The sequence below is a fragment of the Bufo bufo genome, chromosome 10, assembly GCF_905171765.1.
Source record: "Bufo bufo chromosome 10, aBufBuf1.1, whole genome shotgun sequence".
NCBI lineage: Eukaryota > Metazoa > Chordata > Amphibia > Anura > Bufonidae > Bufo > Bufo bufo.
In genome coordinates this window covers 48,930,226-49,002,314 of record NC_053398.1, presented here as the reverse complement: position 1 = coordinate 49,002,314, position 72,089 = coordinate 48,930,226, and the positions used below count along the sequence as shown (strand labels likewise).

At 45.3% G+C, this 72,089-nt stretch overlaps 9 non-coding genes across 9 annotated transcripts; 8 read left to right on the top strand and 1 right to left on the bottom strand.

Moving 5' to 3' along the window:
* Nucleotides 1–9,809: 9,809 nt before the first annotated feature.
* On the bottom strand, nucleotides 9,810–9,883 carry TRNAT-AGU. Its single transcript has one exon. It is a non-coding gene; the product is annotated as a tRNA-Thr (tRNA).
* A 36,547-nt stretch (nucleotides 9,884–46,430) lies between these two features.
* Nucleotides 46,431–46,502, top strand: TRNAA-CGC. Its single transcript has one exon. It is a non-coding gene; the product is annotated as a tRNA-Ala (tRNA).
* Nucleotides 46,503–47,090: 588 nt separating this feature from the next.
* Nucleotides 47,091–47,172, top strand: TRNAS-GCU. Its single transcript has one exon. It is a non-coding gene; the product is annotated as a tRNA-Ser (tRNA).
* A 296-nt stretch (nucleotides 47,173–47,468) lies between these two features.
* TRNAW-CCA lies at nucleotides 47,469–47,540 on the top strand. Its single transcript has one exon. It is a non-coding gene; the product is annotated as a tRNA-Trp (tRNA).
* Nucleotides 47,541–48,206: 666 nt separating this feature from the next.
* On the top strand, nucleotides 48,207–48,278 carry TRNAW-CCA. Its single transcript has one exon. It is a non-coding gene; the product is annotated as a tRNA-Trp (tRNA).
* A 3,006-nt stretch (nucleotides 48,279–51,284) lies between these two features.
* Nucleotides 51,285–51,356, top strand: TRNAW-CCA. Its single transcript has one exon. It is a non-coding gene; the product is annotated as a tRNA-Trp (tRNA).
* Nucleotides 51,357–54,483: 3,127 nt separating this feature from the next.
* On the top strand, nucleotides 54,484–54,555 carry TRNAQ-UUG. The gene has a single exon. It is a non-coding gene; the product is annotated as a tRNA-Gln (tRNA).
* A 554-nt stretch (nucleotides 54,556–55,109) lies between these two features.
* On the top strand, nucleotides 55,110–55,182 carry TRNAT-UGU. Its single transcript has one exon. It is a non-coding gene; the product is annotated as a tRNA-Thr (tRNA).
* Nucleotides 55,183–70,613: 15,431 nt separating this feature from the next.
* Nucleotides 70,614–70,687, top strand: TRNAT-AGU. Its single transcript has one exon. It is a non-coding gene; the product is annotated as a tRNA-Thr (tRNA).
* Nucleotides 70,688–72,089: the final 1,402 nt, after the last annotated feature.

Here is a 72,089-nt window from a genome sequence, read left to right as displayed (position 1 = left end):
AGTACGGTACCACCAGTTTCTCTCAGGCTGGCTTGTAGTTGACTCACCAGGACTTCTGCTTTGGGGGTCGGCAACTCCAAGGCGGCTCCTAGTAGGTCCACAAACCCTGTAATGGTTCTCCTTCCTTTGGCAGCTGTCTCCTTGTAGAGTTCTTCTATGACATTATATCCAATGATTGACATCTCTGTGACTTTCTCATCTGATGATACCACAAGTGGCACTACTAGCTGCTTGGTGTTATTGCATCCCGCTGTTAGTTGAAAAACTACCTCAATCCAGCCGGAGAAAGGAATTTCAGTCTCATTGGCAGCCTTCCCACAGAGGACTTCTGGCCCCAGCAATTCTTCCAAAAATCGGAGCACTGTATGTGGCAGAACCCGCTGTCTCCAGTTCTCATTGATGATGCTCACCTGGGAGCCAGTGTCCCATAGGGCTTGGAGAGGAGTATTGTCTATTTCACAGTTCACAAGGCACCTTTTCCCAACGAGACTCAGTAGCTTGTGGTTCTGTCTCATGGTCACGCCATCCACGTGAGTTGGTACTTGCTCAGCCATCTGAAGGCATCTTTGGCTATAGCAGTTGGGCACTCTTTGAACGGAGTCTGGATTTCCCCTACCAGCCGTTGTTTTGAAGCTTGCTGGCTTGCTACCTACAGGGGATGCACTTTGGGACACAGGGTTGGTTCTAGTGCAGGTTACTGTCGGTCCCTTGACAGCAACCCTCTCCCATTTAAATGGTTTGGTCTGGGTGTTTGGCAATATCTTGCTCTATGTCCAGATCGTCCACAGTTGAAGCAATGATCGCAGGTACTTATCCGACCAGTCCTTTTACAGGATTGACAACATCCATTACTCGTACCCACTGTTGCCCTCGGAATTCACGGTCTCGTTGGGTCCTTGAATCTTGGAGGAGTGTCTTCATCTCTATCATCTCTTTTTGCATCTGCAGAATCAGCTTTTCCAGGTCAGAGTTGCTCTTCGATAGCTGTTGAATCGTTGGACTACTTTCCTGTGGTGGAGACCAAGGTGTGGTGTTGGCAGTTGTTGTCAGGACACTTGGTTCCTGAGGACACTGTAAGGTGTTACACTGACATTCCTTGCCTTTGGTTGAACTGCTATGTTGAGCTTTCTTTTGCTTCTGTTCCCCTTCAATCTCCATATTAGCGGCTTCATTTGTTTTCTCTATGAGCACCTCATCTGGAATGGAAGGGTCATCTAAATACTGCTTTAATTGGAATTTGATGTGGTCATTTCTCAGTCCAGTACCCACTGATCTTAGAAATTTCTTCTGGATCAGCTCAGTCCCAAAATGTTCTTCCGAGCCTTCACCGTGGGAGACGAATAGCAGCCGATTTTTCAATTCAATAGCTCTGAACAGGAAATTCTGTGGAGTCTCGTCGCTTTTCTGGGAAATATTAAGGAGTTGCTGGTACAGTTCTGAGGCATTCTCCTCCTTGTAGTGACTTTTCAAGATTCGTCTAAGTTGCACTAGTCAGTCCATTTTTCATCTCCAGCATACCTCTAAGGCTTAGGCCAGGGCTAATAGCTTTGACCACTGCTTCAATAATCTCAGTCTCAGGATATCCTTTCTGTAGTCCCAGGTCGATTTGGTGCATTAAGTTGGTATAGGACAGTTTATCGTTCTGCTCTTTTTCTCCAATCTGGCCTGTGATCTTAAAGTCTTTTCTGATTGTCACCTCTGGCAAGCTACCATGGTGTAGTCTTTGAGTAATCGGGACTGGCACTGGTTTTGGCTGACTGTTACTTGAGTCTTTACTTCTGGTACTCAGCTCTCTAATCTGTTCCTCCATTACAGGGAGTGCAGAATTATTAGGCAAGTTGTATTTTTGAGGATTCATTTTATTATTGAACAACAACCATGTTTTCAATGAACCCAAAAAACTCATTAATATCAAAGCTGAATATTTTTGGAAGTAGTTTTTAGTTTGTTTTTAGTTTTAGCTATTTTAGGGGGATATCTGTGTGTGCAGGTGACTATTAATGTGCATAATTATTAGGCAACTTAACAAAAAACAAATATATACCCATTTCAATTATTTATTTTTACCAGCGAAACCAATATAACATCTCAACATTCACAAATATACATTTCTGACATTCAAAAACAAAACAAAAACAAATCAGTGACCAATATAGCCACCTTTCTTTGCAAGGACACTCAAAAGCCTGCCATCCATGGATTCTGTCAGTGTTTTGATCTGTTCACCATCAACATTGCGTGCAGCAGCAACCACAGCCTCCCAGACACTGTTCAGAGAGGTGTACTGTTTTCCCTCCTTGTAAATCTCACATTTGATGATGGACCACAGGTTCTCAATGGGGTTCAGATCAGGTGAACAAGGAGGCCATGTCATTCGATTTTCTTCTTTTATACCCTTTCTTGCCAGCCATGCTGTGGAGTACTTGGACGCGTGTGATGGAGCATTGTCCTGCATGAAAATCATGTTTTTCTTGAAGGATGCAGACTTCTTCCTGTACCACTGCTTGAAGAAGGTGTCTTCCAGAAACTGGCAGTAGGACTGGGAGTTGAGCTTGACTCCATCCTCAACCCGAAAAGGCCCCACAAGCTCATCTTTGATGATACCAGCCCAAACCAGTACTCCACCTCCACCTTGCTGGCGTCTGAGTCGGACTGGAGCTCTCTGCCCTTTACCAATCCAGCCACGGGCCCATCCATCTGGCCCATCAAGACTCACTCTCATTTCATCAGTCCATAAAACCTTAGAAAAATCAGTCTTGAGATATTTCTTGGCCCAGTCTTGACGTTTCAGCTTGTGTGTCTTGTTCAGTGGTGGTCGTCTTTCAGCCTTTCTTACCTTGGCCCTGTCTCTGAGTATTGCACACCTTGTGCTTTTGGGCACTCCAGTGATGTTGCAGCTCTGAAATATGGCCAAACTGGTGGCAAGTGGCATCTTGGCAGCTGCACGCTTGACTTTTCTCAGTTCATGGGCAGTTATTTTGCTCCTTGGTTTTTCCACACGCTTCTTGCGACCCTGTTGACTATTTGGAATGAAACGCTTGATTGTTCGATGATCACGCTTCAGAAGCTTTGCAATTTTAAGAGTGCTGCATCCCTCTGCAAGATATCTCACTATTTTTGACTTTTCTGAGCCTGTCAAGTCATTCTTTTGACCCATTTTGCCAAAGGAAAGGAAGTTGCCTAATAATTACGCACACCTAATATAGGGTGTTGATGTCATTAGACCACACCCCTTCTCATTACAGAGATGCACATCACCTAATATGCTTAATTGGTAGTAGGCTTTCGAGCCTATACAGCTTGGAGTAAGACAACATGCATAAAGAGGATGATGTGGTCAAAATACTCATTTGCCTAATAATTCTGCACGCAGTGTATTCTGGACGTTTCCTGGAACCTCCCAAAATGGTCTCACCAAAAAATACAATTTGCTCCGCAAGAAACAAAAAAGGATTCTACCTTTAGAGGCAACTATTACTGAAGCAAGGGGGTTATCTGTACTGTGACATCACATTGCAAATAAACACTTGATCACTGGAAACAGGATGTCCTATCTCACTGCTGAGCTCAAATTTCCATGAAGTCGGTACAGCACTGGATAACACATACATAGATAGCTAAGGCTAGATTCATAGTTGCATCATACCAGTACATTTAAAGAGTTACTGCACTTTTTTTTTATGTGATGGGGAAGTGATTATTATTTATGCAATATACTTTATTAGGTGATTTTTGTACCTTTTTTCAAGGTAAAATAAAACTGTCTCTGAAGTCCCTAATCTGTCTTCAGCGCAGTACTGAAGGCTGAAGATGGTCCTGGCTCACTCTAACACAGGGGTAGGCAACTTCCGGCACTCCAGGTGTTGTGAAACTACAACTCCCAGCATGCACACTTGCTCTGCTCTTCTCCTAACTCCCATAGAAATCAATGGAGCATGGCAGGAATTGTAGTTTCACAACAGCTGGAGTGCCGAAGGTTGCTGACCCCTGCTTCTAACATGTAGCGCCGTCATGCTGCTGCCCTCCTATACGGTGATATAAGTGACCTGATATACTATATACTGCCCTGTCTACATGACATCTCTACACTGTCAGTAGTAAGTGCTGATATCGAATGAGTGCTCTATATGGCCGCCACGCTCACCAAATAATGGGAAATCCTGGAGAAAGGGCAGTCAGTGCTCATCATTGAAGTATGGAAGGCAGGGAGAAGTGGTTCTACAGTATATAGGTACAGTTATATATACTGTAAATTCATATGACAGTCCCTATATTCTCTGGATTTAGAGTTACAGGACAATCCGCTATTTAAGGGTCCATTCACACGTCCGTAATTTGGGTCCGCATTCGTTCCGCAATTTGCGGACCCATTCACTTTCAATGGGGCTGGAACGGATGCAAATCCACATTTCCTGGATCCGCATCTGCATTTTCGGGATCCGCATCCGTTTTTTCGGGATCCATTTTTTCGGGATCCGCAATTTCGTTCATGAAAAAAATAGAACATGTCCTATTCTTGTCCGCAATTGCAGACCAGGAAAGGCATTTTCTATTATAGTGTCTATGATGTGCGGATCCGAAAATTGCGGATCGCACATTGCAGGTGTCCGTGTTTTGCGGATCCGCAATTTGCGGATCCGCAAAACACTTACGGACGTGTGAATGGACCCTTAAGCGCTGTCTCCTGGTGCCATTGTGCAGTATTGTATAAATTCATGCGTTTTATTATTGGTGTCATGGAGTTTGTCACCAAGTGATGGCAGTAGTTAGAGGAAAGTGTATGGTGAACATTTTACTGATCATTAAAGGGGTTGTCTCACTTCAGCAAGTGGCATTTATCATGTAGACAAAGTTAATACAAGGCACTTACTAATATATTGTGATTGTCCATATTGTCTCCTTTGCTGGCTTTATTAATTTTTCCATCACATTATATACTGCTCGTATTCAGGGGTTATGACCTCCCTGAAATCCAGCAGCGGTGGCCGTGCTTGCACACTATAGGAAAAAAAGTTGGCCTCTCTGGTGGCTGGGACCGCAGGAGTGCGCATAGGCTGGGGCTTTTTCCTATAATGTGCAAGCACGGTCACCGCTGCTGGATTGCAAAGTGGTCATAACCCCTCGAAACGAGCAGTGTATAATGTGATAGAAAAACAAATGAAGCCAGCAAAGGAGGCAATATGGACAATCATAATACATTAGTTAGTGGCTTGTATTAAAGAGGACCTTTCACCAGAGGAAAGCCTCTAAACTAACTATACAGACGTGTAGAGCGGCGCCCAGGGATCCCTCTGCACTTACTGTTATCCCCGGGCGCCGCTCCGTTCGCCCGGTATAGCCTCCGGTATGTAAGTAGTTAGGCTCCACCCACTTGATCCTGCCGGCGTCTTCTTCTCCTATGCTGTAGCGCTGGCCAATCGCAGCGCTCAGCTCATAGCCTGGCTACACGTCTGTATAGTTAGTTTAGAGGCTTTCCTCTGGTGAAAGGTCCTCTTTAACTCTGTCTACATGATAAATGCCTTTGCTGAGGCAAGACAACCCCTTTAATATTCCAGATTCTACTTTCTCCCCAATGACCTACTTTCAGTAATAACTCACGTTCTTTTTTTTTAATCTGATCATTTTATTAGGGTTTTTATGCACGTCATAAAGAAAAGTATTGTACAATAAGGCTACATCAAGAAACAGGTCTTAACATATGCAATGAGACATGTAAACCTGATATACATATTCCAAATACTTGCATCCCCCCCCACCAACCCTCCATTTCAGTATCAGCTTTACTCTTACCCCACACTATTGCTCGTCTGCAGGGCCGGCCTTTGGGGTGTGCGGGCTGTGCGGCCGCACAGGGCGCCATAGCAACAGGGGCGCCGGGCGGCCGACAGCTCGCAATGTAATATGCGGCAGGCGAGGCGGCACTTGTGTTCTCCCTCGGGGCGGGCCCCCCGCCCCCTCCATCTGCCCCTCCCCTGTCTGACCTGATTCCTCCTCCTCTGTGTCTGACCTGTCACCTGATGATCCTCCGTGCCGTGCGTCTGGCACGTCCAGGGGCGGACTGACCGGTCGGTCACTTCGGACATGGTCCGAGGGCCCGGCCGGGATGGGGGCCTGCCCCAGAATAACATAACACCGGGCCCCGCTCACTGTAATAGTAATATTCCTATGTGAACTTGAAATCCCCTGCGATCCTCTCCCTCTCTGTACTCAAAACCTCAGCAGCAGGCAGTGTAATAGGAGCCGACAGTGGAAGCTAGCCCCGCCCCTCCCCGCCCTCCAACCAATCAAAGGCAGCCAGCACTGACTCACAGCACAGGGGGAGTCGCAGGGACTCAGAGAATCGTCTGAGAGTTTATTAGTTAAAAGAATCGAATGAGTCACAGACTGTGTCACCGAGTCCAGCCAGGCTTCCTGCTCTGCGGCTCCCTGTCTCCTGACAAGTCCGTCCGGGGGGGTGGTATAGAATTGCATGTAGCAGAGCTGTGTGTGTACAGGGTGCTTGCAGCAATGTAGCAGAGCTGTGTGTGTACAGGGTGTTTGCAGCAATGTAGCAGAGCTGTGTGTGTACAGGGTGTTTGCAGCAATGTAGCAGAGCTGTGTGTGTACAGGGTGCTTGCAGCAATGTAGCAGAGCTGTGTGTGTACAGGGTGCTTGCAGCAATGTAGCAGAGCTGTGTGTGTACAGGGTGCTTGCAGCAATGTAGCAGAGCTGTGTGTGTACAGGGTATGTAGCAGAGCTGTGTGTGTACAGGGTGCTTGCAGCAATGTAGCAGAGCAGGAAGCCTGGCAGGGACTCGGTGACACAGTCTCTGACTCATTTGATTCTTTTAACTAATAAACTCTTAGACCATTATCTAAATCTCTGCAATAACTATACAGTGTAATTATATCAGTCTGCTCCACTGCAGCAGAGCTGTGTTTGCCAGGAGCCAGTCCCTCCAGACCTTCGGTTCACTTGAGAGCCGACTCAGCAAGTGAACCGAAGATTCGATGAACTGAGCATGCGCATTGATCTTCAGTTCACTTGCTTCTGCCGGCTCAGGAAGTGAACCGAAGATCCGATTCATGAAAAAGATCCGAACTTCCCATCTCTAAAACTCAGTAGCAGGCCGGGCGGCAGCGCAACTCACTGACGTCACGCGCCTGCTCCGCCTGCTTCATTCATAAACTCAGTGAGTTGCGCTGCCACCCGGCCTGTTACTGAGTTTGTGAGTACAGAGAGGGAGAGGATCGCAGAGGATTTCAAGTTGTTCACATCGGAATATTAGTATTACAGTGAGCGGGGCCCGGTGTAATAGAATACAGTGACTGCACCGGGCCCCGCTGCCATTACAACACCAGATGCCGGTGTTCCGTTTACTTGACAGTATTATGTCTATATTGTGGGAGATAGTTTTGCATTACGTCTAGCTTGAAGTGCTGACTAATATAAAATTTTAAATCTTTATTTCATTTCCTTAAAACTATTTTCCACGATATAGACCTAATACTGTCAATTAAACGTCACAGAGGTGCTAAAGAGGTCTAGATATTTGCATTTTGTTAACCTTTATTTTTGTTTGCATTTTGTTAACCTCTACTGCGCCTGCGCCAAGTCGTCTTTTTCGCGCATGCGCAGTGTATTGGGGATCATTTACTCACAGGGACACTGTTATGGGGGATCTGTGGATGACACTGTATATGCTGCTATATATGTGTCATCCACAGAGCCCCCCCCACAACAGTGTGTCATCCACAGAGCCCCCCCCCCCACAACAGTGTGTCATCCACAGAGCCCCCCCCCCCCCCCACAACAGTGTGTCATCCACACGTCTGCACCATTTCACAGTTCACACTGGCCAATCAGCTTTTCGCAGCGCAAAGATTCTGCTGCTGATTGGCCAGTGTGTAGGACTGGAGCAGCAGGCGCTCCGCTCGCATCCTGCTTGTTCCTGTGTCACTTACCGCGTCAAGGTCTGCCGACTACAGCCCGCCCCAGCCCAGACAGAAGGACTGCTCCGGAGACTGTCGAACCGGACTATAAGGTAAGTTACCTTATAGTAATTTACATGCACTAGAAAACTGATCCATGCCCTGCCCAATTTAGCAAAGTGGCAAGATTGAGCAAAAAGTCACAATTGTTTGAGCAAAACAAAGCTTGTGCAAAAATGTGTGGCTTCTAAGTGCCACAATTCTGGTGCAGGGGGAATGATAAATCTTCCCATTGTGTTTTCTAGCACCTTCTGAACTATGTTATAGGCACAGGTGCTAACATTGTTGTGCCCATGGAGGGAAAAGTAGGCTAAATTAATGATCGCACACCAGGGCTGGTGTAACGTTATACTTCCCTACCTCGTGAGATTTCCCTACTCTCGTCACTTCCGGTCGCACCAGACATGACGTGAGGAGGTGTTCAGCACCGCGCAGGCGCACAACGACGGGTTAGGGAAATTTCACAGCAGAGTGCGCATGCGCTGGGAGCCTCGCCGGCGGTTACGGTAGGGAAAAATTATGGGCCAGTGCACAGGTGCGGTGATCGGATGGATGTTCTCAGCTGGACACCGGCCGACACTGCGAGCCTCACCAGCGGTTAGGGTAGGGAAAAAGCACTGACCAATACGTAATTTTTCCCTTCCCTAACCGCTGGTGAGGCTCCCAGTGCATGCGCAGTGTCGGCCGGTGTCCAGCTGAGAACATCCATCCGATCACCGCACCTGTGCACTGGCCCATAATTTTTCCCTACCCTAACCACCGGCGAGGCTCCCAGCGCATGCGCACTCTGCTGTGCGACCGGAAGTGACGAGGGTAGGGAAATCTCACGAAGTAGGGAAGTATAACATTACACCGGCCTTTGGGGTGTGCGGGCTGGTAACTACTTGGTTGGATAGTCAGCCAGCCTATGCCATGATGCCAGCAGCAAGCAGTGTTTTATTTTTTTTATTTTTTGGGGGGGGGGGGGGGGCGCCACAAGGTTAGCTCGCACAGGGCGCCTGAACACCTAAGGCCGGCCCTGCTCGTCTGCATATACACCTGCCATGGGTCCCATAATTTCCCGTATTACTTAAAGGGATTGTCCAGTTTCAGAGCTGAACCCGGACATATCCTCTTATTTCCTCACTCAGCCCCCCTGACATGAGTATCAAAGTATTTCATGCTCCGATGCTCTCCCTTTCTCTGCACTGTATCGCGCAGGCCAAGGGCTTTTTTGTTTACATTTGTACACCACTAGGCGGAGGCTTCCACCAAGCAGTGTTCCCGGTGAGGTCACCGTCACTGATGGGCAGGCTTTAGCGCTGCCCTAGCCATTCGTCAGGCTAGGACAGTACTAAAGCCCGCCCATTAGTGGTAGTGTAATCACCGGGCTCACTGCTAGGCCGAAGCCTCCGCCTAGCTTACCCATGGAGAGCCTGGTACGTTACTGGATCTCCAGAAAAAGCCTTGCCCTGCTTGATACTGCGCAGGGCAAAGGAGAGCTCCAATGCTCATATCAGAGGGGCTGAGTGGGGGAAGAAGGGGATATTGTCCGGGTTCAGATCTGATTCAGATCCCTTTAATAATTTTTTTTACGGCACTAACCCAAACAGGTGCTGCAACTTAGCTTCAAGGGACATGGCCTTCAGGAGTGGTGGGGTTGTCATTAACAGTGTGTCTAGCTAGCATTTTCAATCCTGACTACCAATGGGACAATATATGACTGTAACTTGACTCTGGTTATTTTTTTTTCCTCTTTATTTTGTTACCATTCGGTTATGGAGGGGTGTGGGAGTTTTTTTTATTCTGTAGTAGGTTGGAATCCGTAATCTAGAAAGATTTTACCTATAATAAAAGGGAAGGCACTGCTGAGATTCGAACTCAGGATCTCCTGTTTACTAGACAGGCGCTTTAACCAACTAAGCCACAGCACCAACCACATAGACACAAACTTGACTATCAGCAGATATTAATGAGTTTGTTCAAGTGCTACTGATAACGCTTACTTCACATGTCTGGATCAACATGATCAAAAAAAAGAATTTGGCATTAGGGCCTAAAAAGGGGCATACTGTCAGCAGCCATCTCATGACTTGAAAACATTAAATTTAATGAGCATCTGTCTGCTGATAGTCCCCGATGTTTTATGGTATCTAGAAGGCTAGTTTTACACTACAGTCATGAGCTGTTTGGATCAGGCATTGCCAGATGTTACCACAATGCCTGCTGACCCCATGGACCATAATGGACCACAAAGAGCAGGCCACTACCTGGCAAATATTTAGCTGGACAAAAACGCACTGGCCAAATCCCGACATATTTTCCAGGTAGGGGCCAACTCTCGGCCCCCCCCCCCCCCCCCAAGAAAGTTAAGAAAACATGCATTAATTACACACACCCCCTCTTAATTACACCCCCTCTCTTCTCCCCTTAATTACACCTCCTCCCTTAATTACACCCCCCCTTAATTACACCCCTCCCTCCCCACCTTAATTACACCCCCTCCCTTAATTACACCCCCCCCTTAATTACACCCCCTCTCTTCTCTCCTTAATTACACCCCCTCCCTTAATTACACGTCACCTCCTCCCTTAATTACACCCCCTCCCTCCCACCTTAATGTTGTGCCTTTTCATAGGTAAATGCGTTCATATCCAATTCATTATTGTCAAAATAGATGTTCATTGCCTTTAAGAGCCATGCTCGACTATAGTTGCAATTTTGTATGTCTTGAGTAGGCCAATTTAACCACCTCCGGACCGCCTAACGCAGGATCGCGTTCCGGAGGTGGCAGCGCTGCGCACAGTCACGCATATACGCGTCATCTCGCGAGACGCGAGATTTCCTGTGAACGCGCGCACACAGGCGCGCGCGCTCACAGGAACGGAAGGTAAGAGAGTTGATCTCCAGCCTGCCAGCGGCGATCGTTCGCTGGCAGGCTGGAGATGTGTTTTTTTTAACCCCTAACAGGTATATTAGACGCTGTTTTGATAACAGCGTCTAATATACCTGCTACCTGGTCCTCTGGTGGTCCCCTTTGTTTGGATCGACCACCAGAGGACACAGGTAGCTCAGTAAAGTAGCACCAAGCACCACTACACTACACTACACCCCCCCCCCCCGTCACTTATTAACCCCTTATTAGCCCCTGATCACCCCTAATCACCCCTGATCACCCCATATAGACTCCCTGATCACCCCCCTGTCATTGATTACCCCCCTGTCATTGATCAACCCCCTGTAAAGCTCCATTCAGACGTCCGCATGATTTTTACGGATCCACTGATAGATGGATCGGATCCGCAAAACGCATCCGGACGTCTGAATGAAGCCTTACATGGGCGTGATCAATGACTGTGGTGATCACCCCATATAGACTCCCTGATCACCCCCCTGTCATTGATCACCCCCCTGTCATTGATTACCCCCCTGTAAAGCTCCATTCAGATGTCCGCATGATTTTTACGGATGCACTGATACATGGATCGGATCCGCAAAACGCATCCGGTCGTCTGAATGAAGCCTTACAGGGGCATGATCAATGACTGTGGTGATCACCCCCCTGTCATTGATTACCCCCCTGTAAAGCTCCATTCAGATGTCCGCATGATTTTTACGGATGCACTGATAGATGGATCGGATCCGCAAAACGCATCCGGACGTCTGAATGAAGCCTTACAGGGGCATGATCAATGACTGTGGTGATCACCCCATATAGACTCCCTGATCACCCCCCTGTCATTGATTACCCCCCTGTAAAGCTCCATTCAGATGTCCGCATGATTTTTACGGATGCACTGATAGATGGATCGGATCCGCAAAACGCATCCGGACGTCTGAATGAAGCCTTACAGGGGCATGATCAATGACTGTGGTGATCACCCCATATAGACTCCCTGATCACCCCCCTGTAAAGCTCCATTCAGATGTCCGCATGATTTTTACGGATGCACTGATACATGGATCGGATCCGCAAAACGCATCCGGTCGTCTGAATGAAGCCTTACAGGGGCATGATCAATGACTGTGGTGATCACCCCCCTGTCATTGATTACCCCCCTGTAAAGCTCCATTCAGATGTCCGCATGATTTTTACGGATGCACTGATAGATGGATCCGATCCGCAAAACGCATCCGGACGTCTGAATGAAGCCTTACAGGGGCATGATCAATGACTGTGGTGATCACCCCATATAGACTCCCTGATCACCCCCCTGTCATTGATCACCCCCCTGTCATTGATTACCCCCCTGTAAAGCTCCATTCAGATGTCCGCATGATTTTTACGGATGCACTGATAGATGGATCGGATCCGCAAAACGCATCCGGACGTCTGAATGAAGCCTTACAGGGGCATGATCAATGACTGTGGTGATCACCCCATATAGACTCCCTGATCACCCCCCTGTCATTGATCACCCCCCTGTCATTGATTACCCCCCTGTAAAGCTCCATTCAGATGTCCGCATGATTTTTACGGATGCACTGATAGATGGATCGGATCCGCAAAACGCATCCGGACGTCTGAATGAAGCCTTACACGGGCGTGATCAATGACTGTGGTTATCACCCCATATAGACTCCCTGATCACCCCCCTGTCATTGATCACCCCCCTGTCATTGATCACCCCCCTGTCATTGATCACCCCCCTGTCATTGATCACCCCCCCCTGTCATTGATCACCCCTCTGTAAGGCTCCATTCAGATATTTTTTTGGCCCAAGTTAGCGGAATTTTATTTTTTTTTTCTTACAAAGTCTCATATTCCACTAACTTGTGTCAAAAAATAAAATCTCACATGAACTCACCATACCCCTCACGGAATCCAAATGCGTAAAATTTTTTAGACATTTATATTCCAGACTTCTTCTCACGCTTTAGGGCCCCTAGAATGCCAGGGCAGTATAAATACCCCACATGTGACCCCATTTCGGAAAGAAGACACCCCCAGGTATTCCGTGAGGGGCATATTGAGTCCATGAAAGATTGAAATTTTTGTCCCAAGTTAGCGGAACGGGAGACTTTGTGAGAAAAAAATTAATAATATCAATTTCCGCTAACTTGTGCCAAAAAAAAAAAATTTCTATGAACTCGCCATGCCCCTCATTGAATACCTTGGGGTGTCTTCTTTCCAAAATGGGGTCACATGTGGGGTATTTATACTGCCCTGGCATTCTAGGGGCCCCAAAGCGTGAGAAGAAGTCTGGTATCCAAATGTCTAAAAATGCCCTCCTAAAAGGAATTTGGGCACCTTTGCGCATCTAGGCTGCAAAAAAGTGTCACACATCTGGTATCGCCGTACTCAGGAGAAGTTGGGGAATGTGTTTTGGGGTGTCATTTTACATATACCCATGCTGGGTGAGAGAAATATCTTGGTCAAATGCCAACTTTGTATAAAAAAAATGGGAAAAGTTGTCTTTTGCCAAGATATTTCTCTCACCCAGCATGGGCATATGTAAAATGACACCCCAAAACACATTCCCCAACTTCTCCTGAATACGGCGATACCACATGTGTGACACTTTTTTGCAGCCTAGGTGGGCAAAGGGGCCCATATTCCAAAGAGCACCTTTAGGATTTCACAGGTCATTTACCTACTTACCACACATTAGGGCCCCTGGAAAATGCCAGGGCAGTATAACTACCCCACAAGTGACCCCATTTTGGAAAGAAGACACCCCAAGGTATTCCGTGAGGGGCATGGCGAGTTCCTAGAATTTTTTATTTTTTGTCACAAGTTAGTGGAAAATGCTTATTTTTTTTTTTTTTTTTTTTTTTCATACAAAGTCTCATATTCCACTAACTTGTGACAAAAAATAAAAACTTCCATGAACTCACTTTGCCCATCAGCGAATACCTTGGGGTCTCTTCTTTCCAAAATGGGGTCACTTGTGGGGTAGTTATACTGCCCTGGCATTCTAGGGGCCCAAATGTGTGGTAAGGAGTTTGAAATCAAATTCTGTAAAAAATGACCTGTGAAATCCGAAAGGTGCTCTTTTGAATATGGGCCCCTTTGCCCACCTCGGCTGCAAAAAAGTGTCACACATCTGGTATCTCCGTAATCGGGAGAAGTTGGGGAATGTGTTTTGGGGTGTCATTTTACATATACCCATGCTGGGTGAGAGAAATATCTTGGCAAAAGACAACTTTTCCCATTTTTTTATACAAAGTTGGCATTTGACCAAGATATTTATCTCACCCAGCATGGGTATATGTAAAAAGACACCCCAAAACACATTCCTCAACTTCTCCTGAATACAGAGATACCAGATGTGTGACACTTTTTTGCAGCCTAGGTGGGCAAAGGGGCCCACATTCCAAAGAGCACCTTTCGGATTTCACAGGTCATTTACCTACTTACCACACATTTGGGCCCCTAGAATGCCAGGGCAGTATAACTACCCCACAAGTGACCCCATTTTGGAAAGAAGAGACCCCAAGGTATTCGCTGATGGGCATAGTGAGTTCATGGAAGTTTTTATTTTTTGTCACAAGTTTGTGGAATATGAGACTTTGTATGAAAAAAAAAAAAAAAAAAAAAAATCATCATTTTCCACTAACTTGTGACAAAAAATAAAAAATTCTAGGAACTCGCCATGCCCCTCACGGAATACCTTGGGGTGTCTTCTTTCCAAAATGGGGTCACTTGTGGGGTAGTTATACTGCCCTGGTATTCTAGGGGCCCAAATGTGTGGTAAGGAGTTTGAAATCAAATTCAGGAAAAAATGAGGAGTGAAATCCGAAAGGTGCTCTTTGGAATATGGGCCCCTTTGCCCACCTAGGCTGCAAAAAAGTGTCACACATCTGGTATCCCCGTACTCAGGAGAAGTTGAGGAATGTGTTTTGGGGTGTCTTTTTACATATACCCATGCTGGGTGAGATAAATATCTTGGTCAAATGACAACTTTGTATAAAAAAATGGGAAAAGTTGTCTTTTGCCAAGATATTTCTCTCACCCAGCATGGGTATATATAAAATGACACCCCAAAACACATTCCCCACCTTCTCCTGAGTACGGAGATACCAGATGTGTGACACTTTTTTGCAGCCTAGGTGGGCAAAGGGGCCCATATTCCAAAGAGCACCTTTCGGATTTCACAGGTCATTTTTTACAGAATTTGATTTCAAACTCCTTACCACACATTTGGGCCCCTAGAATGCCAGGGAAGTATAACTACCCCACAAGTGACCCCATTTTGGAAAGAAGAGACCCCAAGGTATTCGCTGATGGGCATAGTGAGTTCATAGAACTTTTTATTTTTTGTCACAAGTTAGTGGAATATGAGACTTTGTAAGGAAAAAAAAAAAAAAAAAAAAAAATCATCATTTTCCGCTAACTTGTGACAAAAAATAAAAAGTTCTATGAACTCACTATGCCCATCAGCGAATACCTTAGGGTGTGTACTTTCAGAAATGGGGTCATTTGTGGGGTGTTTGTACTGTCTGGGCATTGTAGAACCTCAGGAAACATGACAGGTGCTCAGAAAGTCAGAGCTGCTTCAAAAAGCGGAAATTCACATTTTTGTACCATAGTTTGTAAACGCTATAACTTTTACCCAAACCATTTTTTTTTTACCCAAACATTTTTTTTTTATCAAAGACATGTAGAACTATAAATTTAGAGCAAAATTTCTATATGGATGTCGTTTTTTTTGCAAAATTTTACAACTGAAAGTGAAAAATGTCATTTTTTTGCAAAAAAAATCGTTAAATTTCGATTAATAACAAAAAAAGTAAAAATGTCAGCAGCAATGAAATACCACCAAATGAAAGCTCTATTAGTGAGAAGAAAAGGAGGTAAAATTCATTTGGGTGGTAAATTGCATGACCGAGCAATAAACGGTGAAAGTAGTGTAGGTCAGAAGTGTAAAAAGTGGCCTGGTCTTTCAGGGTGTTTAAGCACTGGGGGCTGAGGTGGTTAAGGTCACACAAAGGTTTATACTCTTCAGTGTTATCCTTCCCATGAATATACCAGTCTGAGAAGATGCCTCCTTGTCTACTTTTAAATTTATGACGGGAGATAAGATAAGAAGCAGCTGGTGATAATTACCTATACAATTAGGCATTTATAAATGAAGCAAAATATATAATATGTGTGCATTCATTTAATGAGCCTTAGTTAGTCCTTAGCATAAGACAGTCAGTAGGACATATATATATTTGTTTATATTATATTGTTATATGTTACGAAGACAACATGTATCCAGTACATTGTATATATTTCTCATTAGAAGAGTGTCTGTGAAGATGTGTGTTTTGTAACAATTAATCACATCTTTGGTATGACAGAGGAGGTACTGATATCTCTGTGAGAAAACACGGCCATTTACGAGCCATAAATTAAGTGTGAGAAACCTTCAAAGAGACGCCTAGAGGTCTGTCTCTAATTGCTACAAGTGTCAGAATTAATCCCTATGGCTTTGAATTAAAGCTTCTAAGGTCAAAACGTATATTCAGACTTACATAAGTTAACCCTTTATACTATGATGCAGATAGCTTATACAGCCACCTAGGTATCAATAGGTGACATTACAACAGTAGCAAAAGTGCATTCTGGGTAAGGTTATGATGTCACATTTTTTATCAATGATCACGCCCATCCTACAATGATTGGAAAGATCCAAACTAGGAAGGTGTGTCTTACTGATAAGTTTGTGATCATAAGCCATACACAGTAAGGGAAAAAGAAGAAAGAAAGGAAAAAGAAGGAAGGAGAGTAGAAGTTGAGGTCTATCAAGATGAAAGCCATGGTGAGATGCGCTATGATGGACCACCCAGCTTTCCTAGGAGCAGAAGTGAGATTCCTACTAGGACTTGGTAAGAGACACAGAAAATGATATTTCATTTTATTAAGACTAATTAGATAGTGTGGGTGAAATTATACCATCTAGATTGGCGAATAAATAAATAATTAAATTAATTGATCATCTCCATGTTGAGATGTAGTCTTAGGATATTGTGAGGCTTCATTCTACCTGCAGAAGAATCTAGATTTATAATCTAGCAAAGCATTAAATAATTGCTTATATATTAATAAAACATTCTTCGCCAAGCTAAGTGATGGATTCCCACAGGAAGGACTTTTTCAAATCCTTCCCATTTAAGATACGGTCTAGCAAAATCCTAGATCCCTGTTATTTGTCTTAATAGTCTTACCAAAGTTATATATGTGAAAATAGTCCTGGATGGGGCGGAAGGATACAGTTGTTCTTCTAAGTAATATCCTTGAATGGATTTGCCCATCTTGAAGTCATGTGATGTGTAGTTGGTTAGAGGGGGGTAGAATGTATTTAGCATTCTATAATGATGTCTACGATTAGACATGCCCATCTTGATATCATGAGGTTTTCTCTGAACAGAAGTAATGTATATAACTTATGTTCATATTTTGATATCCGATTCCTAACCTATTAATAGCTTGTGTATAATGTGACAAGTTATTTCCACTCACATGTATTGTTAAGCTTGTAATGCTTTATATTAACGCTATATATATTAATTTGCATGTATCATTATGTTTATTTACTTATATATGTTTATAACCTTGTAACCAATAAATCTGCATATTTTTATAATACCTGTGTATCATTGTATAATGCAGAACTACATTTTATCATTAACATCATCTCACGTCAAAAAGAACTTATTTATCTGAGGAAATAGTCGGACTCAGATGTGAATTGTATCAATTAGGTTGTCTACAATTCACCATGTCATGATTTTAAGAATTTATGACAAATTTTATAAAAAAAATTTTTTTATGATTAATAATTTTTATAACCATAATTAATAATTCTTAATTGAATTATTACCCACCGACATAAATTACACCCCCTCCCTTAATTACACCCCCCCCTTAATTACACACTCCCCCCCTTAATTACACCCCCTCCCTCCCCACCTTAATTACAAACCCCTCCCTTAATTACACACACACATCCCTTAATTACACCCCCCCCTTAATTACAAACCCCCACTTAATTACACACACACACACACCTCTTAATTACGCAATTATTTACTCACATTTTGATGATGCCTCAGGCTCCGTCCGACCGCTGGTAATGGATCCTTCCGCTTCTTTAAAAGATCCGTGAAGGCTGCGCGGCGTCAGCGTCGTGACGTCATGTTGCGCGCCGCCGCAATAATCCTTCCACAGAAGCCGGCGCCTGGCAGAGTCGCGTCGCGGTGCAGCAGTGGATGGAGGGGTGACTCCGTCATGGCACCCCCCTTGTGAGTGGCACCCGGGGAACTGGTCTATTTGTATTTTTCATCAATACATTCCAAGAGCTATAACTTTTTTTATTTTTCCACAAAGTTGGAAGAGTGTTTTTTGAGAGATGAGTTATAATTTTTATTTAGCGACATACTGAGGTACTTATATTTTTTCATCTTTCCCACTTACTGTGATACAACAGTTACACTATTCATTTTTCATGTTTTAGTACTTTTGTTGAATAAAAGCATATTTAATAGATTTATTTTTTTAGACCCATAACTTTTTGTTTCTGTCAATATAGTCAAAACTTGCTTTTTGTGGGAAAAATTGTTTTGTGGCACTATTTTGAGGTACATATAATTTAATGTTTGATTCATGGGGGAAAAACAGCAATCGTTATGATTGCAGTGGTACCATATATCTATGTTTTACTAGTTCTTGGAGGGACCATACAAGTCAATACTGTACATTAAAATCCAATTCACTTTCCCTTTTCTACTGAATTTGAACCACACCACTATTACAACTTCTCCTGACAACTGCAGAGTTTGCTGCTCTGGTATCTTTTAGCTCCTGACTTCTGAATTCACAGCACTACCCCCCCATCCTTTAATGCTGCCATCCTACTAATACCGCATATCTGCTCTGTCCCAGGTGCCCCCGCGGTAATTTACCTACCAAGCTGTTCAATGCCCCTAAATACTGCACTATTGAAACTGCATAATGATCATAGGTAAAGATGAGACCCTTAGCCAGACCTTAAAGGGATTCTGTCACCTCGTTGGAGGTTATAGAGATGCGGACATGCACGGCTAGATCGCGGCTAGCATGTCCGCAATATACCTGTCCTATAGGGCTGTGTGCTTTTATTCAGTTTAAAAATTGATTTTAGAGATATGTAAATGACCCTGGTAAGGTACCCAAGGGGCTGTACTAACCTTCCTGGTGCCCAGCCACGCCCCCCTGTGAAGGAACCCAGCACCGCCTGTGTCCTCCGCATCTCCTCCTTTCTTCACAGTTAGATTGGCGAGATCGCGCATGCGCAGTTCCTTCTCTGAGGCTGATGCCAGCACTGGGAAAGAACACTATACTGGCACTGCGCATGTGCGATCTCGCGCATCGCGAGATTACGGCAATCTAACTGTGAAGAAAGGAGGAGATGCGGAGGAGGCAGGCGGTGCTGGGTTCCTTCACAGGGGGTGTGGCTGGGCACCAGGAAGGTTAGTACAGCCCCTTGGGCTCCTTACCAGGGTCATTTACATATCTCTAAAATAATTTTTTAAACTAAATAAAAGGACACAGCCCTATAGGACAGGTATATTGCGGACATGCTAGCGGCGATCTAGCCATGCATGTCCGCATCTCTATAACCTAAAACGAGGTGACAGAATCCCTTTAAAATCACAGATGAGACACCAAACAAGACCTTATCCCAAACACCACAAATAATTCAGACCCCAGAATAGAACCCTAAATTAATTCAGACCCCAGACAGACCACAAAAGTAATCTGACCTCAGATCCCCAAATTAGTTATAACGGTTTTTCCAAGATTTTAATATTGGAGACCTATGCTCTAGATAGGTCATCAGTATCTGATCGGTGTGGGTCCGACATCCCGGGCCCCCGCCGATCAGCTGTTTGAGAAGGCACCGGCACTGTGAGCAACGCAGCCTTTTCCGTGCTCAGCAAGCACAGCACCATACATTGTATAGTGGCTGTGCTTGTATTCACTTCTATGGGGCTGAGCTGCACTTAGGCCAGGTAACTAATTAACATGTCGTCACCAGGCCTAGGGAAAGCTGCGAGAAGTCTTTCTCGAACAGCTGATTGATGGGGTTCCCGGGTGTCGGACACCCACCGATCAGGTATTGATGACCTATCCAGAGGATAGGTCATCAGTATTTAAGTCTCAGAAAACCCCTTTAAGACCACAGATCACATGAAAAAGTTGTGTATCTCTTTCTCTCGGCCTAAGATAGATCTACAGGAGTGAGAGGGGAGGGGAGAAGGAGGAAAGAGGAAAAGGGGGGAAAAGGAGGGTGAAAGGGGGAAAAGGGAAAACAAAAAAAAAAAAACAAAAAAAAAACAGTATGGCACCCAAGCCACAGAATAGAAAATCGGTTGGCAGCTCCTCACCAAAGGGTGGTACAGCTCGGAGTAATATTACGCAGTTGGATAAATATCTTAAATCTTCACCCACACTAAGTAAGACAAGAAGTAATCAGAAGCAGTCAATGCAGATAGAGGACGGTGAAAACCCATTAAACAGAGCAGGAGAAAGTAAAGAACCGGAAATGGACAATCAGATATGTAATATTGATCATAAGTTAACAGGGATACTGGATGCTGTCAACACAACCAATCAAGCACTAAGCACTTTAACAATCACGGTGGCAGCAGTACAGACTGATATCTCAGTAATTAGAGATGATCTAAATAAAATGAGACAACGTATTAAGGAATATGAAACGCTCACCTCTGAGCTGCAAAAAGACACTAATCAGATAAAGAGGAGGATGGAGAGAGTGGAGAGCGATAATAAAATGCTGAAGGAAAAATTGGCAGATCTGGAGGACAGATCTAGGAGAGGCAATTTTAAATTGGTGGGCTTCCCGGAAGGAGTAGAAAGAAATGACCCAACAGAATTTATTCAAAAATGGCTCGTGGATAATGTATCATCTGCAGAGGCAGCCTCATCATTGTAACAGTACAGCCTGGATCACAGCGGCTCCCTGTGACGATACGCTGACTTGCGCTCCAGCGTGGAACGCACCGGCCGTCTGCGATGATACGCTGGCTTGCGTTCCAGCGTGGAACGCAGCGACCGCCTGTGTTGTTACGCTGGCTTGCGCTCCAGCGTGGAACGCAGTGGCTGCTGGGCCGTCCTGTGACTCCGCCCACTTACCGTCCGGCCCTTAAATAGAAGACAGGTGCTAAGCAGGGTGTTCCACTAATGGAGTGCGCACCCTGCTAGCTCCCCTGCATCTGAGGACTCTGTCCACATATCCAGACCTGGATCCCTAACAACAGCGTGAAGGACTGTCTACCTTCTTGCCACTGGCTTCCCCACTGCTGGCTTCCTAGCCAGGACCAACTAACCGCAAGTATATGCCTGTTACCTGCTCTGATTAATGTCCTGGAACTCTGAGTGGGGTGGTTCCTGACTGGTGTGAGACGATACTCCCAAACCAACTCTGAACCTACTGCATACTATATACTAAACTGTGGACATGCTCTGAACCTACTGCATACTATATACTAAACTGTGGACATGCTCTGAACCTACTGCATACTATATACTAAACTGTGGACATGCTATACTAACTCTGAACCTACTGCATACTATATACTAAACTGTGGACATGCTCTGAACCTACTGCATACTATATACTAAACTGTGGACATGCTCTGAACCTACTGCATACTATATACTAAACTGTGGACATGCTCTGAACCTACTGCATTCTATATACTAAACTGAGGACATGCTATATACTAACCCTGAACCTATGGCATACAATATACTAAACTGGGGACATGCTATATACTAACCCTGAACTTATTGCATACTAGATACTAACTCTGAACTGTGCACAAGCTTATACTAACTTGTGACTCCTGTAATACTAGGAGACCTTCTTCTCCAGCAGTAATACTAAATAGATGGATAGCGGTAAATGATTTTGTTACCCCAAACTCTCCGCCCAAGACTGAGAGAGACGCCTGGGGTACATACTGAGTAACCGCGAATCCCACAGCCAAGAACAAGGGCAGTGGGATAATAGTGCGTGTCCATTGCTTCCGCAGTTGAGATCCTAACTGATCAACTAGGTGCGTTACAATCATATATAGTGGAGAGAGCACACACAAGAAAACCCCCACCAGGCTCAATACCAAGACCCTTGCTAGTTAAAATGGTCTCTTCTAGAGATCGGGACTATATTCTTAGGTGGAAACGAGAGATACAGACGGTCAAGTACAACGACTCTAATATAGAGATATACCCGGACTTTTCCAGAGTCACGCAGGACAAAAGAAGAGAATATAAAGATGTAAAGAAGAGACTGATACAGGCCCAATTAAAATACTCCATGATGTATCCCGCGAAACTACGGGTGATTCACGGAGACACCGTTCACTTCTTCACTAATCCAAGCGCGGCGGCCGATTGGATGGACTCAAAGGGTCTCAAATAATCTAGCTGCAGCAATATAGGGGGGAGCTGGGGGGGGGTCGACGGTGTTGGGAGGGGGGGGATAGCTCAATGTCAGAGGCCTATGAATCGCATTTCGCGATCCGCAGGTCAGCACGGGGGTGGGGAAGGGGGGGGGGTATTTTTTATTTATTTTTCTTCCTGCTGGAGCGGTCGAGATTCGTGGGGGTGCCCCTCTGCTTTTGCCCGGCGCCGTCCTAAGGTTAGGAGCCAAAAAAAAAAAAAAAGGGACTAAAACAATAAATAAAAATGTCTAGAATCTTGACATGGAATGTTCGCGGATTTGCGGATAAAATTAAGAGGTGTGCTGTGTTCGATTTAGTTTCTAGACATTTACCAGCTATAGTTGCTTTGTTGGAGACACATTTAACAGAGGAAAAAGTGTCGGCGCTCGGCAGAAGGAGATGGGCCTCTCATGAATATCATTCGTGCTACTCTATATATTCCCGCGGGATTAGTGTGTATGTTCACAGACAGGTAAACTATGTACCAATAGAACAACTAATCGATCAGGAGGGTCGGTATGTTTTTCTTTACTGTGAGTGGCAGGGACAAAGGAGTATAATTGCCTTTATTTATATCCCACCACCTTTTTCAACATATGTGTTATGTAGACTGATGGAGTATATCTCGGCACGAGAGGAGTGCCCGGTGCTGGTGATGGGTGATTTCAACTCGGTCATGGACATTAAATTAGATAGGATATCCACCATAACCAATTATGAACAAAATACCAGCTCCGACACGTTACTGTTCCGAATTGGTAAAGAAATGGCATTGGTTGATATATGGCGATCTCTTTACGGTAACAAGCAGGTATATTCATGTTTTAGTAAGACCTATAGGTCCATGTCACGAGTTGATCTGGCCCTCGCCAGCCCGGGACTTATTAACAGGGTAAAAAAAATGAACTATGAAAGCCATGGTATCTCTGATCACTCCCCGGTTACCGTAATACTGGACAACAATAATAAATTTAGTAAAAATATAATTTTTAAACTCAACCCCCATTGGATTATATTAATAAAAGAAGTGGATAAGATCGACGAGGAAATTAAACTCTTCTGGAGTGATAATATCAACTCAACACATATACATATGGTTTGGGACTCCTTAAAGGCATACCTGTGTGGCTTATACTCATATCAAATTAGGAAACAGAAGAGGTTTTTTGCGCAAACTCAAAAAGAAATAGAAGATACGATTAGTCGGATAATGGGTGAGATTGTTCAGACTAATACCCCTGAAAAACAACATCAATTTAAAAAAGCACGGGAGGAGTATAAGCAATATTTATATAAAAAAGCACAGAACAAACTGTTCTTTTCGGGGTTAAGGACCTTTAGTGAATCCGGTAAACCAAGTAGAGTATTATCCACCATAGTAAAAAATCAAAGGGGTAGCAATAATATTAATGGAATTAGGACAGAGGCGGGAAACATTTTAAGGGACCCCGATAACATCTTAGGGGAAGTCACTCGATATTTTTCTATGCTATTTCAGGCTGGACCTATAGAACAGGGAGGAAAAATAGATGAATATTTAGAAAATATTAATATCCCTGAACTTGACCAACAAGATATAAATTGGCTGAACAGACCGATCCAATTGAGCGAGTTACAGAATACGTTAAAAACCATCAAGGGTAATACGTCCCCAGGGTCGGACGGCTTCCCATTTGAAATATATCGGAAACATGAGGGGACTATGCTTCTTCAAATGTTGGAGGTATTAAATCAATCATGGATACTGGGTTCCCTACCCCCCTCATGGATGGAAGCAACCATCACACTTATCCTAAAAAAGGAGAAGGACCCGTTGTCAGTTGCGTCGTACCGCCCCATCGCTCTGTTAAATACAGACTATAAAATCCTTGCAAAACTGTTGGCCAATAGATTGAAAGCGGTTATACATAAAGTGGTTCATGAGGACCAAACCGGGTTTATCCCTAAAAGGAATATTCAGGATAACATAAGAAGGGCCTTTCTGAACATCCAGATGGGGAGTGGGGAGGACTGCTCCATCCTGTCCTTAGACGCCGCTAAGGCGTTTGACAGGGTGGAGTGGTCCTTCCTCTGGGGAGTGATGTCACGAGTGAGGATGGGAGAATACTTCACTAGATGGGTCCAGATTCTCTATCGAAACCCGGTCTCTAGGGTCCGAGTCAATGGGGAGTATTCCCCCCTTTTTCCCCTGACCAGAGGAACACGTCAGGGATGCCCCCTCTCCCCTTTACTTTTCTCGCTGTTTCTGGAGCCAATGGCATGCAGAGTTAGGGCAGATGGGGAGATACAGGGCTTCGGATGTGAGGGAGAGGCCGATAAAATAAGTCTCTATGCGGACGATGCCCTATTATTTTTGGGGGAGGGTCATAGGAATCTACCCAGGGTTATGGAAATTATAGATGAGTTTGGATCCCTCTCTGGATACGAGATAAATTGGGAAAAATCGAAATTTCTCCCATTGAGGCGCCCTGTCCCATCGGGTTATAACTATCGGGTGAGCGTCCTGACCCCAGCAGAATCGCTACTATATCTGGGTATCCATATAGGGACCAAGTTGAAACACTATGAGAAATTGAACATACTCCCAATAATAGACAAGGTTAAGGGAAAAATCAGAACATGGTTAAGGTTGCCTCTGTCACAAATTAATCGTATAGCGCTTATTAAAATGACACTATTACCGATGTTACTATACGTACTCAATGCAAGTCCAATAACGATAGAAGATAAGTTCTTTAATAAATTGGAGAGTCTTTTTAATGAATTAATATAGGGGCGCAAACGAGTTAGAATCAAAATACAGTACCTTTATAAAGAAGAGGGCGGTATCTCTGCCCCCTTTTTAAAAGGATATTACTTAGCTGCACAGCTGAGATGGTGTGTAAGGAACCGAAAGAATAAATGCATACGGCTTATTTTTAGTGAGAACTGTGGACCTAGAGAGGATGTCTTCTCTATTCTTGAGAAAGGCCCCTCTGAGAAGAAAACAATAATAAATCCTTTCAGAAAAATGCTTGAGCACACCTGGCAACAAGTTCGACGCATGGTCGGAGTATCCCAAGCAGTTCAGTACACTCCCCTGTGGGGGAATACACATTTACCACAAATTAAGCAAATGGGTGACGTTAGATACTGGGAAAAACAGGGGATATATTTAATTTCACAAGTTTTTGATAGGGGACAGATTAAGCCCTTAAATGAAATCCTTCCGGACATTTCAGTAACACTTATTTATAAATTTCGCTACGCACAATTACGACACGCTATACACTACACTGAAAATAAGAAATATTTAGATATTGTACAGTATTCCTTTTTAGACTTCTGTTATGATATGACGTCAAACACTTGTGCCGTATCTTTAATATATGCTAAGTTAAAACACGAATACACTAATCAGATTACATTTAGAGCTGAAGTAAATGGGAAAGGGACCTGCAGAACGTGGAACCCATTACATGGGAAATTGTTTATAAAAATATTAAAAGGTCCACGGTCTCCCCTGCCCACGCATGGATTCTCCTAAAAATCGGGTGGTTATAAAATAAGAGGGGGATTTGTTACATGATGAAATAACGTTGTAATCTTTGGTACTGTACTTTGCGATAAGTTATTTATTTATTTATTTTTTGATTTATTGTAATCCCTCTCCCTTTCTCTTTTCTTTGTGATTTTCTTTTGAAAACAAAATAAAATATTATAAAAAAAAAAAAAAAAGAATGTAGTGAGTAACCTAAAATTCTATATTTTGTTTACTATATTATTATATATAACTTTATAATACTAATTATACTACTATACTTGTTGTTACCATATTTTATGTTTGATAATATTGTTATAAATAACATTATATATTCTTAAATAAAACTATACTACACTGAAAAAAAAAAAAAAGACCACAGATCACACCCCTAAATTATTTCAGACCCCCAGACGCCTAGATTAATCAATCTTAATCCAGACCCCAAAAATAGTCAGACTCCAGACCAGAAACCTAAATGAATCAGACCCCTGACCAGACCCTAAATTAATTCAAACTAAGTTGGCTATCTCCAACAGTCCCATAGACTTTGAATGGAGCAGTAGCATGCATGCTCGACCATAGCTTCTTTCAAATGCCTTCCCACTGTGGTTGAGCCGTAAGGAGAAATCGGGAGCTTGGCATCTGCCTTCTAGGGATCGGTAGGGGTCTCTGCAATGAGACATAGGTGATAAATAGGGATTGTGGGGATACCACTTTAATCAGGCCAGACACCTAAATAATTCAGACCTTAAACATAAGGTTAGACCCTAATATGAATTAGGCTTTAGAACAGACTTCAGACTCCTAAATTCTCAGATCTCAGACCAGAAAGGAAAAAAATATTCAGACCCTAGGTCAGACTCTGATCACTCCATGGCCCTCTTCTGCTCCAGGTCCCACAAGCAACACATTGGGTCCTGACTGTCAGGAGAGCATCAGAACCCATTGCAGCGAGTGGCACTTGTGACAGAAGACGGCAGGGGAGCAGTTAGTTGTTGCAGAAGTACTCACTGTTCCATGGCCTAATCTAGGTCTGAGCCTGTGCCATTGTATTCAACTACATCTGTGCTCTTAGGCCAGTGCTTCTCAAATAGTGGGGCGCGACACCCAGGGGGGGCGCCAGGCTCCGTAAAGGGGGGCTCGTTCAGGGCCGGCCTTTGGGGTGTGCGAATTTCTTCTGTATAATGCCGGCAGGCAGGCCGGACGGCCGGCGCGTCCCTCAGTGATGTCACGTGCCTGCGCCGCCTGCTTTATGAATGAAGCAGGCGGCGCAGACAAGTGACGTCACTGAGGGACGCGCCGGCCGCCCGGCCCGCCTGCCGGCATTATACAGAAGAAATTCATATATACGGTACAATTAGGAGTGAGGGGGGCATGTTTAATAACTTTAAACGGCGGCGGCGGGCACACGGAAACTGTGGATGGCACAGTTAAGGGGGTGGGGGTCTGTGGATGGCACTGTTATGGGCTGGGGGGGCACTGTGGATGGCACTGTTATGGGGTGGGGGGTCTGTGGATGGCACATATATAACAGTGCCAGCCACAGATCCCCCTGTAACAGTGCCAGCCACAGATCCCCCCCATAAGTGTCCGTCATCCACAGATCCCCCCCATAAGTGTCCGTCATCCACAGATCCCCCCATAAGTGTCCGTCATCCACAGATCCCCCCATAAGTGTCCGTCATCCACAGATCCCCCCCATAAGTGTCCGTCATCCACAGATCCCCCCCATAAGTGTCCGTCATCCACAGATCCCCCCATAAGTGTCCGTCATCCACAGATCCCCCCATAAGTGTCCGTCATCCACAGATCCCCCCATAAGTGTCCGTCATCCACAGATCCCCCCATAAGTGTCCGTCATCCACAGATCCCCCCATAAGTGTCCGTCATCCACAGATCCCCCCATAAGTGTCCGTCATCCACAGATCCCCCCATAAGTGTCTGTCATCCACAGATCCCCCCATAAGTGTCCGTCATCCACAGATCCCCCCCATAAGTGTCCGTCATCCACAGATCCCCCCCCATAAGTGTCCGTCATCCACAGATCCCCCCCCATAAGTGTCCGTCATCCACAGATCCCCCCATAAGTGTCCGTCATCCACAGATCCCCCCATAAGTGTCCGTCATCCACAGATCCCCCCATAAGTGTCCGTCATCCACAGATCCCCCCATAAGTGTCCGTCATCCACAGATCCCCCCATAAGTGTCCGTCATCCACAGATCCCCCCATAAGTGTCCGTCATCCACAGATCCCCCCATAAGTGTCCGTCATCCACAGATCCCCCCATAAGTGTCCGTCATCCACAGATCCCCCCATAAGTGTCCGTCATCCACAGATCCCCCCATAAGTGTCCGTCATCCACAGATCCCCCCCCATAAGTGTCCGTCATCCACAGATCCCCCCATAAGTGTGTGTCCGATCCACATTTCTTTCTTTTTTTATTCTCTTATACGTTAATAAGGATACAGTGTTATGCAGAGGTGTACTTATAACAATTTTATAGACAAATGATACTATTTACAGTCGCGCGGGGGGCGCAAAATGTTTTCTTCTTCCTAGGGGGGGGCATGACAGAAAATAATTGAGAAGCACTGCCTTAGGCCCAAATGAAACTGGTGTTCGCTGCTCACCCTGCTGCACCAGTGTCTAAGGTGCAGGTCTTTTTCAAGAGAGCCTGGCAGGCTCAGCTAAGTGGCATATATTTGCAAACACTGGCATACATACAGATTTTGAAAGAGCGCGCCTCATTTTTTTTAGTCAGATCAGTAAAAAATCTATCCAAATCTCAGTATGTTCCTGCATAAAACTGGAGACATATAGAAGTACAGGTAGAGGGCTCATGCACCTTTATGGTAGTCCAAAGAGTCACAGAGGGGGGGATATTTTGCATAGGGTAAAATAAGAAGAATAAACTGACATACTGTGGATTTAACTCCTTGAAGACTGGACCTATTTCCATTTTGGATTTTTGCTCCCCACGTTCCAATAGCCATAACTTTTTTATTTTTCCGTTCACATAGTTGTATGAGGGCTTATTTTTTGCGGGACAAGATGCATTTTTTAATGCCACAATTTAATTTACCACTGTAGTTTTTATTGGTACCATTTCTGTAGTATGTAAGACTTTTTGATCACCAATATTCAACTTTTAGTGGGGACAAGATGACAAAAAAATAGCAAATCGCATGCTTTACATTTTTTTTTCCATAACGGCGTTCTCCGCACAGGAATAATATAATGGGAAAAATATTTTAATAGTTCAGACATTTTCGGATGCAGCGATATCCAATATGTTTATTTTTTTTGTTTATATACTTTTCTATGTAAAATTGGGAAAGGGAGGTGATTTAAACTTTTAATACATTCAATTTTTTTGTTATAACTATTAGCCCCCATAGGGTGCTAGTACATGGGATCTTTTGATCCCCTCTCCTATTCACCCTAAGGGCTCATTCACACGAACGGAAGGGCTCCGTGCCCGTGCTGTGGGCCGCATACGGCGGTACCGCAATACACAGGTCACCAGCCGTGTGCATTCCGCATCATGAATGCGGACCTATTCACTTGAATGGGTCCGCAAATCCAGAGATGCGGTGCAGAACGGAACCCCATGGAAGCACTACGGAGTGCCTCTGTGGTGTTCCGTTCCGCAAAAAGATAAAACTTGCTCTATCTTTTTGCGGAACGGACGGATTGCTGACCCCATTCAAGTGAATGGGTGTGCGATCCGCATGCGGCTGCCCCACGGTCGGTGCCCGTGCATTGCGGACTGCAATTTTCAGTCCACAGTGCGGGCATAGAGCCCTTACGTTCGTGTGAATGAGCACTTATAGAGATCTATTAGGGTGAATAGGATTTTTACACTCTCCATTCTGAACTGTGCCTCGTGGCTAGCTCAGTATGGAGAAAGCCATGACAGGACTGGATCGCTTCAGCAGCGTCCAGGCTGCCATGGCAACTGATCGTAGCCCCACGATTTCACTGCGGGGGCTCTGATCGGAATTAAGAGGGAGCCGCATCCCTCTGCCTTCACTCACAGGTGCCGCGATCAGCGTTGATCGCAGGACCTGAGGTGTTAAATGACATGGGCGGCATGATCGCCGCTTCCTGTCAGTGCGGGTGGGTGCTGGCTATATGATACAGCCGGCACCCGCCATGTATGGAGCAGGCCCGCTCAATACACTTGCAGATGCATAACACCGTATATATACAGTGCCATGGGTTAAGGGGTTAAAATCAAATCTGATGCAGCAAATCCATAGAGTTTGTGTCCGAGTGAAAACTGCAGTATAAATTGACATGCTGCAGATTTAACCACCTCAGCCCCCAGTGCTTAAACACCCTGAAAGACCAGGCCACTTTTTACACTTCTGACCTACACTACTTTCACTGTTTATTGCTCGGTCATGCAACTTACCACCCAAATGAATTTTACCTCCTTTTCTTCTCACTAATAGAGCTTTCATTTGATGGTATTTCATTGCTGCTGACATTTTTACTTTTTTTGTTATTAATCGAAATTTAACGATTTTTTTTGCAAAAAAATGACATTTTTCACTTTCAGTTGTAAAATTTTGCAAAAAAAACTACATCCATATATAAATTTTGCTCTAAATTTATTGTTCTACATGTCTTTGCTAAAAAAAAATGTTTGGGTAAAAAAAAAATGGTTTGGGTAAAAGTTATAGCATTTACAAACTATGGTACAAAAATGTGAATTTCCGCTTTTTGAAGCAGCTCTGACTTTCTGAGCACCTGTCATGTTTCCTGAGGTTCTACAATGGCCAGACAGTACAAACACCCCACAAATGACCCCATTTCGGAAAGTACACACCCTAAGGTATTCGCTGATGGGCATAGTGAGTTCATCAAACTTTTTATTTTTTGTCACAAGTTAGCGGAAAATGATGATTTTTTTTTTCTTACAAAGTCTCATATTCCACTAACTTGTGACAAAAAATAAAAAGTTCTATGAACTCACTATGCCCATCACAAAATACCTTGGGGTCTCTTCTTTCCAAAATGGGGTCACTTGTGGGGTATCTCCGTATTCAGGAGAAGTTGAGGAATGTGCTTTGGGGTGTCTTTTTACATATACCCATGCTGGGTGAGATAAATATCTTGGTCAAATGCCAACTTTGTATAAAAAAATGGGAAAAGTTGTCTTTTGCCAAGATATTTCTCTCACCCAGCATGGGTATATGTAAAATGACACCCCAAAACACATTCCCCAACTTCTCCTGAGTACGGAGATACCAGATGTGTGACACTTTTTTGCAGCCTAGGTGGGCAAAGGGGCCCATATTCCAAAGAGCACCTTTCGGATTTCACTGGTCATTTTTTACAGAATTTGATTTCAAACTCCTTACCACACATTTGGGCCCCTAGAATGCCAGGGCAGTATAACTACCCCACAAGTGACCCCATTTTGGAAAGAAGAGACCCCAAGGTATTCGCTGATGGGCATAGTGAGTTCATGGAAGTTTTTATTTTTTGTCACAAGTTAGTGGAATATGAGACTTTGTATGAAAAAAAAAAAAAAAATCATCATTTTCCACTAACTTGTGACAAAAAAAAAAATTTCTAGGAACTCGCCATGCCCCTCACGGAATACCTTGGGGTGTCTTCTTTCCAAAATGGGGTCACTTGTGGGGTAGTTATACTGCCCTGGCATTTTCCAGGGGCCCTAATGTGTGGTAAGTAGGTAAATGACATGTGAAATCCGAAAGGTGCTCTTTGGAATATGGGCCCCTTTGCCCACCTAGGCTGCAAAAAAGTGTCACACATCTGGTATCTCCGTACTCAGGAGGAGTTGGGGAATGTGTTTTGGGGTGTCATTTTACATATACCCATGCTGGGTGAGAGAAATATCTTGGCAAAAGACAACTTTTCCCATTTTTTTATACAAAGTTGGCATTTGACCAAGATATTTATCTCACCCAGCATGGGTATATGTAAAATGACACCCCAAAACACATTCTCCAACTTCTCCTGAGTACGGCGATACCAGATGTGTGACACTTTTTTGCAGCCTAGGTGGGCAAAGGTGTCCAAATTCCTTTTAGGAGGGTATTTTTAGACATTTGGATACCAGACTTCTTCTCACGCTTTGGGGCCCCTAGAATGCCAGGACAGTATAAATACCCCACATGTGACCCTATTTTGGAAAGAAGACACCCCAAGGTATTCAATGAGGGGCATGGCGAGTTCATAGAATTTTTATTTTTTTGTCACAAGTTAGCGGAAATTGATATTTTTTATTTTTTTCTCACAAAGTCTCCCTTTCCGCTAACTTGGGACAAAAATTTCAATCTTTCATGGACTCAATATGCCCCTCACGGAATACCTGGGGGTGTCTTCTTTCCGAAATGGGGTCACATGTGGGGTATTTATACTGCCCTGGCATTCTAGGGGCCCTAAAGCGTGAGAATAAGTCTGGAATATAAATGTCTAAAAAAATTTACGCATTTGGATTCCGTGAGGGGTATGGTGAGTTCATGTGAGATTTTAGTTTTTGACACAAGTTAGTGGAATATGAGACTTTGTAAGAAAAAATAATAATAATTCCGCTAACTTGGGCCAAAAAAATGTCTGAATGGAGCCTTACAGAGGGGTGATCAATGACAGGGGGGTGATCAATGACAGGGGGGGTGATCAATGACAGGGGGGGTGATCAATGACAGGGGGGTGATCAATGACAGGGGGGTGATCAATGACAGGGGGGGTGATCAATGACAGGGGGGGTGATCAATGACAGGGGGGTGATCAGAGAGTCTATATGGGGTGATCACCCCCCTGTCATTGATCACCCCACTGTAAGGCTCCATTCAGATGTCCGTATGTGTTTTGCGGATCCGATCCATGTATCCGTGGATCCGTAAAAATCATACGGACATATGAATGCAGCATGACAGGGGGGGGGTGATCAATGACAGGGGGGGGGGGGTGATCAATGACAGGGGGGTGATCAGGGAGTCTATATGGGGTGATCACCCCCCCTGGAAGGCTCCAGGGAGACGCCTGTATGTGTTTTGCGGATCCGATCCATCTATCAGTGGATCCGTAAAAATCATGCGGACATCTGAATGGAGCTTTACAGGGGGTTGATCAATGACAGGGGTGTAATCAATGACAGGGGGGTGATCAGGGAGTCTATATGGGGTGATCACCACAGTCATTGATCACGCCCCTGTAAGGCTTCATTCAGACGTCCGTATGCGTTTTGCGGATCCGATCCATCTATCAGTGGATCCGTAAAAATCATGCGGACATCTGAATGGAGCTTTACAGGGGGTTGATCAATGACAGGGGTGTAATCAATGACAGGGGGGTGATCAGGGAGTCTATATGGGGTGATAACCACAGTCATTGATCACGCCCCTGTAAGGCTTCATTCAGACGTCCGTATGCGTTTTGCGGATCCGATCCATCTATCAGTGGATCCGTAAAAATCATGCGGACATCTGAATGGAGCTTTACAGGGGGTTGATCAATGACAGGGGGGTAATCAATGACAGGGGGGTGATCAGGGAGTCTATATGGGGTGATCAGGGGTGATCAGGGGCTAATAAGGGGTTAATAAGTGACGGGGGGGGAGTGTAGTGTAGTGGTGCTTGGTGGGACTTTACTGAGCTACCTGTGTCCTCTGGTGGTCGATCCAAACAAAGGGGACCACCAGAGGACCAGGTAGCAGGTATATTAGACGCTGTTATCAAAACAGCGTCTAATATACCTGTTAGGGGTTAAAAAAAACACATCTCCAGCCTGCCAGCGAACGATCGCCGCTGGCAGGCTGGAGATCCACTCTCTTACCTTCCGTTCCTGTGAGCGCGCGCGCCTGTGTGCGCGCGTTCACAGGAAATCTCGCGTCTCGCGAGATGACGCGTAGATGCGTGATTGTGCGCAGCGCTGCCACCTCCGGAACGCGATCCTGCGTTAGGCGGTCCGGAGGTGGTTAAAGAGGTTTTTCAAGACTTTTATACTGATGACCTATCGTCCGGATAGGCCATCAGTATCTGATTGGTGGGGTTCCGACACCCGGGACCCTGTTGATCAGCTGTAGTGCCGCTGCCTTCTTGCAGCTTAGCCTGGACCTGTGATGGCTAACCTCCGGCACTCCAGCTGTGGCAAAACTACAACTCCCAAGATGTACACTTGCTTGGCTGTTCTCAGAACTCCATACAAATGAATGGAGCATGCTGGCAGTCGTAGTTTCACCACAGCTGGAGTGCTGGAGGTTAGCCATAGCTGGCCTAGACCATGTCATGTTCATCGGTCACATGGCCTAGAGGCAGTGAATGGGGATGTCCGTGTCCGTTGTTTGTTTTTTTTCTGGATAGGATGCGGAGATCCGCAAAAAATGCGGACAGCACACCATGTGCTATCCGCATCAGTATGTCCGTTACGTAGCCCCGCAAATAGAATAGAACATGTCCTATTTGTGACCGTTTTAGGCATTTACAATGGATCCGCAAAAAAAAATGGATGTCACCCGTTTTTTTTTTGCAGAGCGGCAATTTGCGGACCACAAAACACATACGGTCATGTGCATGTAGCCTTATGTTGATTTTTTCTGCAGCGTGTGGATGGGATTTCGTATAATCACACCCACTGTAAAATGCTGTGGACTTGCCACATGCAAATCTGCAGTGTATCCACTATGTGTGAATATATCCTTAGGGTGCTTTTACACGTTGCAGTCATGGGGAAGGGTTTTATCATGCATTTTTCTTAGCCACGCAACTCGTTATGCTTCAGCTGAACGAGATACGCACCCGAAAACTGCATCAATTTATGACAAAGCCATGTGCGGCTGTGCCATGTGGCACACTATCGGCCCACAACCACTATATGTAATAGCATCTTAAGGCTTCATAACTTAACCCTTTCCCGCATCTGGAATTTACTGTACATCCAGGTGGTGCCTGCTCGTGAGGTGATGTATCACACAGCAGACACCTAGGCCCTAGGGGCCTCATTTATCAAAACTGTCTCCAACAGTAAAATTGTCCTAGTTGCCCATAGCAACCAATCAGAGATCACATTTCATTTTCTAAAGGGCCCTGAGAAAATGAAAGCTGAGCTCTGATTGGTTGCTATGGGCAACTAAGACAGAGATGCTCTTAGGCAGTTTTGATAAATGGCGTCCCTAGAGATTGGCCATAACACACCATTTATCCTCTTTGATGCCGGGGTCAGCTCGACCACATGGGAGCGCTGTGCTCTCTGGAAAACCTCCCCTGCGCTGCGGATGGAGGACGCTGTTTATTCGCTGTGGTAGCCTCAAACATAAGACTGTGAGGCTACCACAAAAATAGGTTCCTAGGGAGCCCTAAGGAGCACATACCGCTCACATACAACTTATCCATGGCATCTCTGTGGTCTCAGGTGATGAGAAGTGGACGGTTTCACTAACAAAAGGAAGGGAGGGGCAAGAAGGCACAAACTCGTCCTCCGCTAAATCGATGGTAAAAGATATAGACAAGTCGTCTGTCTACCCCTTCATCTCGCAAATCACCGTCAACCATTGGTCAGCTGAATGCAAGGGACCAATCAGGAAGCTCCACCAATCCGCCAATCACTGCCTTATTTTCTTTCACAGCCGTTTTGTATTTGCTGACAGGACGACCAATAGGCGTTACAGAAAATAGCGCGGGCGCTAAATCGGTCACGTGGAGGCGGGCGACCCGGCGGACAGTTGTGAGGTCGGGGCTGACTGCAGACCCTGCTTGCATTATGTGGGCGGGAGATCGGGGCATCCCCTTCCTTCTCCATCCTGTGGTCACATCAGGGGGGAAGGGTTCATAATGGGTGTCCCAGCAGCAGCTCTGTCAGAGGGACAGGAGGGGGGAGGAGTATGCAGAGAGGTCATGTCCTGTGTATATGTGTAAGGTATGCTTGTGTGTTAGGGTACTGGGTACTTTCACACTTGCGTTGTTGGATCTGGTGTTCCGTTATATTTCCCTACATATTTCTAAACGCTGGTGAGGCTCCCGCCGCATGTGCAGTGTCGGCCGGTGTCCAGCTGAGAACACCCATCCGATCACCGCGCCTGCGCACTGGCCCGTATTTTTTCCCTACCCTAACCGCTGGTGAGGCTCCCGGCGCATGCGCAGTGTCGGTCGGTGTCCAGCTAACTCTGCTGTGAAATTTCCCTACCCCGTCATTGTGCGCCTGTGCGGCACACCTCCTCATGTCATGTCCGGTGCGGCCGGAAGTGACGAGGGTAGGGAAATCTCACGAGGTAGGGAAATCTAACAGAACACCGTCAATCTGTATGCAAACGGATACCATTTGTAGACGGATCCGGATGTGGATCTGTCTCACAAATGCATTGCAATACCGGGTCCGTCTCTCCGGTTGTCATCCGGAAAAACTGATCCAGTATATTTATCTTTTTCACATCTTTAAAGGTCTGCGCATGCGCAGACCGCAAAACCGGATCCGTTTTTCCGGGACATAAATGCATTTCAATGGAAAAATTCCGGAATTTTGGACTGAGAAAATACCGCTAAGCTATGTATGTCTATGTGTATCATATAGCAGACCTCTAGAGGAGGGGCTAATGTGGTAAAGGCGTTGTCCAGCCTTAAAGTGATGTCCTATCCTCAGGACAATCCATCCGAACTCAGTACCCTGCTGATCAGCTGTTCAATGCAGCTTTCTTGATGGAAGTCACTGGCAGCATTGTAGTGGACAGCGCCCGTCAGTGCAACGCTGCTCCTATTGACTTCATTGGGAGCAGTGCTGCAGTAATGAGCGCTGTCCACTACAATGGTGACCGAGGAGGTTACCACCAATCACGGACTCTGCCTCTGGGTGTCTACAGAGGAGCTGAGTGGTCGCCATCTTTAAAGTCCCACACGTGCGTTGTACATGTATGGCCCAAGTCATGAAGGGGTTAAAAAAGGCTGGACAACCCCTTTATCTTTTAGGTGTGTGTATACTGAATCTTCGCATAGCATCTTCCTGAGAGAACCTAGGCACATGCCACTGTCCCCACTCTCTCTGCTGTAGTTTCAGTTTTAGTTGTGATTGCATCTGCCGCCACATTTATCAGCAGTAATCCAGCTGACATGCGAGAAGTGTCAATGTAATGCTGTTGGTCCCTTCTCCTTAGGTGGCTGCAATCTGTAGAAAATCACTGTTTTATAATATGTAAATGAGGCCCTTGGTGCAACGATAGCTGTGCTGTTGCACCCAGAGGCTCCACAGCTTATCTCCTACATGCCCCGCCCACTGCTAAGACTAATAGGCCAGGAAGTGAAAACATTCACACCTGGCCCTGAAGTCTCCCGGGAGCGCATTTGGTGCACGCACTGTACAGGGATGGAGACCGCCGGGCAGGCTTTCCAGGTGCTTTGAGGTTTATGAAAATAAGGTTCCTTGACTAAAATATTTTAACTTTCTTTTAAAGTATTCTTAGCTAGCTGATTTCACACTGCCTCTAACATAGTCCTGACACGTCAGACGACCGCTGTGCCCAGTTGCCGTGTTGCATCCATGACATGTCGGTGACCTCGGCGATGTATTGCAGATACATAGACGCTCTCTTTGCCGCTGTGTGGTGCGGCATCAGATTCTCCCTTAGTAGTAATGCTTCTGGAAATGAATATGGCATAATTTTTTTTTTTTTTTCAGATTCTCAGTGAATATTTTTGAAAAAAACCTTTTTATGCGGCCACATGCACACAATTGTGTGCAGTCACCGAAACACGGCCTCTGTGCCTTTGGCTTCTCCTAGCTAATCTGACCTGAACTGACTGCTCTTTGTGAGTACAGCACAATAGACCTCCGGACAGGATCTCACGGCATCATAAATCACTACAGTTAGTTCAGATCAGAGGAGCCACCGTTGGCCCAGGAGACACACTGATCGCTTGCAGCGTTCGGGTGTCCGCCTGGCCGTGCGGAGGCAAACGGATCCGTCCAGACTTACAATGTAAGTCAATAGGGACGGATCCGTTTGAAGATGACACTATATGGCTCAATCTTCAAACGGATCCGTCCCCCATTGACTTTCAATGTAAAGTCTGGACGGATCCGTTCAGGCTACTTTCACACTTAGATTTATTTTTAAACTATAATACAGACGGATCCGCTCTGAACGCAAGTGTGAAAGTAGCCTTATCGAAGAATCCCGTTATGGATTCCGCTACCACGGACCATAACGGAATTTGAAATCCATAACGGGTTTCTTCGATAACCCGAACTTTGGACGCGGAACTTAAAACACAAGTTCGCTCGACACTAGTCACTGGATCTACAGAAAAAGCCCTTGCCCTGTGTAATTGAGCAACAGTGTATGAAATGCTCCGAGTATGAAATGCTCTGATGCTCATCTCAGAGGGGCTGCCTGGGTGAAGAAGGGGATACCGTATGTCCAGGTTCAGCTCTGAACCCGGACAACCCCTTTAAGTTCAGCTTTCATTTTTTAGATCAGTTTTGAGTGAAACCATTGGATGTAATGATGTATGTGATGGGCACTTGCTCTTTATTTCATTAAAACAGTTCTCGTGCACAAAGTTGTGCTGTGCATATTTCCAGGACTACTCAATAGCAGAAGCAAACAGCTAAAACATAGGTCTGATTTCGTTGAGCTCTGTAGACCCTTACACCCAGCTTAATGCAATTTTTTTTTTATCGCTAAGGTGGCATAGACATGAGATACCTATCACCTGAATGATCATTCTTGAACGGTTCTCAGGCCTGATTCCTCTCGGGAACAACATATCTGTCAGGAGAAGCCATTAGGTAAATCTAAGCTATTCTGTCTATGTCTTGTCTGTCTTCTGGCATGTAGGACCCCTCAGCATCCAAGCCCCATAGGCTGTGTAGATGTGGAAGAGGAGGACAAGATGATAAGGACCCTTGTGGAAAATCGGTAGTGGCTTCTACAGTACGTGGATTAAAATTCTCCTTCTAAGGATTGTCCAGCAAGGAAGAAGTTGGAAAAGAGCTCAGAATGGGTTGAAAAATGTAAAAGAAACAATACCTCACACCTGATCCCCCACAGATACCTCCTCTTTAGGCTACATGCACACGACAGTTGTTTTTTGCGTCCGCAAATTGTGCGCCCACCAAAAAAAACGGATGCAGCATTTTTTTGGAGGATCCGTTTTTTACACAGATCCCTTGTAATAAATACCTATCCTTGTCCGCAAATGTGAAAAAAGTAGGACATGCCCTATTTTTTTTGCTGAAGGGAAACACGGACAACGAACGCGGAACACAAACGGATGAACTATCAGCATTTTTGTTGCTGACCCATTGAAATTAATGGGTCTCCATCCTATCCGCAAAACAAACGGGAACGGAGGCCGAGAAAAACAACTGTCGTGTGCATGAGGCCTTACTCTGTGTGGCATGGTCACGTATGTACAGGTTGTATGCTTGACTGACCGATTTAACCGTGTAATGGCCGTCCAGCAGACAGGGCCCTTTATGAGGTCATCACCCTTGGCTGCTGAGTAGCTGTATGGTGACACGCTCGGGGTTCTATACAAAGGTTTTTTGTGCCGTACAGTATCTGTCAGTCTCCCGTTTGCACTTCACAACAGCAGTTTTTTTGCAGCCCACAAGGGGGAGACAACAGCTGACAAAATGGAAATTAACCCCTTCCCGTTATAAACAGTTTTCATATTTTTTTTTTTTACTCCCTGCTTTCCAAAAGTGCCCGTGTGACTAAATATTGATGCACGGGCGTGAAAAAAAAGTTGCAAAAAGGGGTTACGTGATTATTTTCACCAAAGAAGCAGTGTGCGTTTAGTAAATGACTCCCATTGTTCCTGGGCAGCAGAGTGCTGTTTAGACAGCACAAAAAACGATGATTTAGGTGTTTGCATGAACAATTGTTTCACCCAATAAACGAGTGTTTCGCTCGTTCATCGAGTGATTGGCGGCACCTTTTCACGGGCAGATTATCGAGAACAAGCGTTCGTACGAACATTCGTTTCTGATAATCTGCCCAGCAATCGGGCAGTGTAAAAGGGCCTTAAGACTCAAATCCTATTCGTTGAATGTACGGCGCTGTGCTTGGTAAGCTGCGAGAAGGCCTATCCTGAACATTGGTCATCAGTTATAAAGTTTTGGAGAACCCTTTTAAGGCTACTTTCACACCTGCGTTCAGGTGTCCGCTCGTGAGCTCCGTTTGAAGGAGCTCACGAGCGGTCCTGAACGCAGCCGCCCGGCCGCAATGCATTCTCAATGGAGGCGGATCCACTGAGAATGCATCCGCCTGCCAGCGCTCAGCCTCCGCTCAGTGAGCGGACACCTGAACGCTGCTTGCAGCGTTCGGGTGTCCGCCTGGCCGTGCGGAGGCGAGCGGATCCGTCCAGACTTACAATGTAAGTCAATGGGGACGGATCCGCTTGAAGATGACACCAAATGGCTCAATCTTCAAGCGGATCCGTTCCCTATTGACTTACAATGTAAAGTCTGAACGGATCCGCTCAGACAACTTTCACACTTAGAAAATTTTCTAAGTTTTAATGCAGACGGATCCGTTCTGAACGGATGCGAATGTCTGCATTATCGGAGCGGATCCGTCTGATGAAACATCAGACGGATCCGCTCCGAACGCTAGTGTGAAAGTAGCCTAAGGCGCATTAACACATGCTGACTGAGCAGGACTTTACCAGGAAAGAAACGGTTCCTTCCCAATAATTGCCTGCTTGCAGTGGAGGTAAGAGCAGTATGTACATGCAGCAATCGCCTTCACTGTATGGGGATGAGCGATAGCTTCTGCAATCACTTGTCCTCATACAGATTCATCGTTTCTGGGTGGCAGATCACTGTTTACACAGCACAATGTACTGCCCAGAAACAATGATTTAATGTGCTGCACGAATAATGAATTCACACGATGAGTGAGTGATCGCCCAATCAATCGTCGGGTGATCGGTGATACCTTTACACAGGCCAATTATCAGGAACGAGGGTCTGTATGAACCTTTGTTCCCGATAATCAGCCCGTGTAAATCGACCTTTAGGAGTTGAGAGATCATCTGTTTCCATCAGATATGGTCCAAGCCACCCCACTGGAGGATGTCTTGGGCTACATTTTTATAACCAATTAGAACCAAGTCTTTGGAGCTATTCAGTGGCCGTCAAAAAAATAGGACATGTCCTATTTTTGGTTGTCTTCATTGAAATCATTATAACGGCCATGATACCTCCTCCATTTGCATACATGGGAACACTAGCTCCTCACAGGATGCAGTAGGACCTGCGCTCCCAGTGTGATGATCTCCCCACGATGGGAGCATCATGTCTTGCTGTCTCCAGTGAAGACTGATTGTCCTCACGCGAGCAAGTTGATGAGATTTTTCCCCCCCGCACAAACAGAATGGGAATCACTACAAGGGGGACATTATTCCAACTGGGGAGCACTAATAGGTGGCATTATTCCTATTTATTCCATTGGGGAACACTAAGAGGGGGCATTGTTCATATTTATTCCTATTGGGGAGCACTAAGAGGGGGCATTATTCCTGCTGGTGAGCTCAAAGGGAGCCATTAAACATACTGGGGGCACTAATAAGGGCCATTAATCATACTGGGGGCACTAATAAGGGCCATTAATCATACTGGGGAGCACTATGGGAGCCATTTGATGTCCAGTGTGAAAGTAGCCTAAATCTATAGAGAGGTCTGTCTGCTGAAAAACATTATCAGAAATGACTGAATTGTTGTCTGGCTGCAAATCTTCTTGACAGATATGAATTTGGTTGCACAATGCTGCCACCTGGTGTGCGTGTCGTGTAGTTTCAGGTTGTGTCGTATTTCAGGCATTGCTGCTCCTGGTCTGCATTGATTTCCTTGTGGCAGAAAGTGTATACTGAGTATCGCATAAGTCAGTGGTGGGCAACCTTTTTTTTCAACTGAGCCAAATCTCGCCAAAACCACGATTGAAATTTATTTTGAGAGCCACATTTTTAAAACCGAAAATACATAGGATGGTACACTGTTTTTAGTTTCAATAAGTTTTTATTGAGAATATTGTGCATGCAAGTATCCACATAGGTCGGGTACTGTGGGACTCTTTGCACCGGCCCTGTCACGTGGACGTGACCAGAGCCTGTGCAAGGATTTTTTGGCAACACAAGCGAAGCTACATCTCGGTGACCCCCTTCTCCCACCGCCCCGCCCGCAGCTCACCTGGTCCTGGTTCTGTCTGCAGCAGCTGGCTTCTCCTCTGTGTGGTCCTGATATCTTCGATCTGGTTTGAGGACTGTACTTTTCGCCCTATAAGATGCACATAGGTTTTAGAGGAGTATAATCAGAAACAATATTTTCCATTATACCTCAGGTCAGACCACCAATCAGACCCCCAATGTTAATCATACCTCAGATCAGCCCCCTATATCAGCAGTCAGCACCCCATCCATCATGCCCATGTCAGCCCCCATCCATCATGCCCCCATGTCAGCCGTCATGCCCCTATGTCAGCCGTCAGCCCCCCATGTCAGCACCCCATCTATCATGCCCATGTCAGCCGTCAGCACCCCATCCATCATGCCCATGTCAGCCGTCAGCACCCCATCCATCATGCCCATGTCAGCCGTCAGCACCCCATCCATCATGCCCATGTCAGCCGTCAGCACCCCATCATGCCCATGTCAGCCCCCATCCATCATTACCCCCCATGTCAGCCATCAGCCCCCCATGTCAGCCATCATGCCCCCCATGTCAGCCGTCAGCACCCCATCCATCATGCCCATGTCAGCTGTCAGCCCCCATCCATCATGCCCCCCATGTCAGCCGTCATGCCCCTATGTCAGCCGTCAGCACCCCATGTCAGCCGTCAGCCATCAGCCCCCCATGTCAGCACTCCATCCATCATGTCCATGTCAGCCGTCAGCCCCCATCCATCATGCCCCCCATGTCAGCCATCATGACCTTATGTCAGCCGTCAGCACCCAATGTCAGCACCCCATCCATCATGCCCATGTCAGCCGTCAGCACCCCATCTATCATGCCCATGTCAGCCATCAGCACCCCATCATGCCCATGTCAGCCCCCATCCATCATTACCCCCCATGTCAGCCATCAGCCCCCCATGTCAGCCATCATGCCCCCCATGTCAGCCGTCAGCACCCCATCCATCATGCCCATGTCAGCTGTCAGCCCCCATCCATCATGCCCCCCATGTCAGCCGTCATGCCCCTATGTCAGCCGTCAGCACCCCATGTCAGCCGTCAGCCATCAGCCCCCCATGTCAGCACTCCATCCATCATGTCCATGTCAGCCGTCAGCCCCCATCCATCATGCCCCCCATGTCAGCCATCATGACCTTATGTCAGCCGTCAGCCCCCCATGTCAGCACCCCATCCATCATGCCCATGTCAGCCGTCAGCACCCCATCCATCATGCCCATGTCAGCCGTCAGCACCCATCCATCATTACTCCCATGTCAGCCATCATGCCCCCCATGACAGCCGTCAGCCCCCATCCATTATGCTCCCTAATGGGGGACAATGTTGGAGTCTGCACCATCGGGGGGGTGACATGATGAGGGACAATGTTGAAGTCGGTACCTGATATATCACTGGGGTCTGGCTGGAGTGGGGTCGGTCTGGTCCTGGCTCCAATCTCAGCTGGCTCTGCCTTAAGGTGTCTTCTCCAGAGTCCAGACTAGAGTCCAGCAGGGTCGGCCAAGTTCCAACAAGTCGTGCCTCAGTGTTACTCTGTGACTGTGTTCTTCTGCTGCCAGCCTGGAGGGGCAGCTTTTACAGGTCATAGCAGACAGAGCAGCTCCGCCTCCTCGCCTCCCTCCGCCGCGGCCCCACTGACAGTCAGTGACGCCTCCTTTGGCCTGAGCGCCGCACGGCACACATGTAGGCAGGACAGCCGCAGGCTGCCGCCCCCGAGAGGAGGGAGGGGAGCGGGCGCCGGGCACACAGAACAGTGCTCCAGACTAAAAAAAAATTCCAAGTAGCCATTGGCTCCTGAACTGAAAAATTTAGGAGCCAAATCAAATTTTTAGTTGCCAAATCGAAACTGAATCAAAATTTTGGTATCGTGACAACGCTACGCCGATCAGATCGGCGTAGGGTTGTTTTGAAACCAAAATTTTGATTCGCTTTCGTCACCATAAAAAAGTATTGTGATACTCAATACCGTGCAAAAAAAAAAAAACAACAAAAAAAGCTGTGTGCATTTCGCATTTTATGAAACATTCGGCCCATAATAGAACAGTCCTATGCTATTTTTTGGGGTGACAAGGTGACTAAAAAGGCTATGTAATATGTTTATTTATTTATTGTTTATATATTTTATATGTAAAATTGGGAAAGGGGGGATTTAAACTTAATATTTTAAAGTACTTTCACATTAGCGTTTTTCATTTCCGGCACTGAGTTCCGTCACAGGGGCTCTATACCGGAAAATAACTGATCAGTTTTATCCCCATGCATTCTGAATGGAGAGTAATCCGTTCAGGATGCATCAGGATGTCTTCAGTTCAGTCATTTTGACTGATCAGGCAAAAGATAAAACCGTAGCATGCTACGGTTTTATCTCCGGCGAAAAAAAATGAAGATTTGCCTGAATGCCGGCTCCGGCATTTTCCCCCATAGGAATGTATTAGTGCTGGATCCGGCATTCAAAATACCGGAATGCACCCGCACTAAATCCGGACCCATTCACTTCTATGGGGCTGTGCACATGAGCGGTGATTTTCACACATCACTTGTGCGTTGCGTGAAAATCGCAGCATGCTCTGTTGTGCGTTTTTCGCGCAACGCAGGCCCCATAGAAGTTAATGGGGCTGTGTGAAAATCGCAAGCAAGTGCGATTTTCACGCATGGTTCCTAGGATGAAAGTCTATTCACTGTATTATTTTCCCTTATAACATGGTTATAAGGGAAAATAATAGCATTCTGAATACAGAATGCTTAGTACAAGGTCAATATAATAAACATTGGTGGCGCAGTGCGCCCCCCCATCACCCCAATATAATAAACATTGGTGGTGCAGTGCGCCCCCCTCAATATAATAAACATTGGTGGCGCAGTGCGCCCCCCCCCATCACCCCAATATAATAAACATTGGTGGCGCAGTGCGCCCCCCCTCAATATAATAAACATTGGTGGCGCAGTGCGCCCCCCCATCACCCCAATATAATAAACATTGGTGGCGCAGTGCGCCCCCCCTCAATATAATAAACATTGGTGGCGCAGTGCGCCCCCCCCATCACCCCAGTATAATAAACATTGGTGGCGCAGTGCGCCCCCCCCATCACCCCAGTATAATAAACATTGGTGGCGCAGTGCGCCCCCCCCATCACCCCAATATAATAAACATTGGTGGCGCAGTGCGCCCCCCCAACACCCCAGTATAGTAAACATTGGTGGCGCAGTGCGCCCCCCCCATCACCCCAATATAATAAACATTGGTGGCGCAGTGCGCCCCCCCTCAATATAATAAACATTGGTGGCGCAGTGGGCAGTGCCAATGAGGGTTAAAAAATAAAAAAATAATTAACTCACCTCCTCCAATTGATCGTCTCCTGTTCTTACTTCTTTCTAGTTTCTTCAGGACGCAGGACCTGTGGTGACATCACTGTGCTCATCACATGATCCATCACCATGGTAATGGGCCATGTGATGAGCTCAGTGACGTCACCACAGGTCCTGAAGAAACTAGAAAGAAGTAAGAACAGGAGACCGGCAGCTACCTGATCAACTGGAGGAGGTGAGTTAATTTTCTTTTATTATTTTTAACCCTCATTGGCACTTCCCACTGTGCCACCAACGTTTATTATACTGGGGGAGGGGGGGCGCACTGTGCCACCAACGTTTATTATACTGGGGGGGGGGGGGCGCACTGTGCCACCAACGTTTATTATACTGGGGGGGGGGGGTGGCGCACTGTGCCACCAACGTTTATTATACTGGGGGGGGGGCACTGTGCCACCAACGTTTATTATACTGGGGGGGGGGGGGCACTGTGCCACCAACGTTTCTTATACAAATACAGGAGGCGGGTGCCGGAATCAAATAGCCGACACCCGACCTTTGTGACAGGGAGCTGCGATCAGCGGCAGTTAACCCCTCAGGTACCGCACCTGAAGGGTTAACTCAACTGCAGCGGATCGCAGCTCCCTGTCACAGAGGTCGGGTGCCGGCTATTTGATTCCGGCACCCGCCTCCTGTATTTGTATTAACAGGTCAGTTTTCTTCATTGGTGGCGCAGTGGCCACAGCCCCTCCCCTCCTCCTCCTGCCTCTTCTTATTGGCAGCGGCGGGGACAGCAGCAGCACAGGGGGGAGGGAGAGACTCCTCCTGCGCTGCTGAGAACGATCATCTCCTGTGCCCGCCGCTGTATTGAGCAGAGCTGCGGCGGCGGGTCTAGTCGCTAATGGCATCTGGAGCCCTGCAGAAGAGCCGCATTAAAGTGTGTAAAGAGCCGCATGTGGCTCGCGAGCCGCGGCTTGCCGACCACTGGCATAAGTATTGCAGAAAGTATTCAGACACATACTGTGCAGTTTTTCATAACAAGGGTGGTTTCCAAGGGAGGGGATGTAGCTCAGTGGTAGAGCGCACGCTTCGCATGTGTGAGGCCCCGGGTTCAATCCCCGGCATCTCCATGTTTGTTTTCTTTTATGTATTTTGTACATTAAATTGATCAGTAAGCAATTAAGATTTTATAATGTTCTATAGAAAAAAAGGATGCTGTTTTATGTGGTCATGTAGAAAATGCTTGTGGCACAGTGCTACATATAGCGATAAATGGCTCGGAGAGTTGGTGTCAATCAGACTCGCTCAGAGTTTTTCTCTGGCAACTCTAGTTTGAAATGGATGAGTTGGCGTTGCAAAGAAATGGGCCTTTCCGGGCCTGCGCCAGTCCAGAAGTGGTGATGTGCCATACATTCAAGCACATGATCTGTGCGCTAATGTGCCATTAATTCCTACATCACTGCTGAGGCCATTGCTTGGCTGTAGCAGACATGTTCCTGTATACGACATGTCACCATTTCGGGTCTGGGGCGACATCAGAAGCAGGGTGAGAGCTGTGGCACTGGGACACAATGACAAGGTTTTTTTGCTTCTCTTTTTAGACACTTTCCAGAATCATGATAAATTTTCTTCAGCATTAAAGAGCCTCTTTAAAGGTTTGCATACAGTTCAACCTTAGACACTCAAGGGCATAGCTTTCAAAGAAATCCTACCAATAGGACGAGGTGGCCGAGTGGTTAAGGCGATGGACTGCTAATCCATTGTGCTCTGCACGCGTGGGTTCGAATCCCATCCTCGTCGGATTATTTTCGTAAAGTTTTATGAATGTTTTCTCTTTTGTGGACCAGTGAAGTGTTTATCTTATGGATCATGAATATCTAATATAGAAAGCTGAGTGTATGTGTGCATGTCCACTAAAGGGATCCGCACCGTCGCATTTACAATCACAAAATTTTGCACAGCTGCCTCCTGTGACTCGGGGAACATCATAGACTGTTTTTAGTGGAAATTTTCACCCTGCACTTTCTAGTTATTTGCCCAAAAATACGGTTAGTAACCTAAACACCAAACTACAGCACCCATTGACTCCAGCAGCTGACCTCGTGGCGCAACGGTAGCGCGTCTGACTCCAGATCAGAAGGTTGCGTGTTCAAATCACGTCGGGGTCAAGATGTTTTATCACAGATTGTACTATTTAACAGAGTAAAGATACTGTTAGGTTTCCCAGAAAGTCCTGTAATGTTGGAGAGGAAAAGAAAATTCCTTTCTTTCCCTGAAGCCATCAGCAGCATGCAGGCACTATATACAATGCATTTTCTGAGTATGCAGAAGGTCCATTGATGAAATCCTTCGATTTTTTTTTTCCTTTGGGGAGGGGGGGATGTCTGGAGAGATAAGGGGCCAGGATTTAAGTTTCTCACACTTGCTGTCTTTTCCAGTATCATTAAGAGCATGGCAGCTGTTGTGGCCAGGATCACCGGGGATCGCAGTGTAGCGATGATCCCATAGAACTGAAAGAGAGTCACAATACAAGTTGCAAAATAACTGTTTAATTTTTTGTGGTTCAGGGGTCACAGTCGTGGCACACGTGTTTTGCGGATCTGAGACACACGGATATCGGCCGAGTGCAGGCCACCATTTTTTTTTTACTCCATTAAAAATCTCCTATCCTTGTCTGCAAAACAGACAATAATAGGACATGTATTTTTTCATTTTTTTTGTGGGGCTGTGGAACGGAAGTGCAGGTGCGGACAGCCCACGGACAACATCTCTCTTATGTGATAGAGGGATCACTGTTTGGATGGCAAAGTAATCCTATACATAATGTGACAGCTGACCTCGTGGCGCAACGGTAGCGCGTCTGACTCCAGATCAGAAGGTTGCGTGTTCAAATCACGTCGGGGTCAGAGTTTTTTTTTTTTTTACATTTATTACTCTAACAGGCAATGTATTACAATACAGATGTATTATAATGCATTGCAGAGGGGATCAGACTCTCAAAAGTTGAAGTTTCAGAGTGGGACAGAAATAAAGTAAAAATAAAAAGTAAAAAGAAGTGTTTTTAATAAAGTTTTAAGTAAAAAAAGAAAAAAACGCCCCTTTCCCCTGATTTTATAATAAAAAATAGAAAAAAAAAGGAAAAAACACACATATTAGGTATCACCGCGTCCATAAATATATCACATGATCCACCCCGTCCGTCACCTATCATGCTATGTGGTTGATAGCTTCAGTTTTGTATTGGAAAAGCTGGTGTGTAGTCCTCTTCTGAGTTCTGAGACATTAAGTGTTACTTCCCTTTTATATTTTGTTGTTTCCCCTCTGTCTTTTGTTACTAGGCCTCAGGGAGACGCTTGTTCTCTCATATTGGAAGGAACAGGTCTGACACTATTCTAGGGCAATTCAGGATTTTCAGGGTCATAGGTTCCAGTGTATGCACATTTCGACCCTCATTATTTTATGCTAATGAGCCGTCGCAAGTGCCCAGGGGCGGAGAGTTTGCAGAAAGTGCCCAAGTTCCCCCGCCTCACTCGCGCCTAACTCCGCCCCTCAGTAAGCTCAGGCCAGCCATGTGGCTCTGTGACATCATATTTCCCTATAGGCCGTTCGTGCATCGCAGAGGCACAGAGATATGCAGTGCGCATGCGCAGATTTTACGCCAGTAACTGGCGCATGCGCACTACATATCTGTGCCTCTTCCCACTGTGGGCAGAACACTGCGCATGCCCGGGCCCGGCAGCGATGCGCGAACGGCCTATAGGGATATATGAAGTCACAGGGCTGGCCGGAGTTTACTGAGGGGCGAAGTTAGGCGCGAGTGAGGCGGGGGAACTTGGGCACTTTCAGCAAACTCCCCGCCCCTGGGCACTTGCGACGGCTCATTAGCATATAATAAAAAACGACTTTTTGGGCGATTTGGATGATCTGAAAAATTAAATAAAGGTAACATCTGTGTCATGTCTTTGTGTCCCACTGAACTATGTGATCGGTTTAAAACCAGTCAGGTTGGTGACAGACTCCCTTTAAAAAGTGGGATTTGGAAATTTTCTTAAAAATTAAGAATTGGGCACTTTTTTTTTAACTTCCTAAAAAAATAAAATGACATTTCCAAAATTATGCCAACATAAAGTAGACATATGGGGAATGTTAATTAATGAATATTTTATGAGGTATCACTTTCTGTTTTAAAAGCAGAGAAATTGAAATTTAGAAAATTGCTAATTTTTCAACTTTTGATAAATTTGGGATTTTTTTTCATAAATAAAGGTGAATATATATTGACTCAAATTTATGACTATCATGAAGTACAATGTGTCACGAGAAAACAATCTCAGAATGGCTTGGATAAATAAAAGTGTTCCAAAGTTATTACCACATAAAGTGACACATGTCAGATTTGCAAAAAATGGCCTGGGCAGAAGGGTGAAAACTGGCCCGGGGTAGAAGGTTTTAAGATACCCAATCAATACTTTTGTACCCGGATCGATACGATATCAGGATTTGTCATTTACCGATACTAGGCTGCACTACTGCGCAGCCTAGTATCAGAGAACATGGCACGCTCCGCTCTCAGCGGGGGCCATGTTCTCCTCAGCAACATAGTGGAGAAAGAGTCTCTCCTTCCCTAGTGTGCGGCTACTGCTGCTGACACCAATGAGAAGAGAGAGGGGCGGAGAAGGGGAGGGGCTGTGGCCACTGCGCCACCAATGATTATAATTTATAATACTGGGGTTGGGGAGGGTTCATTGCGCCACCAATGAAGAAAACTAATTTATTATTTTAATTAAAGGCGGCGGGTGCCGGTGGCAGAATCACATACCCGGCATCCGGCCTCTATGACAAGGTGCTGCAAGCCGTGGCAATTAACCCCTCAGGTGCCGCAGAGCTCTATTAGGGTGAATAGGACAAGGGATTAAAAGATCCCAGCTTCTTGTCCCTAAGGGGGTTAAAGGTTATTAAATAAAAAGTAAAAAAAATAAAAACCAAAACACCAAAATATTAAGTTTAAATCACTCCTTTTCCCAATTTTACATATAAAATATATAAACAATGAATAAATAAACATATTATGTATCGCCATGTCCAAAAAAGTCCAAACTATAAAAAAATATCTCCTATGCAGTGAACGCCGTAACAGAGAAAAAAAACAACTAAAAAAACGTGATTCGACATTTTTTTGTTACCTTGTCCCCCCAAAAATAGGATAGGACTGTTCTATGATGGGCTGGACATTCCAATGTGGAATGCACATGGATTTTTTGGTGTTTTATTTTTTCGCGTGGTATTAAGTATCACAATACTTTTTATGGTATCCAAATCAAATCCAAATTTTGGTTATCGTGACAACCCTAATCGCAATACGAGTCGCATGTGTGCCGTGACCCCTGAATCGCAAAAAAATCTAACTCTTGAATTTTTTTGTGATTCAGGGGTCACGGTTGTGGCACACGTGCAACCCCATCCATTTCTATAGGATCACTGGTACACTCCGATGCCGTTGCGATCCTGGCCGCAACAGATATTACCGTAACCTAACGCAGTTTAGGTAATTGGTATGAACTAGTCATTTTCTGAGTTCCTAAAGCCCTTCTAAACAGTGGTTCTCTGATGGTGAACCTTCCTTTCAGGGCTCATGCACATGGCCTTAAGTGTTTTGCGGATCTGCGAAACACGGATACCGGCCGAGTGCAGGCCACCATTTTTATAATTTTTTTTACTCCAGAAGAAATCTCCTATCATTGTCTGCAAAACAGACAAGAAAAGGACATGTATTTTTTTTATTTTTTTGTTGTGGGGCTGCGGAATGGAAGTGCAGGTGCGGACGGCCCACGGTGGAAACCCAACATCTGCCTTATGTGATAGAGGGATCACTGTTTGCATGACAAAGTAATCTTGAACAGACTGAGGCAGATGACCTCGTGGCGCAACGGTAGCGCGTCTGACTCCAGATCAGAAGGTTGCGTGTTCAAATCACGTCGGGGTCAAAATGTTTTATCACAGATCATACCATTTACCGGAGTAAAGAGTCTGATTTCCCAGAGAGTCCTGTTCTATTGAAGGAGAAAAGAAAATTCCTTCCTTGGAGCCAACAGCAGCAATGGGGCACTATATGGAATGCTTGCATTTTGTGAATGGATAAGAGATAGGCTCTCTTGGTATGCTGATGGTCCATTTGGTGGGGGGGAGGTTCTGAGTTAGTCAAGTAATCTCTCAACTCCATCTCTGCTGCCCAGGTGAGGACAAGTTTAACGTTACTAGGATCAACTGTGAAGAAAGAAGATTGTTCTGTAGGAATATAAGCCGAATACAGTTGGTTATATCAAAACCAACTGATTCCCCGTTTCCCCTGCCTGTGCTGCATCTCTTCAAGTGTTGCTATTACCCCATCTCTAAATATCTGTGTACCCGATCCCATCCAACGGATTAATGGCGTGAATTCAAGTGCTCTTACTACACCCAATAACGGGTTTACAAGTCCCAAAGTGTGTACAGTATTCCGAGCAGCTTGTGCCAGTTGGTTTAAAGCCGGTGTGACCCTTACGGTGATAGAGGGATCACTATTTTGCATGACAATGCAGTTGACCTTGTGGTGCAACAGTAGCGCGTCTGATTCCAGATCAGAAGGTTGCGCGTTCAAATCACATCGGGGTCAGTTCCTTTGGCAGTGGTTTTACAAATACAGCAGTTGAGGTAAAATAGTTTGGGGGAATTAAGTCATGCACCTGAAAAGTTTAGCTTCAAAAAGTTGCAAAATAGGGTCTTTCCAAACTTTTGGCCTTTTTTTGCCCAAATATTTTAAAACTTTTTGCATTTTTACACCACTCACTTCAGTACTGAAAAAGGATGTGAATAGCGATGTTAATTAGTTTTACCCCAGGTCACTAACTTTTTTTAACCCCTTAATGACATGCACCATACATGTATGGAGCAAGTCTTCTCTTTAAAAATGGCACCCGCTCCGAAGCTGTATGGCCTCCAGCCACCTGATGCCTGCTATTTTCCACAGCAGTCACCTGGAGGCAATATCCATGATTGCTGATCATGGACGTTTAACCTCTCAGATGCCATGGTTAGTTGTGACCCTGGCATCTAAGGCTACTTTCACACTGGCGTTTGGAATTCCGTTTGTGAGATCCGTTTCAGGGCTCTCACAAACGGTTCAAAACGGATCAGTTCAGCCCCAATGCATTCTGAATGGATAAGGATCCGCTCAGAATGCATCAGTTTGGCTCCGTTCCGCCTCCATTCCGCACTGGATGTGGACACCAAAACGCTGCTTGCAGTGTTTTGGTGTCCACCTGGCGATGCGGAGCCAAACGGATCCGTCCTGACTTACAATGTAAGTCAATGGGGACGGATCCGTTTTCACTGACACAATAGGATGCAATTGAAAACGGATCCGTCCCCCATTGACTTTTAATGTAAGTCAGGACGGATCCGTTTTGACTTAGACTTTTTTTGAAAAGAATAATGCAAACGGATCCATTCTAAACGGATACAAGCGTTTGCATTATACGTGTGGATCCGTCTGTGCAGATACCAGACGGATCCGCACCTAACGCAGGTGTGAAAGTAGCCTTAGAGGGCTTTCCCCGGGAGCCCAAACGGCTGTTATGGCAGCCGAGGCCTGGCCACAGCAATGTTCCTATGGAGCCCTGCCTGTCAGACAGTTACATGTCTCATACCCACTATTTATCGCGGTTTTGGTGCAAATTTGATGCATATTTTCCACAGATCTCACTCTTCTATTGAAAAGGGTCAAATCTGCACAAGAAAAACGCAACAATTGACAGGCTGCAGATTTCAAAAGAAGGTCAATTTCCACACCTAAGAATAAAAGCAAACTGTCCATGAGATCGGTCTAGTTTCATACTCTGCTTGTATTACAGTATATAAGGGTCCATTCACACGTCCGTTTTTTCTTTCCTGATCTGTTCCGTTTTTTCTGGACCAGATCTGGACCCATTCATTTTCAATGGGTCCTGGAAAAAAACGGACAGCACAATGTGTGCTGTCCGTTTCCGTTGTTCCGTTCCGCATGTCCGTTTAAATATAAAACATGTCCTATTCTTTTCCTGAAAAATCGGATCCTGGTACAATACAAAGTCAATGGATCCGCAAAAAACGGATGACATACGGATGACATACGGAAACATTTTCAGGAACAACGGATCCGCAAAAAACGGACAGAAAATCGGATTATAGAAAAATATTGACATGTGAATGTAGCCTTAGGCTACATTCACACGTCAGTATTTTTCTATAATCCGATTTTCTGTCCGTTTTTTGCGGATCCGTTGTTCCTGAAAATGTTTCCGTATGTCATCCGTATGTCATCCGTTTTTGTTGATCCGCAAAAAACGGAAACATGTATAAATTTCACTAAGCAAATAAAGTTGTTTGGATTTCTGTAAAAAAAAAAAAAAAAAATTAAATGTAATTTCCAGGAACGGATTCCGTATAAAACGGATGACATACGGAATGACATCCGTATGTCATCCGTTTTTTGCGGATCCATTGACTTTGTATTGTACCAGGATCCGATTTTTCAGGAAAAGAATAGGACATGTTTTATATTTAAATGGACATGCGGAACGGAACAACGGAAACGGACAGCACACATTGTGCTGTCCGTTTTTTTCCAGGACCCATTGAAAATGAATGGGTCCAGATCTGGTCCAGATCTGTTCCAGAAAAAACGGAACAGATCAGGAAAGAAAAAACGGACGTGTGAATGGACCCTTACTCTGTGTTTTCTTTGGCACAAAAATCTGCACGGGAAAAAACGCGCATAATCTGCACCATGTGCAGGCAGCTCTAGTGTTTTTTTATGTACTCCCTGGGGATATCTAGACATTTAGTACAGCATGGTAGAAAAAAAACTTTACTCCTAAAAGAATTTATAATGAACACGTGTAATCTGTAATATACACACGGTCAGTTAGTGTTTAACTAAAAGAGTAAAAGCAGCAGTGTTGGGCTCGGCACCTGAAAATCCAGCCTTCAAAGACTTTTATCAAAAGAAATGTAAATAGAGCCGACTGGTTGAACTGGTTTACATGACACCTTGTTTGCTTTCTGTGTCAGCCAGTTAACAGGCTGCACACAAGCGGTTCCATGGTGTAATGGTTAGCACTCTGGACTTTGAATCCAGCGATCCGAGTTCAAATCTCGGTGGGACCTGATTTTTGTGAAGAGCTCCTGTTAATATGATACTATGAAAAGACAGAACCCTCAAAGTGTAGGAGATGGATCTTCTGCTAAGGTTTTCTGTCGCTTTTTTTTTTATGTGTTTCTGACAAATAAAATAATACATGACAACCCCTTTGATGAGCTTTACACCAAAGCACGAACTACAATAATGTCAGAATATAGATAAATTACCACACACCCCATAGATTCTAATTAAAGGGAACCCGTCACCATCAGAATGCAAAGTAATCTGCAGGCCGCATGTTATAGAGCAGGAGACATGGTTTATGGGAGATGATACTGTGTGACCTATATTTTATTCATTTAAATTCCTGCCCATTCTGGGCTTTGAAGTCAAGGAGACAATCCTATCCACAGAATGGGGGATGACTATTAGATCGGTGGAGGTCGTACAGCTGGGACACTGTGAAGTCCCCCCTGAAATGAACTGGGTACCCATAAGTAGTCCAGAGATAACCTAATACAACAAAGCACACACTTTACCTTACACACTTCACATCTGACGAAGAGCCTCAGAGAGAGCTGGCTCCATAGCTCAGGGGTTAGAGCACTGGTCTTGTAAACCAGGGGTCGCGAGTTCAAATCTCGCTGGGGCCTTTCCTATATTTTGTTAAGATGGAAGTTCATTTTTGACATGTATTTATCTGTAACCTTACATAGCTCACCCTTGTAAAGACATGATAAAAATATAGGGTACATTTCTTGCACTAAAACATTGTAAATATATAATTCATAACAAGCACTTTTTATCTTTTGTGTCACCCCTATCTCCTCATAGATTGTAAGCTCTTGCGAGCAGGGTCCTCATTTCTCTTGTTCTAATTATTGACCTGTCTGTTATATTATTTATGACTGTTTGTACATGAACCCCTAAACTGTAAAGCGCTGCAGAATATGTGGGTGCTATGTAAATAAATAATATTATATTATTATTCAAGTAGAAGTCTCTGCAAGTCAAGCTTTTCACACAGTTCTTTACCGTTGTGGCTTTGTGTTGCCTCATAGCTGATCAGGTCGTGGAGGTGCCGTATGTAACATATGCACACATTTTTTAATGCTGATCTTTGTCCAAAATGTCCAAATCAAGGCATCTGTTTTGGGCTAGCCCTGGCACTGGACGTTGGCAGCGGCACTGCACAGCTCTGTCCATTGTGTTGTGGATGGAACTGCAGCACTGTCACGACCGCTACCCCAGCAGCAGTCGTGTCGCACCAGACGGAGGGGAAGGGGGACCCTTATCTACGGATGGGAATAGTATGGCCACCCCTGACTAACCCTAAGCTGGCACCTGTCTGCCCTGATACCCTAGACGGTGTGTGAACCCGTGCGGCGAGCAGGATGCCTAAACCCTCAGTCACCCTAAAAAAGGCCTAGAGTGGGGAAAGGCCGATGGGAGCACTAGTCACCATCACTCATGTCTAGGAGAACAGCAGGGGAAGACAGCAACAAGCAAACTATATCAGAGATAGACTTATCCAGTCACGAGCAGAGAAGGCGATCCCAATCACGACAGTCCACGCCGGACAAGAGCTCCACAGCAACACCATCAAACGATCTCCTTCAAAGGTCAGAATAGAACTGGAAGTAAGGACTATATCTGGCAATGACTGCAAGTAAAAGTGAAACTAATATAGTAGCTGGGAGTGGCAGACAGGACTCACCTGAGAAGGATGCCTACAAACTCCCAGTCAGGACAAAAAGGTTCACAAGGCAAAACCCAGATGACATACCCTGAACCACGGAGCAAACTCACAAGCTATCGCGAGTAGCAAGTCGCTGCGACCTTCTCCTCCCAGACCTGTCTGGATCAGTCACAGTCGTGACAAGCACGGCTCCCATTGAAGTGAATCTGCTGTAGATATATATATATATATATATATATATATATATGTATATATATATATATATACAGTCCTGATCAAAAGTTTAAGACCACTTGAAAAATGGCAAAAAATCATATTTAGCCTGGCTGGATCTTAACAAGGTTCCAAGTAGAGCTTCAACATGCAACAAGAAGAAATGGGAGTGAGACTAAACATTTTTTCAGCATTCAATTTAATGAAAACAACGAATAAACTGAAACAGGCTGTTTTTCATCTGATCAAAAGTTTAGGACCACATGCCTTTAAAAGGCCAAATCTGTGCAAAGATGTGGATTCATTGTCATTTTCAGGTCAGGTAGTCACACGTTATGATGGCAAAGGCAAAAACGTGGTCGGGTTGTTGAACTGCATAAGCAGGGTCTCTCAAAGCGCTCCATCGCTGCTGAGGTGGGACGCAGTAAGACAGTCATTTGGAATTTCTTAAATGATCCTGAGGGTTATGGAACAAAAAAGTCAAGTGGAAGACCCAAAAAAATTTCATCAGCACTGAGCCGGAGGATCCAATTGGCTGTCCGTCAAGACACTGGACGATCCTCGACCCAAATTAAGGCCCTTACTGGTGCTGACTGCAGCCCCATAACCATCAGACGGCGTCTGAGACTGAAGGGCTTCAAAAACAAAAAACGTCTTCAAAGACCTCGTCTCCTTGAACGCCACAGAACTGCTCATTTGGACTTTGCAAGAGAGCACCAAACATGGGACATTCAAAGGTGGAAGAAAGTTTTATTCTCTGATGAGAAATAATTTAACCTTGATGGTCCTGATGGTTTCCAACGTTACTGGCATGACAAGCAGATCCCACCTGAGATGTTTTCTACGTGCCACAGTGGAGGGGGCGCCATAATGGTCTGGGGTGCTTTTTCCTTCAGTGGAACAATGGAGCTTCAGGAAGTGCAGGGGCGTCAAACGGCCGCTGGCTATGTCCAGATGTTGCAGAAAGCATTCCTCATGACTGAGGGCCCTCATCTGTGTGGTAACGACTGTGTTTTTCAACAGGACAACGCTACAGTACATAATGCCTGCAGGACAAGGGACTTCTTCCAGGAGAATAACATCACTCTTTTAGCCCATCCTGCGTGTTCCCCTGATCTAAATCCAATTGAGAACCTTTGGGGATGGATGGCAAGGGAAGTTTACAAAAATGGACAACAGTTCCAGACAGTAGATGGCCTTCGTGCGGCCGTCTTCACCACTTGGAGAAATGTTCCCACTCACCTCATGGAAACGCTTGCATCAAGCATGCCGAAACAAATTTTGGAAGTAATAAACAATAACGGCGGAGCTACTCATTACTGAGTTCATGTTTGAAAGTTGGATTTCTGTTTTGGGGGGGTTTAGTTTTTTTTTGGAGGTGTGGTCCTAAACTTTTGATCAGCTGAAAAAAAAACAGCCTGTTTCAGTTTATTCGTTGTTTTCATTAAATTGAATGCTCAAAAAATGTTTTGTCTCACTCCCATTTCTTCCTGTTGCATGTTGAAGCTCTACTTGGAACCTTGTTAGGATCCAGCCATGCTAAATATGATTTTTTGCCATTTTTCAAGTGGTCTTAAACTTTTATACAGGACTGTGTGTGTGTGTATATATATATATATATATATATATATATATACAGTACAGACCAAAAGTTTGGAAACACCTTCTCATTCAAAGAGTTTTCTTTATTTTCATCACTATGAAAATTGTAGATTCACACTGAAGGCATCAAAACTATGAATTAACACATGTGGAATTATATACATAACAAAAAAGTGTGAAACAACTGAAAATATGTCATATTCTGGGTTCTTCAAAGTAGCCACCTTTAGCTTTGATTACTGCTTTGCACACTCTTGGCATTCTCTTGATGAGCTTCAAGAGGTAGTCACCTGAAATGGTCTTCCAACAGTTTTGAAGGAGTTCCCAGAGATGCTTAGCACTTGTTGGCCCTTTTGCCTTCACTCTGCGGTCCAGCTCACCCCAAACCATCTCGATTGGGTTCAGGTCCGGTGACTGTGGAGGCCAGGTCATCTGGTGTAGCACCCCATCACTCTCCTTCATGGTCAAATAGCCCTTACACAGCCTGGAGGTGTGTTTGGGGTCATTGTCCTGTTGAAAAATAAATTATGGTCCAACTAAACGCAAACCGGATGGAATAGCATGCCGCTGCAAGATGCTGTGGTAGCCATGCTGGTTCAGTATGCCTTCAATTTTGAATAAATCCACAACAGTGTCACCAGCAAAGCACCCCCACACCATCACACCTCCTCCTTCATGCTTCACGGTGGGAACCAGGCATGTAGAGTCCATCCGTTTACCTTTTCTGCGTCGCACAAAGACATGGTGGTTGGAACTAAAGATCTCAAATTTGGACTCATCAGACCAAAGTACAGATTTCCACTGGTCTAATGTCCATTCCTTGTGTTCTTTAGCCCAAACAAGTCTCTTCTGCTTGTTGTCTTTCCTTAGCAGTGGTTTCCTAGCAGATATTCTACCATGAAGGCCTGATTCACACAGTCTCCTCTTAACAGTTTTTCTAGAGATGTGTCTGCTGCTAGAACTCTGTGTGGCATTGACCTGGTCTCTAATCTGAGCTGCTGTTAACCTGCGATTTCTGATGCTGGTGACTCGGATGAACTTATCCTCCGCAGCAGAGGTGACTCTTAGTCTTCCTTTCTTGGGGCGGTCCGCATGTGAGCCAGTTTCTTTGTAGCGCTTGATGGTTTTTGTGACTGCACTTGGGGACACTTTCAAAGTTTTCCCAATTTTTCAGACTGACTGACCTTCATTTCTGAAAGTAATGTTGGCCACTCGTTTTTCTTTACTTAGCTGCTTTTTTCTTGCCATAATACAAATTCTAACAGTCTATTCAGTAGGACTATCAGCTGTGTATCCACCTGACTTCTCCACAACGCAACTGATGGTCCCAACCCCATTTATAAGGCAAGAAATCCCACTTATTAAACCTGACAGGGCACACCTGTGAAGTGAAAACCATTTCAGGTGACTACCTCTCAAAGCTCATCAAGAGAATGCCAAGAGTGTGCAAAGCAGTAATCAAAGCAAAAGGTGGCTACTTTGAAGAACCTAGAATATGACATATTCTCAGTTGTTTCACACTTTTTTGTTATGTATATAATTCCACATGTGTTAATTCATAGTTTTGATGCCTTCAGTGTGAATCTACCATTTTCATAGTCATGAAAATAAAGAAAACTCTTTGAATGAGAAGGTGTGTCCAAACTTTTGGTCTGTACTGTATATATATATATATATATATATATATATACACACAGGGTGGGCCATTTATATGGATACACCTTAATAAAATGGGAATGGTTGGTGATATTAACTTCCTGTTTGTGGCACATTAGTATATGTGAGGGGGGAAACTTTTCAAGATGGGTGGTGACCATGGCGGCTATTTTGAAGTCGGCCATTTTGAATGCAACTTTTGTTTTTTCAATAGGAAGAGGGTCATGTGACACATCAAACTTATTGTGAATTTAACAAGAAAAACAATGGTGTGCTTGGTTTTAACGTAACTTTATTCTTTCATGAGTTATTTTCAAGTTTCTGACCACTTATAAAATGTGTTCAATGTGCTGCCCATTGTGTTGGATTGTCAATGCAACCCTCTTCTCCCACTCTTCACACACTGATAGCAACACCGCAGGAGAAATGCTAGCACAGGCTTCCAGTATCCGTAGTTTCAGGTGCTGCACATCTCGTATCTTCACAGCATAGACAATTGCCTTCAGATGACCCCAAAGATAAAAGTCTAAGGGGGTCAGATCGGGAGACCTTGGGCGCCATTCAACTGGCCCACGACGACCAATCCACTTTCCAGGAAACTGTTCATCTAGCTGGCACGTTCCCTACGTTTTTCCTGCAAGATGGTGCACCACCACATTATGGGTGTCAGGTCCGACCATTCCTAGATGAACAGTTTCCTGGAAAGTGGATTGGTCGTCGTGGGCCAGTTGAATGGCCCCCAAGGTCTCCCGATCTGAGCCCCTTAGACTTTTATCTTTGGGGTCATCTGAAGGCAATTGTCTATGCTGTGAAGATACGAGATGTGCAGCACCTGAAACTACGGATACTGGACGCCTGTGCTAGCATTTCTCCTGCGGTGTTGCTATCAGTGTGTGAAGAATGGGAGAAGAGGTTTGCATTGACAATCCAACACAATGGGCAGCACATTGAACACATTTTATAAGTGGTCAGAAACTTGTAAATAACTCATGAAAGAATAAAATTACGTTAAAACCAAGCACACCATTGTTTTTCGTGTAAAATTCCCAATAAGTTTGATGTGTCACATGACCCTCTTCCTATTGAAAAAACAAAAGTTGGATTCAAAATGGCCGACTTCAAAATGGCCGCCATGGTCACCACCCATCTTGAAAAGTTTGCCCCCTCACATATACTAATGTGCCACAAACAGGAAGTTAATATCACCAACCATTCCCATTTTATTAAGGTGTATCCATATAAATGGCCCACCCTGTGTGTGTGTATATATACAGTGGGGGAAATAATTATTTGACCCCTCACTGATTTTGTAAGTTTGTCCAATGACAAAGAAATGAAAAGTCTCAGAACAGTATCATTTCAATGGTAGGTTTATTGTAACAGTGGCAGATAGCACATCAAAAGGAAAATCGAAAAAATAACTTTAAAAAAAAGATAGCAACTGATTTGCATTTCATTGAGTGAAATAAGTATTTGAACCCTCTAACAAAAAAAGACTTAATACTTGGTGGAAAAACCCTTGTTTGCAAGCACAGAGGTCAAACGTTTCTTGTAATTGATGACCAAGTTTGCGCACATTTTAGGAGGAATGTTGGTCCACTCCTCTTTGCAGATCATCTCTAAATCCCTAAGGTTTCGAGGCTGTCTCTGTGCAACTCTGAGCTTGAGCTCCCTCCATAGGTTTTCGATTGGATTAAGGTCCGGAGACTGACTAGGCCACTCCATGACCTTAATGTGCTTCTTCTTGAGCCACTCCTTTGTTGCCTTTGCTGTATGTTTTGGGTCATTGTCGTGCTGGAACACCCATCCACGACCCATTTTCAGTTTCCTGGCAGAGGGAAGGAGGTTGTCGCTCAGGATTTCACGATACATGGCTCCGTCCATTTTCCCGTTTATGCAAATAAGTTGTCCTGTGCCCTTAGCAGAAAAACACCCCCAAAGCAAAATGTTTCCACCCCCATGCTTGACGGTGGGGACGGTGTTTTGGGGGTCATAGGCAGCATTTTTCTTCCTCCAAACACAGCGAGTTGAGTTAATGCCAAAGAGCTCTATTTTGGTCTCATCAGACCACAGCACCTTCTCCCAGTCACTCTCTGAATCATTCAGGTGTTCATTGGCAAACTTCAGACGGGCCTGCACATGTGCCTTCCTGAGCAGGGGGACCTTGCGAGCCCTGCAGGATTTTAATCCATTGCGGTGTAATGTGTTTCCAATGGTTTTCTTGGTGACTGTGGTCCCTGCTAATTTGAGGTCATTAACTAACTCCTCCCGTGTAGTTCTAGGATGCTTTTTCACCTTTCTCAGAAACATTGACACCCCACGAGGTGAGATCTTGCGTGGAGCCCCAGAGCGAGGTCGATTGATGGTCATTTTGTGCTCCTTCCATTTTCGAACAATCGCACCAACAGTTGTCACCTTCTCTCCCAGCTTCTTGCTAATGGTTTTGTAGCCCATTCCAGCCTTGTGCAGGTCTACAATTTTGTCTCTGACATCCTTGGACAGCTCTTTGGTCTTTCCCATGTTGGAGAGTTTGGAGTCTGCTTGATTGATTGATTCTGTGGACAGGTGTCTTTTATACAGGTGACTAGTTAAGACAGGTGTCCTTAATGAGGGTGACTAATTGAGTAGAAGTGTCTAACCACTCTGTGGGAGCCAGAACTCTTAATGGTTGGTAGGGGTTCAAATACTTATTTCACTCAATGAAATGCAAATCAGTTGCTATCTTTTATTTAAAGTTATTTTTTCGATTTTCCTTTTGATGTGCTATCTGCCACTGTTACAATAAACCTACCATTGAAATTATACTGTTCTGAGACTTTTCATTTCTTTGTCATTGGACAAACTTACAAAATCAGTGAGGGGTCAAATAATTATTTCCCCCACTGTATATATATATACACACTGCTCAAAAAAATAAAGGGAACACAAAAATAACACATCCTAGATCTGAGTTATTAAATATTCTTCTGAAATACTTTGTTCTTTACATAGTTGAATGTGCTGACAACAAAATCACACAAAAATTAAAAAATGGAAATCAAATTTTTCGACCCATGGAGGTCTGGATTTGGAGTCACACTCAAAATTAAAGTGGAAAAACACACTACAGGCTGATCCAACTTTGATGTAATGTCCTTAAAACAAGTCAAAATGAGGCTCAGTAGTGTGTGTGGCCTCCACGTGCCTGTATGACCTCCCTACAACGCCTGTGCATGCTCCTGATGAGGTGGCGGACGGTCTCCTGAGAGATCTCCTCCCAGACCTGGACTAAAGCATCTGCCAACTCCTGGACAGTCTGTGGTGCAACGTGACGTTGGTGGATAGAGCGAGACATGATGTCCCAGATGTGCTCAATTGGATTCAGGTCTGGGGAACGGGCGGGTCAGTCCATTGCATCAATGCCTTCGTCTTGCAGGAACTGCTGACACACTCCAGCCACATGAGGTCTAGCATTGTCTTGCATTAGGAGGAACCCAGGGCCAACCGCACCAGCATATGGTCTCACAAGGGGTCTGAGGATCTCATCTCGGTACCTAATGGCAGTCAGGCTACCTCTGGCGAGCACATGGAGGGCTGTGCGGCCCTCCAAAGAAATGCCACCCCACACCATTACTGACCCAATGCCAAACCGGTCATGCTGGAGGATGTTGCAGGCAGCAGAACGTTCTCCACGGCGTCTCAAGACTCTGTCACGTCTGTCACATGTGCTCAGTGTGAACCTGCTTTCATCTGGGAAGAGCACAGGGCGCTAGTGGCGAATTTGCCAATCTTGGTGTTCTCTGGCAAATGCCAAACGTCCTGCACGGTGTTGGGCTGTAAGCACAACCCCCACCTGTGGACGTCGGGCCCTCATATCACCCTCATGGAGTCTGTTTCTGACCGTTTGAGCAGACACATGCACATTTGTGGCCTGCTGGAGGTCATTTTGCAGGGCTCTGGCAGTGCTCCTCCTGTTCCTCCTTGCACAAAGGCGGAGGTAGCGGTCCTGCTGCTGGGTTGTTGCCCTCCTACGGCCTCCTCCACGTCTCCTGATGTACTGGCCTGTCTCCTGGCAGCGCCTCTATGCTCTGGACACTACGCTGACAGACACATCAAACCTTCTTGCCACAGCTCGCATTGATGTGCCATCCTGGATAAGCTGCACTACCTGAGCCACTTGTGTGGGTTGTAGACTCCGTCTCATGCTACCACTAGAGTGAAAGCACCGCCAGCATTCAAAAGTGACCAAAACATCAACCAGGAAGCATAGGAACTGAGAAGTGGTCTGTGGTTCACCACCTGCAGAACCACTCCTTTATTGGGGGTGTCTTGCTAATTGCCTATAATTTCCACCTGTTGTCTATCCCATTTGCACAACAGCATGTGAAATTGATTGTCACTCAGTGTTGCTTCCTAAGTGGACAGTTTGATTTCACAGAAGTGTGATTGACTTGGAGTTACATTGTGTTGTTTAAGTGTTCCCTTTATTTTTTTAAGCAGTGTATATATATATATATATATATATATATATATATATAGATTATACATATATTCTTTGTCTACAGGATCTTGATTGGTGGGCCCCCATCGATCAGACACTTTTTCCAATATCCTGTAGATAGGGGATAAATGTTGTAAATTGAACAACCGGTCAACATGGCCGTTAAGGGGTTAAAGAGGACCTTTCATGGGTCCAAACATTGCAAACTAACTATCAGGATATGTAGCGTGGCGCCCAGGGATCTTACTGCACTTACTATTATTCCTGGGCGCCGCTCCGTTCGCCTGCTGTGGCCGCCGGTATATTCTCCCGCTCTGTATGCTAATTGATAGCATCGGAGCAATGGGGAGGAGACTGCCCTTTTTCTCAATGGGCGTTCCTTCTCCCTGGCTGTGAGCTGTCCAATCAAAGCGCAGAGCGTCATAGCCAGGGAGAAAAAAAATAAATCACCTTCTTCCTGGCTGTGACGCTCTGCGCTGCGATTGGACAGCTCACAGCCAGGGAGAAGGAACGCCCATTGAGAAAAAGGGCAGTCTCCTCCCCATTGCTCCGATGCTAACAATTAGCATACAGAGTGGGAGAATATACCGGCGGCCACAGCAGGCGAACGGAGCGGCGCCCAGGAATAATAGTAAGTGCAGTAAGATCCCTGGGCGCCACGCTACATATCCTGATAGTTAGTTTGCAATGTTTGGACCCATGAAAGGTCCTCTTTAACCCCTTAACGACCATGTTGACCGGTTGTTCAATTTACAACATTTATCCCCTATCTACAGGATATTGGAAAAAGTGTCTGATCGATGGGGGCCCACCAATCAAGATCCTGTAGACAAAGAATATATGTATAAACTATATATATATATATATATATATATATATATATATATATATGGTCTCCTCCCCATTGCTCTGGGAGACTATACTGGGGGCCACAGCGGGCATACAGAGCGGGAGAATATACCGGCGGCCACAGCAGGCGAACGGAGTGGCGCCCAGGAATAATAGTAAGTGCAGTGAGATCCCTGGGCGCCGCTCTGCATATCCTGATAGTTAGTTTACAATGTTTGAACCAATGAAAGGTCCTCTTTAAAGTTAACTTTGTAAGCACTGTCTTGTTATATCATTATGGTGAGCATCAGTTAAAGGGATTCTGTCATGAGATTTGAGCCCTATAAGCTAAACATATGGCCAGGTCCTTACTAATAACATGAATCCTAAACTGCACCTTATTAAACCTGCTTGTGGCTCTATTAGCCCAAAAAACTGTTTTTTATAAGCTGTCACTCACCTACCTAAGGTGCCCAAGGGGTTTTACGTTAACCCAGGGTGCCCGCCGCACCCCTCGCTGTCTGGTGCCCAGCGCCGCCTTCCTCACCTCAGCCCCGCCTCCGCAATCCTCCCGTCCCTCTGCTAGATCCGGCGCCTGCACACTAGGCTCAGCCTGATGTGCCGCGGACTCCTGGCAGCGGCTTCGTTGAGCGAAGTGCGCATGCGCATCAGGCCCCTAATAGAACAGTACTATCCTTGTCTGTAATGCGGATTATAATAGGACCTGTTCTATTCTTTTGTGAAATGGACATACAGAAACGGAATGCACACAGAGTAACTTCAGTTTATTTTGTGAACCCATTGAAATGGTTCCGCATACGGTCCGCAAAAAAAACGGAAACGGACATGGAGAGAAAATGCGTTTGTGTGCATTAGCCCTAATGGTCAACAAAAAATAGAAAGAAGGACAGCACCACTTACTTGAAAGCATTCAAAAAAATTTTTTGCGGCGGTGCTCGTGGCGTCAGGTCTCGGCCTCAGAGACCCCCAAATTACCAGTGAAGATGAAGAAAGTCACGGCACTCCAAGGCTAGTTCAATGTTCTTTAATCCACCAAATGTTCAGCAGCAACGTTTCGACAGAAGTCTTTATCAAGCTACATACAGGTTTACAAGTGACTCACATCATATTATATAAGGGTACTAATTCATACCGGTTAATCAGTGGGTGTGCTCCCGACCCTAAAACCCGCCTTCTCTCAGGTACAAACAATCATATTATTAATTCCAACCTATCAACCACAGTGTATATTCATGTAAGGCTTACCAAGCGTTCATATGTGGGCTGCTACTCTGTGGTGTGTCCATGACGTGCGGCGTCTTCCGCATACAACTGCGGCTGCGCGAATGTTCAGACGGGATTCTCATGCATCACATGATGAGCTGTGTGATCACGTGATCAATGACGTTACTGCCGGTCACCTGACTAGTGACGCACCTAGGCGTCTAGTCGCTGTCATAGTAACCCCAGGTCCTGCAGGGAAAGTATATCATTTCATGTGATACTCTTCATTCAATGTTATTTCAAATCCGTGTACCCAAATTTTTAAGACGCCGGTCGTCGCGGACACACCAACAGAGAAATTATATCATTTAATGAGGCTATAGCTCCGTTTAGCAGTGTCATAGGAACCGATCCCAGCAGGATGTTTCAAACACCTCAATTATATCATAGCTACGGTTCGGTACCTAACTGGGTAGACGGAAGACGGAGATGTGTGATCCCACACATAGACACAGAGGGGACCCTTTAATAGAGGCTTGGAGCTGTTCAAAAGATGCGACCCAACCAACGTTCATTTATAAGGGAATGAGGTCAAAAAGTGGCATATGGGGTGGATCCCCGTGTGCTTCACGGTACAGAGCAACCAGACCCCTACCTCCCATAAGTATATACCCTGGGGTGTATTGGTCTGATATATCCTAGATATACTGAAGAATACATTTGTACAGGGGATACTAGGGCCACAACCATCGCCCCCCTCTGTCAAAAGAGAGACCACCGATGTGTGCCCTTGCCTGGTCCGGGTCCCACCGTCAAGTGGAAGACCCCCACCGCGCTTGTTCCCATTGTCTCCTATAAAAATAAACATTTTGTCGTATTCTATATAGGCACCACCCCACGCCACCAAACCTCAATATAGCCCGCATATACAGATCAGCTCCACAAATAAATAATTAGGGTTTGGTGAATCCACCCGTCATATATGTGGTCCACATCCGTCACGCATATCCAGTCCATGGAATCAAACCTAACACACAAATCGTGCGATAGTATAATAAACCTGCTGAACGGCTCCCAGGTCACCGCTCCCAAAGCTCCTTAGTCCCTCCTTCGCCCATATCTCGCTTGGCAGCCTTACCTATAGGTGATAAACAAAAACAGGAAAAATAAAATTTATTAATAATCTCGATGCAATATCGGGTACTGTTACTTAATACATAAAAAATAAAAACCCTTATTTTCACATCCCATATGGTGACTCAGAAGAGGGAACCCACCTTGAACTCCCGATTGAGTCCCTTGGGCTCAATGGTGTCCAATTCAAAGATCCATCTAAGTTCTAGGCGTTTTAATAATCGTTCCCGATCACCAACTGGGAGCGGTGACCTGGGAGCCGTCCAGCAGGTTTATTATACTATCGCACGATTTGTGTGTTAGGTTTGATTCCATGGACTGGATATGCGTGACGGATGTGGACCACATATATGACGGGTGGATTCACCAAACCCTAATTATTTATTTGTGGAGCTGATCTGTATATGCGGGCTATATTGAGGTTTGGTGGCGTGGGGTGGTGCCTATATAGAATACGACAAAATGTTTATTTTTATAGGAGACAATGGGAACAAGCGCGGTGGGGGTCTTCCACTTGACGGTGGGACCCGGACCAGGCAAGGGCACACATCGGTGGTCTCTCTTTTGACAGAGGGGGGCGATGGTTGTGGCCCTAGTATCCCCTGTACAAATGTATTCTTCAGTATATCTAGGGTATATCAGACCAATACACCCCAGGGTATATACTTATGGGAGGTAGGGGTCTGGTTGCTCTGTACCGTGAAGCACACGGGGATCCACCCCATATGCCACTTTTTGACCTCATTCCCTTATAAATGAACGTTGGTTGGGTCGCATCTTTTGAACAGCTCCAAGCCTCTATTAAAGGGTCCCCTCTGTGTCTATGTGTGGGATCACACATCTCCGTCTTCCGTCTACCCAGTTAGGTACCGAACCGTAGCTATGATATAATTGAGGTGTTTGAAACATCCTGCTGGGATCGGTTCCTATGACACTGCTAAACGGAGCTATAGCCTCATTAAATGATATAATTTCTCTGTTGGTGTGTCCGCGACGACCGGCGTCTTAAAAATTTGGGTACACGGATTTGAAATAACATTGAATGAAGAGTATCACATGAAATGATATACTTTCCCTGCAGGACCTGGGGTTACTATGACAGCGACTAGACGCCTAGGTGCGTCACTAGTCAGGTGACCGGCAGTAACGTCATTGATCACGTGATCACACAGCTCATCATGTGATGCATGAGAATCCCGTCTGAACATTCGCGCAGCCGCAGTTGTATGCGGAAGACGCCGCACGTCATGGACACACCACAGAGTAGCAGCCCACATATGAACGCTTGGTAAGCCTTACATGAATATACACTGTGGTTGATAGGTTGGAATTAATAATATGATTGTTTGTACCTGAGAGAAGGCGGGTTTTAGGGTCGGGAGCACACCCACTGATTAACCGGTATGAATTAGTACCCTTATATAATATGATGTGAGTCACTTGTAAACCTGTATGTAGCTTGATAAAGACTTCTGTCGAAACGTTGCTGCTGAACATTTGGTGGATTAAAGAACATTGAACTAGCCTTGGAGTGCCGTGACTTTCTTCATCTTCATTAGCCCTAATGGTGAGATGTAGCAATGGTTGGATCCTGATAACCGTCTCTTCGCTAGGGGTTGGGTGGGGGTTCTGGGACACAGCTATCGGATTTGCATTTTTTTCACCATAAGCTTCTCTATAGAACTTAAAGGGAGTCTATCAAAGTTTCACCCTTTTAACCCTTCCTATAGCTTTCTAGCAACCTTACAGTTAATAAAAACGTTACCTTTATAAGCAATCCTGGACTTATAAAACCGGCAAAAAACAACTTAATAGCATATGCAAATGAGGGCTCGCAAGTGCCCAGGGGCGGCGTTACCCTTGTAGGTGCCCAGCTAGCTCAGCCTTATTGTCGCTTCCCCCCGCCCATTCTTTCCCTCTGACTGCCCATCTACTTACTTCTTGTTTCGCCGAGATCCCGCGCCTGCGCACTCAGTCCGTCGCATGCGCACTGCGATGCACATTCCTTGTACGGCATCACAGTAATTAATGCGCATGCGCCGGCTAACGGCGTGAAGCCGGCGCATGTGCATTAATTACTGTGATGCCGTACAAGGATGCCGACGGACTGAGTGCGCAGGCGCGGGATCTCGGCGAAACAAGAAGTAAGTAGATGGGCAGTCAGAGTAAAAGAATGGGCGGGCAGAGCGAAAGAATGGGCGGAGGGAAGCGACAATAAGGCTGAGCTAGCTGGGCACCTACGAGGGTAACGCCGCCCCTGGGCACTTGCGAGCCCTCATTTGCATATGCTATTAAGTTGTTTCTTGCCGGTTTTATAAGTCCAGGATTGCTCATAAAGGTAACGTTTTTATTAACTGTAAGGCTGCTAGAAAGCTATGGGAAGGGTTAAAAGGGTGAAACTTTGATGACAGACTCCCTTTAAAGGGAAACTGTCACCTGGATTTTGGGTATAGAGCTGAGGACACGGGTTTCTAGATGGCCGCTAGCACATCTGCAATACCCAGTCCCCATAGCTCTGTGTGCTTTTATTGTGTAAAAAAAAAAAAAAAGATTTGATACATATGCAAATTAACCTGAGATGAGTCCTGTCCCTGAGATGAGTCAGCACACAGAGCTATGGGGACTGGGTATTGCGGATGTGCTAGCGGCCATCTAGCAACCCATGTCCTCAGCTCTATACCCAAAATCCAGATGACAGGTTCCCTTTAAAGAATGTCGGGAAAGCACATGTACAAAATCACACTAAATAGAAAACACCAGCAAAAACACATGTAAAAATGTGATAAACTCACACATTTTGGCAGATACAGAAACCTAAACATGGCATGCACTAGTGAGGTTGCACCACAGTTGTTACTTTTGTCTAAGACCTCATCCACACAACCGTAAGCATTTGCAGTCCACAAACAGCAGATCTGCAAAACATGGATATTGGCCATATGCACAGCGCATCACATTGCGGACCTATGGATGTCAATGGGCCCATGGTCCACATGTTGTAGCAAAGTATATGAGTGTAAGTAAACTCCACAGGATCTGAGGCAGCTACGTGTCCTCCATTGTTGCATCCAGAAGAAAAAGTTTGCCTTCAGCCCTGCGGTGTCACAAAACTGGGGTCACATAATCATGACTGTGGCCAGCTGCCATAATCTCCAGGGGCACTTCAAAAGCAAACAGTGTAACCTATTAGCTATTGATAGGTCACTGCCTGCTGGACATTAAAGCTCTTAAATCATGTACCTGAGCAAGGTGCTGTGGCTTAGTTGGTTAAAGCGCCTGTCTAGTAAACAGGAGATCCTGAGTTCGAATCTCAGCAGTGCCTTAGATTTTACACCCATCAATCTGATGTAAATGTTAAAGGGATTCTGTCATGAGATTTGAGCCCTATAAGCTAAACATATGGCCATGTCTGTACTAATAACATGAATCCTAAACTGCCCTTATTAAACCTGCTTGTGGCTCTATTAGCCCAAAAAAATGGTTTTTATAAGCTGTCACTCACCTACCTAAGGTGCCCAAGGGGTTTACATTAACTCAGGGTGCCCGCCCGCACCCCTCGCCGTCTGGTGCCCAGCACCGCCTTCCTCACCTCAGCCCCGCCTCCGCAATCCTACCGTCCCTCTGCTAGATCTTTAATCATGAGCTGCCGGCTAAAGGACCTGTGGTGATGTCAGATCACATGGTCCATCACCACGGTGATGGGCCATGTGATTGGACCATGTGATGTGATGTCACCACAGGTCCTTTAGCCAGCAGCTCATGATTAAAGAAGTAAGAAGAGACCGTCAGCTACGCGATCAAGAGGAGAAGGTGAGTTAATAATTTTTTATTTTTTAACCCTCAATTGACCACCTACTAAGCATTCTGCATTAAAGAATGCTATTATTTTCCCTTATGACCATGCTATAAGGGAAAATAATACGGTGAATAGACTGTCATCTTAGCAACCATGCGTGAAAATCGCACCGCATCCGCACTTGATTGCGGATGCTTGCGATTTTCACTCAGCCCCATTCACTTCTATGGGGCCTGCGTTGCGTGATAAACGCACAATATAGAGCATGCTGCGATTTTCACGCAACGCACAGCCCCATAAAAGTGAATGGGTCCGGAATCAGTGCGGGTGCAATGCGTTCACCTTCCGCATTGCACCCTTTCGCACTACCGTATGGCTATTTCAGTGTTTTGCGGTCCGTTTTTCATGGATCCGTTGTTCCATTTTCTTGTTTCCGCTGTGTTTCCGTTTCGGTTCCGTTTTTCCGTTTCGTTTTTTCGTATGGCATATACAGTAATTACATAGAACAAATTGGGCTGGGCATAACATTTTCAATAGATGGTTCCGCAAAAAACAGAACGGATACAGAAGACATACGGATGCATTTCCGTATACATTCAGTTTTTTTTGCGGACCTATTGACTTTAATGGAGCCACGGAACGTGATTTGCGGCCAAATATAGGACATGTTCTATCTTTGCAACGGAGATATGGAAACACGGAAACGGAATACATTCCGTTTTTTTTTTGCAGACTCATTGAAATGAATGGTTCCGTATACCGACCGCAAAAAACAGCCCGCCCGTTTTGCGGTCCGTTTTTTTACGGATCCGTTGTTCCATTTTATTTTGCCGTTGTGTTTCCGTTTGGTTTTTCCGTATGGCATATACAGTAATTACATAGAAAAAATTGGGCTGGGCATAAAATTTTCAATAGATGGTTCCACAAA